Source organism: Ambystoma mexicanum, chromosome 10 (genome assembly GCF_040938575.1).
Source record: "Ambystoma mexicanum isolate Mex_15411 chromosome 10, UKY_AmexF1_1, whole genome shotgun sequence".
In the NCBI taxonomy this organism is placed as follows: Eukaryota; Metazoa; Chordata; class Amphibia; order Caudata; family Ambystomatidae; genus Ambystoma; species Ambystoma mexicanum.
In genome coordinates, this window is record NC_090932.1 from 326,557,140 (window position 1) to 326,629,228 (window position 72,089).

The window sequence follows — 72,089 nt, forward strand, 5'->3', positions numbered from 1 at the left end:
AACAGCGTGTATATCATGCTAATTATTAGAGGTCACATTTCTTATACCAGGATCTCTAGCTTGTGTGGTGTCCTGTTATCCCACATTGCAGACAACTGAAACATTTAATAAAGGCTGCATTATTGTAATTCCTGCATTCAAAAACACGGTGCGCTGAATCCTCGAAAATGAAAAAAGAAATGTTGACAAGGTTCTTGAAAATTAAATAAGGTTTTGCAGGGTTATGGTGAAATGACTAAGCCACTCAGAAATAGTTTTCTGATATCCCTACAACCCTTCAAGATCATTACCGACATTTCATTCAAAGCACATAACCAGTCGTTCAATTATAAACTCTTGACCATTGTCATGCCACTTTGGCCAACTAATGGTGTCACAGTTCTGTACAATGCAAATGTGTACAAATGCAGGAACGGCATTGAGGAGGGAGGTCCCAGTGTGGCCCTCGTGACCCCCACCTGACTCGCAGCCCGAAGGCAGAGAAATGACAGATGCACATCACTCCTAGGCCCTTCATCAGCATTGTCGATGTATCTCAGATGTGAAAAACATTACTCTCAGACAGCCATTCAAACCATACCTAACTGACAATATGGAAGAGGTAGAGTTGTCATCAACTGAACAGGTTGACTGACTGTAACTCGAGAAGTAAATGACATCATCACTGACATCACGACATAGGTGCACGTAGACATGAAGTACATAGGAATCCATGCATGAAGTTACGCGAACACACATTAGATTCTTGCAGGTAGACATGAAATAAATGCTTATGACTCACACAGGTAGATGACGGACACATAAATATATATATATATACTTTGCCCGAGCAGAAACTGCAAGATGCCAACAATACATATATTCAGCTTGCACATGCTTAATTGCAACTAACATGGAAAGCCACAAGACCAAAGAAGGTATATGTGTGCTGAAGTAAATGAGGAATGGCAGACACACTTCAAAAACATGGAGGTGCTGATAGCCCGATTCAGCTACAGGCAGGCAGGCAGAGCTTCCAGCACAAACACAGTACACACCCTAGCCAAGGACGAGCAGAGATGTAAAGTTTCCAGTTACCAAGACGATAAGGCACCTGCAAGAAATTCAGTCTAAAATCCTCATAATTACAGGCAGGACAGCTCCATTTCGTGGTCTCTGTACAAGTGACCCGGAAGAGCAGGACAACGCATATTCACTCAAGGTAGATGGAGGGAAGATGTTCCCATCGAACAGAGGTGGAAAGGCACAAGTGTTGCTCAAAGTTAACAACTGAATGTACTCGTTCAGGCTTAGGTGATCAGAAATGGCAACATGATTGACCACTCAGCACCTCCACGCTTGTTCCCATTGCCTTAAAAAGGTACACCGAGTCTGGTAGTTGGCCAAGGTGCTGAGGCTGGGAAGACACGGTCTATCCAATTTGTAGTTACCTTTCACGCTGAGACATATTATGGTGCAGTCACCAATAGCTTCTTTACTTTCCTGCAACTTTGTTTTTTTTGGAGGTAGAGGTGTTCCCAGGCAGAGCCACCAGATACGGCAATCCAATAATCGAACTAACCCCTATATACTGTATATGTATTTTCCCAAAACTGACCAATCCGCACCCCCGATAGTTTTTGGGGGATGTAACCTGTTTTTGTGATGTCACCTTTGGTTAAAACATGGTGACACACGTTTGGAGGACGAGAGCTCTGGAAATTATATGTTGTTCTAGTGTGATCCCTGTCAATTTTGTTGGATAATAAAGACAGTAAAATTTGCCCTATGTTTGGGTCTTCCGTTCTTGCGGCTGGGATTTTGTTGGGGCCCAATTATCCTTTTGCTGGTAATCGGGGTGACTGCTAGAGATCCACAGCCGCTCCTTTACAGCATGCAAATTAAACATAATTTTTTATATAGCACTTACAACTAACACTTAGACGTTTCCGAAGCACTTTAAGTTTGGGCATTTTAAGAAACGGAGGCACAGTGATAAAAAATGTTTGCCCGGGATCACACAATTAGGTGAAACAAGTGATGAAAACCAGGATTCCAGGTTCCACAGCCAATATCATACACATTTGAAGAGGAATAGATCCTCCCCTCTCTGGTAATAGACAGGTTAAACTGTAATTCAAGGGCATGTGTCCCTCCTCCCCTCCAACATTGTAAAAGTCAGAAGCATTATTCATTGAGGCAGTCAGGCTGCCTTATTATAGGAAGGTACATTATAAAATAAGTGACACTGCACACATTTATTTAGGACAACATAAACAAAGGAATGCTTACATTGCGCACAACATAATTAACACAGAATATAGATTTCTGATATAGAATATAGGTCAGCAAAAGGATCCACACCTTTCAAAATGAATGCCACATCATGTATCATAAATGTCTACAGACTTCAAAGCCCCATGAAGATTTAGAAGAGTGGAGCAAACAGAAAATATAGTGCTGTGTGAAAAAAGGGAGTGCATTGGGCAGGAGCCACTATGCAATGATTCAGCAGTTTAAATGGTAGGAATATACAGTTTCAATGGTGATGTTGAAAGGTTTTTCATAAATAACAATTTGGCAGTGGGATGAAGCAGTAAGCAAGGTGGGATGACCTTGGATAAAATGTGCTAGAAGTCTGGAAACCTGCGTCATTTCCAAAACCTGCTTTTTCCAGTTTTAAGGCTGTGAAATATATCTTGTGGTTCAGTGAAATTTGGAAAACACCTAGTCATGATGATTAGCATAAATTACGTCATTTGGTCAGAAAATGATCACGTGTTTCAGGAAGCGTTTATGTCCAATGGAAGCCAAGTGATGTATTGGACCTTTAAAATCAAAATAGAAGGTTCATATTAGCATGACATTATTGTGTAATTTCTTCCACACTATAAATGTTGTCTAAAATTAAAGAAAAGCTGAGATATTCTTTTATCAGACTGTAAGATGGGTGATTAAAACAACATACTCCTGGCTAGTCGTTATCTGTGTCTGTCTTTTGCACATCCTGGGTTGCCTCCCAGGGAGGCTGGCAACAGGAAATTATCCTAACAAATTGACTCTTTAACACATTAAACCAGGCCTCATCTGGAGCCTGTGCATCCTCATGACAGTGTACATGTTTTATTTCTTCATGTAAAACTATTCTGATGGCCAAGAGTGAAATCTCACTGATTCCTTCCTCACCCTTTAGCTTCCACGGAGCAGGTGAGTTCCTAATCCATACTACAGGTACAACATTTATATTTTGTTGCCTTTTCTGGGGTTTGTTCCTTGGTTTTCCCTTGTGCTCGTTCCCCAAACCCTGCGTCCTGCTTGGTGTCCCTTCACCCCACAGCCTGTCTCCTCCCCCCACTGGCTGCCGTACTCGCTACTGCAAGTGTACAATCTTGGCAAGCACCCCTGCATCCCACTTTAGCTTCCAGGTAGCAGATGAGTGTCTAATCCATGCCATGTGTGCAACGTTCATATTTTGTTGCCTTTTTCCTGATTTTTGTTACTTGTTTTCCCCTTGTGTCTATTCCCCAGCCCTTGCATCCTGCTTGTTGTCCCTTCCCACACACGCATGTCCCCTTCCCCCATTGGCTGCCGTAATCGCTACTGTGAGTGTACAATCTCGGCAAGCCCCCCTGCATCCCACTTTAGCTTTCAGGGAGCAGGTGAGTGCCTAATCCATGCCATGGGTGCAACGTTCATATTTTGTTGCCTTTTCTGGGTTTTTGTTCCTTTTTTGTCACCTTGCGCTCATTTCCCAGCCCCTGCGTCCTGCTTGGTGTCCCTTCCCACCCACAGCCTGCTCCCCTGCCCCCATTGGCTGTTGTACTCGCTACTGCAAGTGTACAATCTTAGCCTGGTCTGTGTCCCCTCCTGCCTTGTGCACCACCCCCCAATCCCTTATTGGTTAGTTGCACCTTTAATATACACCCAACCAGGGCATCTCTCCTGCCTGGCAGCCCCTCCGGCTAAGGGTCACAGGGCAAAGGGTAGCTCCGGAAGAAGCAGCTCCAAACCATTTTGGCCGTGTTGGAGTGTGGAGTGTCTGGAGCCTGCAGCCGTCAACAAGTAGTGCAAGGTAGGCTAGGTCTGGACAGGGGGAACAGCAATTACTGCTCCCCACAAGACAGTCTGATCCATTTTATCTTATTATAATAGTATCTAAGAGCCTGTAGTCTGTTGCATATACCTCGTATTTAACCTATTACCTTAAAATCCATCATTTTTAAGTACTACTACATTCACTATAGTGTCCCTTATTGGGCCACCCTCCATCCATCCACACTTAGCCTGACTGTAGCTAGTGAGCCATATCTCGCATTTTAACTTTAGTTTTAACTTTAGTGTGCTGAACTAGCCGTACCTCCCATTTGCCTTGATTTATTTGTAGACCATCAATGTAAGTGTCACTGCATCTACTGTGAATATCAGCTTTCATCACATCTGAACAGAACTGTGAATATTAGCTTGCACCACATTCAGACAGAATTGTAAATACTAGCTTGCCCCACATCTAGACATAATTGTGAATAATAGATTGTGCCACATCTAGAAAGAACAGTAAAGATTAGCTTGCACTACATCCAGACAGAACTGTGAATATTTGCTTGTGGCACATCCACACAGAGCAGTGAAGAGCCTGCATTGCATCCAGACAGATCTGTGAATATTAGCTTGCATCACATATAGACAGATTTTGTGAATATTAGTTTGTGTTACATCCAGACAGAACTGTGAAGATTAGACTGTGTCACATCTAGACAGATTTGTGAATATTAGATTGTGTCACATCTAGAGAGAATTTTGAATACTATCTTGCACCACATCTAGACAGAACTGTATAGATTAGCTTGTGCCACATCTAAACAGAACAGTTAATATTAGCTTGCGTTAAATCCATACAGAATTGTGAAGATTACCCTGTGTCGCACCTAGACAGATTTGTGAATATTAGCTTGAGTCACATCTAGACAGATTTGCGAACATTAGCTTGCATCACAGCTAGACAGATTTGTGAATATTAGCCTGCGTCACACCCAGACAGAACTGTGAAGATTAGCCTGTGTCACATCTAGACAGATTTTTTAATGTTACCCTGTGTCACACCTAGACAGATTTGAGAATATTAGCTTGTGTCACATCTAGACAGATTTCTGAATATTAGCCTGTCTAACATTCAGACAGAACTGTGAAGATTAGCCTGTGTCACATCTAGACAGATTTGTGTATATTAGCTTGCATCACATCTTGACAGATTTGTGAATATTAGCTTGCGTCACATCTAGACAAAATTGTGAATATTACACCCGTCACACATAGACCATGAAATTAACCATGTATATCACTATATAGAATTGTGTAGATTAGCCACATAGAATAATTTAGAGATTAACAAATGTACTAACCAGCCACTCCTGCTCCTTCCTACACACCACCATACATCATACCCACTCATTGGGCTAGCCAACCTATACACTAACACACACCCAACACAAGTAACACAAGCTTACAACAACAAACCTGGACAAACATCAATGCAATAACAAGATGGCATGAATGCAAGGAAAAATGGTGGCATTTAACTAAATAGACACATAATTACGTAAATACATATGTGTCTGAACATATCAGAAAGTACAATACTGGCAGATTATAAGTAGTACATTCACAGCACAAATACTAGATTGAAAATGTGCTTTATGAGCAAATGGAGCCTTCAGGTAATAGCCTATGCTGTACTCAGTAATAATGTTGTGCAAGCCTCAATTCAACCAAACAGGGAATGCGAAAGGATTTGTATTTGTATTTTGTTTATTTGTAAAGCACGCCAGGCCCAAAGGCACCTGGCCGCATAATCTTAGGAGGGCAAAGTTACAATTACAGTTTCAAGTCACAACAACAGTGAGATGCTACCAGCTTACAGACAATATGCCGGTCGGACTACAGAATGACGGGGGTAAGAACAATAAAAATATGCCGCAGGCATGGACAAGCAATGATAAATCGGCATCTAGCTTAATAAAGGGTTAACGAAATGGGAGACAAGCAATATGTGAGCAATACGTTAAGGGGGCCGTAGGTACAGAGGATCAGAAAACATACAGGTATAAAAACACATAATCAGTAGCAGAATACCAGGTAAGTAGCAGCATGGCAATATCAAAAGTAGGGCACCGGGTAGCTCATATGTTTTGTGCAAAGAGCCAAGATTTCGTTTTACTCTTGAATGATTGGAAGGATGGCTCGGCTCTGATAGCGTTGGGCATTATGGGTTGCTCCCATAATGCATTTCTTCATTTATGCAGCATTGTGTCACAATGGAAATATCAGGGGGTACTATCATCATGCAAAATAAAGCAGTTTTTGTTCCTGAGTTTCCACAAATGAATTATTATTACAACCCACATTTAGGAATAGCGATTTTGTTTCCAACAAATGATATTTACTTGAAGAAAAAGCACACAACACCATTGATAGAAGCAGAGTACCAACAGAGCAAAATACCATGTTCATCGCACATTACATCAGCCACTGAAGAGTAATGTTTCTCTACCTATCTCAGTTCAAGCATCAATAGACAGACCGAGAGAACACGTGTAAGATGCTCCTCATGCATTAAACTGGTTATATCATTTTTCAAAAGGCTAAGACACTGTGGTAGAACGTAAGTGGTGTCTGGATAAACAATCTGGAAAAGCTACCTGCAGCTCTCAGTCTAGAACCTAGTCATACATTCTGAAAAAGAAACTTCAAATATGGCCACTCAAACAAGCCTCAGAATTCTGAGGGACTGGTGTGAATTATATCCTTACATCTCATCCCTTCCCTCTAGCCATTCTAGGAGATCACAATACTCAAATCTGCCTAATTGTTGTTTGGACTCCAGTACTATATTCCAAACTTAAACTCAGGGACGTTCCTTACATGTGGTCATCTCTTTTGATTTTTTTGGCAAATAAGAATAGTCAGTCTTGTATTGGCTCTTTGAAACAATTTTACTGCAACTGAGCGTGACACAAAAGTCCACAATCAATTAATACGTTTATTTTTTTAATGAGTTAACATGTCTAGATTTATGTGCGACCCTGATTTGCTTTATTTTAGTACCCCAGTTGTGGCATGGAGTGTCATGATTGGTGAAAGTCTGTGTCTTCACTGCTTGATAAAGTCCAAGTTTTGACATGTGCTCTGTATCAGAAATCTCATATTCCACACACCTCCTACAAGCCACCTCACTGCCACCCATCCCAGCTTATCATGCCCCCACTTATCTGCTAAGCAGATCCATACTGGTGCCAGCAGCACTATCTACTTCCCCTCCTCACACCTCCATTTCCGGTCTTGTCATCATGTCGTGTTGCATATTGTATGCATACGCCTATGTTGAATGCTTTTAAAACCAAGGGAAGCAATTAAGCCTGACCCCATGCAATGATTTTACTATTGCATTGAACACATTTTAATTTCAACACACATATGTGAATTGTGTCAACAAATCAGAGGAGAAAGTGCAGCTAAGATGTATACTCTACGCCTTGTCTCCTCCTTGTGTGAACCTCCATTTCACCGACCTCTCATTTTAAAATGGCCACCATCATTTTATGCTTGCATGAGATTTTCATGCGAGTATAAAACAAATGAATTGCCATGGAATCTGCCTCGATATAGCACCCATTATCTGCCTCGATTTAGCACCCGTTTGTAAACAATGTCTGCAAAGCTTAATTTCCAAGTGATATTTACTTTACTTCAAAACAGAGGGCCTCATTATAAGTTTGCCGGTCCGGAAACAACGGTACCGGTAAGCTTGCTGGTACCATTGTTTCTGGACCGGCAAACTAAGAGTTCTGCGAGCGGGTGCCTTTCAGCCTGCCAGGACTGACCTGGTGAGCGGATCGGCACCCACGCGCAGACCTCGACGGATGCATGGTGCCGGTGCATCCGGCCTCCCCATTCCCATTGAGTCTGGAGACATTGCAGAGTCGAGTGCAGTCTCTGCAGTGAATGTTCAAACCCAGCAATCTCCAGTTCCTGAGTCTATCTTTACTTTCTACTGTGGGAGGACTCAAAAACCCACCAAGATTGCGGAGTGGTCGCGGAGCCATTGCAGAGTCGAGTGCAGTCTCTGCAGTCTATGGCAGCGACGGCAGGACACAGGGCCGTCGGAGCAGAAGGGGCAGGAAGACTGCAGCGCAGTGCCGTGGCTCACCCCCAGGAGTTCCCAGAGCGGTCCATATCTCGAAGCATCCAATGGAGACGCGTTCTTCCTTGGCTTTGGACAGGGTAAGACATTGTCCCTCCAGCACGTCCATAGTGAGGGGCTTTCTCCTTTCCTTGCCACAGACTTTTAAATTTCCCCAAATTGAACCTACACACTTTCTCTCCCCGAACCTTAACATTTTGACCACTGCAGAACCTGTACTCTCAGTTCCCGTGTCACATAATATCACAGAGCCCCCTGAACGGATCGCGGGATCAGGAGTTGCTCACGGGACGTGGTCAGAGGGCTGTATCTGTGGGGGCCGGCAGCCGGGAGATACTTCCAGGTGCAGCGACACCCACCAGGTTAGAGCTCCACCTGGATGGAGCGCCGCCGCTCTCCGACCAAAAGTTATCAACATTACTTCCCACCTCGGAGGGCGAAATGATTGCGCACCCCAATCAGTCGATCACAGTGGTCCCGAAAGCACTGAAAAGTGTTGTCAAAGCACTTATCCATACTGTGGGGATTACAGGGACTGGTCTTAGTCCCCAGAACGTAGTAAGCGAACTCGAAACACTGATACTCACTTCACCAGAGCACTCACCTTCCCCTCACCCTCCAGTTGAGCGCCCTTGTCTCTGTGTCTCCTCTGAGGGTTCAGCAGTGTGACGGCGCTGCCCTCAGTCACGGCCCCGCTCGAGCGGGGCGCTGAGCGCGACGCCGCCTCCCCTTCCGGAGCTCACGATGACCATGGGAGGGGAAGTGGAAATGATTCCGGCAAGGATGTGGACATTATCGCGGAGGACGGAGATTAATCAAACTTGGCAGTCAAAAAACTACATGTGCACACTCAAAAAATGACGTCCAGGAGCACAGCCCATATGAAAGCTCCTCACAAGAGAGCCCCTAAAATACACAAACGCCTCCAAATACCGAACTCCACTCCATCATTTCTGATGCAGAACTACTAGCAATTGTAGAAGACACTGCCATACATTTGACTAGCTGCAATCTGCCACTGGCGGGGCCTAATTCTTCAGGAAGCAAGGTTTACCCTTTGAAATTACTTTCCCCAAAACCTGGGTTAGTTAAATGGCACTTCAGCAAACCGCCCCCTGACACTATTATACCCCGGGACAAAATAGGCACTAGCGAATCTTCCAGAGAGAAGCCATTTGAAGCGAATCTACCAGAGAGAAGCAGCACAATTCCAGCAACCAAGAATCCAGAAACAAGAGAACCAGCAAGAAAAATGTCAAAGGAAACCAAGACTGATTTGGCAAAATCTGGTGATTTTGTGGCTAAGAGCTCTTCGACCTCAAAAAATGCTCTCCCAAGTAGAAAAGTCGACCTTCCCACTAAAACTATTTGTTCGACATTCGCAGCATCAGCACCCAACACGAAAGCCGATGAGTTGTTACCCAATGGTAAACTTCAGCGACGCCACATCGCTAAATCTAAAGGCTCTGTCCAGCAAAACTCTTTAAAAATCTTCACTGCATTGCCTAAAGAGCGATTGAATCCCAGTACAGCAGCACAAAAAAACAGACGTTTGGAATTTTCTCGCAAAAGGGAGCAAACAGCTTTGAACCCAAAAAAAATCTGCTAAAGACCAGCGGAAAATCTAACTCTCCTGGACAAAGAAAAAAAGGCCTCTACTCATTTGGGAAAGCAATCTAGTACGACAGACTGTAAGGGGAAACCGGGGGTAAATTCCCTACTGGAGAAATGAAAGCGACTAGTCCAGATGAGAGTCAACTCGACAGTGAGGGGGAAGAACAATTGGAAGGGAACAGCATTGGAAACGCTGAAGACCTTATGAACATGAGCCTGTATACTGTGGAAGACTCGGTCTCTGATCTTCTGGATATTGTGCAGCAAAAGAGAAAAAGATCTGTCCCTCAAGAACATACATTAAAGGAAGAACCTAAGATGAAAATTATGATAGTTGACACACTTTCACCTAGTCTGAAACTACGTAAAAAAAACAGAATTTACCATTCTATCCGCCCAATTTTGGATGTCCAATCCTTAGGGAAAGACCGTGCCCTTCGTGGCAGATCTCCACACTCTAGAAGTCCGTGCCACTTAAGATTGCGAAGGGACACGAGAATTCGATCTCGGACCACAGACACTATAGAAGGGTGAAGGAAAACGCTGACTTAACCCCAATCAGGCGGAGAAAGGTCTGGTCTCAACCACCTGCTAAAATTCACTAGATCTCACGTGTACAGGAGTCGCAACGAGGCACTCAGAAACGTTCAACGCGTTGCCTTTCTTATTCCCGTGGTGAGTGCGTAACTCTAAAACAGGTCTCAACGAGAACCTTTAAACTCCAAAGAACCTCCGAAGTAAAGGATAACTGGACACTAAACCATCGGGCCCTATCACCTTATTTAATCAGATCAACTCGCTCCAAGGACGCATCTGTGATGATATCCAGAAACTAGAACCAAACCCGAATGGAAGGAAAGACAGCTCGTTTTGGCACATCTCATCAAGAAACGCGAAGAAAAGGCTGTGGAGCACAAAGGAAAACTCAATGAGGCTGGGGTTTGACGTAAGTATGGCAGAGGAGGGCAACCCAGCAAAGGCCAGATAAAGGTCACCTCTGAGATATGGACGCAGACAAATGCACCAAACACCTACCAGTCCACGAAGATCTTCAATCAACCGCAAGATCTATAGCCATTCTAGCTGGACTGCTCCGAGCCACCACCATGGGGAAGCTAAAAGTGCTCACGGAATATGCGATCCACCTGAGCATGGGAGAAAAAATGCTCATACATATGACCATGAAATTCAAAGACCAAGATCTCGTGTCACATCGCTGGTATCTAGGAGAATACCAAAAGGACCAGGTCTACTTCAACGTAGAATTTCTGCAGATGACAGGAGAGTTAATGAGGGATTGTCAAGACACTCAAGAACTGTACCATATACCCCAAGAACACGTGCAACCGAAGGTGATAGGCCAGCTCCTCTCAAGATGCCAACGAGACGATTTTAGCCATCAGTCAACACTTCAGTGAGCGGCCCCCAGGAGAGTAAGATCAAAGAGAAAATCTCCCTGATGCAGTTCCAAATGTGCTCGTGGAACACGAGGGGTCATTCGCACCTGACCAGAGTTTCTGACATAAATCTGTCAGATTTTGATGCTCTTTGCCTCCAAGAAACGTGGCTCATCGACAAACCTCTATTAGATGGATATGAGTTGGCCCACTCTCTTGCACTAAAAGGCGAGAAAGGCAGACCAAGATCTGGACTAATCACGGCGCTAAGAATGGGCTCCGGCCTGAGTTTAAAACAAGTGATACTAGTGATCGAATTCATCTTGGCAACATCGATAGTATGGTCCAAAACAACTCTGACCAAAAATTACAAAAGCTCTGAAGAGATTCACCTACTTAACATTTATTGGAACCCAGCTAGAGTGGAGACTGAGAAATTGATCGAACAGGTGGAATCGTTAATTGAAAGCTTCATGGTGAAACAGATGTCTCCCCATATCATCATCATGGATGATCTGAACGTTGATCTGTCCATGCGCTTGAACAATCTAAGGGGGAGAGCCCACTTATGGACTAAACTAATGGATCCAAGAGATTTGCACAATCTACAACAAGCATACATGACCAACCTCTGTACAATTCCTTCTTTGCAGGGAAACGGTCAAGCTGCAACCATCGATTATATCCACACCTCACAAAGCTTGCTGAACACACTGGCATCATTCAAGGTAGTTCATACAGATCACAGCGACCACAAAATCCTCATCGCTGAATGGACAATTATGAAGCCCTTAGTCACGTTTACAATGGCCAACCTGGCCACTAATACTTGTGGCAACAGAATAAAGCTGTCCGAAAAGGCAATAGAAATGTTCACAAAGAATTATACCATGCAGAACATTACACATAATGGTGTTCGCAGTGCCGATTACTGTTCTTCTTTGGCAGCCTTAATTCCGCAAAAGAAAAGGTCTGGTATCCTCCCTAAACCACAAACCCATACATATAATACACAAGTTGTGGAAAGAAGAAAAACGCTAAGAACATTAATGCGTGCAGCAAAAAAATCTAACTGCACCCTTAAAATGGAGGTAGCCACTTATGCCAGGAACTCCTACCAAACTTGGCTGAAAAACACCAAATACAAACGATACCAGGACGATGCGGAGGAAATGTTATGTATAATCTGCAGCAAGAAGTCACAAGAGTTTTGGTCCTTGATAAAAATGAAAAGGGACAGTCCAACAGGCCCGCTAACGAATCCAGTAAGTGAAACAGATTGGATAAAACACTTTGGCCCTCATTACGACCTCGGCGGTAGCCATGCCGCTATTGGCTGCTGCAGAAATCGCGTCCGGGTCCGGGTCCACAGAATGAGGAATTACCGGGCCATTTTGAGTTCGAAAGGCACGGTAATTCCTCCCTCCAAGGACCCCCATAGTGCTGAATGGAAATGGGAGAAGGAGCAAACAATGGGCCATTACGAGTTGGCCCGTTGTTTGCTACCTCTTCCCCTCGCGGGACCCGGTAAGCAAGCCTGGTTTCACCAGGCGTTACTTCCTGGGTCCCGCAAGGGGACCTCGTAATGAGGCGGTATGGGGTAAACGACGCCGGCACCTTTTACGGCGCTGTTAACCCTGTACCGCCAGGGTCGTAATGAGGCCCTTTGTCTCTATATATAGAGCGCCAACTGGAACCAAAGAGCTGAATCCTGTCCCGACAGACACCATATGGGATATATCTACCGAGCACAACCTCATATCAGCTAAGATAAGAAAACTCACCAACTCCAGAGCCGCTGTTCCGGATGGCATAACTAATATTGAACTAAAGCGACAATCAACATCCTGGACCTTTTTCATTTCAGAAGTGTTTAAAAAATGTGTGGAGCTAAGAACAGTCCCCCAGTCATGGAAGTAGGCAGTTGTAGTCCTGATATTTAGAAAGGGGGCCACGGACAATCCAAATCATTATCGGCCCATCACACTCCTTGACTCAATAGGGAAGATCTTCGGATCAATGCTTCTGGACAACTTCCAACAGTGGACAATAACTTCAAAAACGGCAGATCCACTCGAAGCCGGTTTTGTAAAAAATCTGGGCACGTCGGCGAACATCTTTGCGATGAGCACACTCAAAGCCAAGGTTTTAGAGGGACATCCGAAAATATACATCGCATTCATCGATCTGGTTCAAGCTTTCGACCAGATCGATAGAACAACTCTCTGGCAAAAACTTGAAAGCCGAGCTTGTCCCCCAGAAATCTTGAACCCCATCAAAGCTTTATATTCTGGCACTTCGATGTGTTTCCGGCTCAATCAAACTGGCTTACTTTCTTTTTGGATCAAAACTGAGCGGCGGGTTAAACAAGGCTGCCCTCTGGCTCTGGCCTTATATAATGCCTATATTGTGGACCTGGAGGAGTCTGAAATCAGAATCCTCTCCTTTCCACCAACACTGGGAGAGGTAAAAATATTGCGGCTTCTGTATGCAGATGATATCATTTTAATGGACCATACGCCAATAGGTCTGCAGAGGCAAATTACCAACTTGGCCGTATATTTGAAAGATAATCATCTACAGTTGAACCGCGAGAAAATTGAAGATCATGATTTTTGAGAAGAGGAAGACCAAAGGAAAGAACTTTACGTGATCTATCGCCAATTTTCCTCTTGAAGTAGTGCACGCCTTCAAATATCTTGGAGTAAGACTAAACAACAACATTAAAGCGGCCCCTATGCAAGACAGTCTGGAGAAAAAAACACGTCTCTTGATCTCTCAGTCAACCATAATCAACAGGAAATATGCGCGATTTACACTTTCACCACTTCTGACTTTTTAGTTATTCCCAGTCTCACAGGTAAAATCTGGCCAAAGCTGAAGGGTTTATACTGGAAGAAAATTCTGAACCTGCCCTTATCTACTCCTATTTCCATAATCAGGAGGGAGCTGTCCTTACAATCATTAAGCTCAATTGTGGCCAGGAACGAGCTTTTGTTGTATAGGAAAATCCTGCTACCGTCACCACCTTACATCCTTAAAGCAATTGGTAAAGAAATCGAAACAGGTTAGTGTAAAATACTTTGCGACTGGACCGCCAGGAATAAAATAATGCTGGAAAAAGTTGGCAGTTCCGAAGAAGAGCTCATTCAGAACCCGGAACGGGTAAAAAAACGGATCGTCGAATCTGACTGGATCCAAACGTTGGAAGAAGCTAGCCTAGTCAAAACGGTATGGGACCTCCCAATCGATGTAGCGAAAGTTAACGTATGTTGTAATTATTTGGCTAAATGTCCAGATAAGAGGATTCGGGAACACTTCCTGCAAATTCGTTTGAACCTCTTGCATACGAATGAGATTTTGAAGAGGCGAAATCAAAGTTCCTCATCGGACTGCCGCTACTGTACTCAGACGGACACGAATGAAACCATAAAACACCTTCTTCTACGTTGTCAGGGTCTGATTGGGATACGTACTCGCCACCTAGAAATCTTTTTTAAAATCTGCAGTTCTATGACGAAGAAGAATGGTGGTGTCGGCTCCTGAGTGGAGAGAAAACCTCTTGGGTAATTGCAGTGGTTGGCTTTTTCCAGGAGACAGGCCTGTTGGACAGACACATTACAGATAACACCAAGTAAAGAACAGCTGTTTGGACTCCTTACAGGACATCACAGTGGAGGAAGGGTCCTTGGGTGGTGAGGAGAAGAGTAAGCGCATGAAGTAAGATTTCATAAAGATTTTATGAACTTACGAAGGATAGTAAAGAAGCCTTAAGGAATAAACCCTCTTGTAAAAAATGTTTGATTTTGATGAACTTTTTTGTACAGATATCATGTATTTGTACCTTCGCGACCTATTTTGAAAATGCTCCTTGTACTTTTTGATTCCTCCCTTAATGTATTTCTTTATTATATTGACGTTTGTCGCATGAGAGTAGGCCAGCACGGAGACACTGAGTTCCTCTACTCCGTCTGAGAATCTTGGGAAAAAAACGCACTCCTGTGCCTGCACTTCTTTGCACCAAAATACGTGATAGGATGATTCCAAAACAAGTTTAGCCCTTTGTGGATGACACGTGTTTCGGCATCTATACTTCGCCTTTTTCAAATCCGGGCCTTTATAAGATTGCGATTCACCCACTGTGTAGTCTGATTCTAGAAAGTCCTGGGTTCAATCCCACCTGCACTGGTTAGGCTAGCCGGTTGTATTTGTAGCTCCTGTATTGTTTGATGCATTGGGTAGTCTCCTGGTTCTTGTAGAGATATTATTAAATGCACATTGCTCAATTCTTCAATAGTTATATCACTTTTAGTCATACTCTCTGATATTGGTTTCCTCTTATCTACTTGCGTTGCAAAAAACATTTTCAACTTACGTTTCCGAACAAATTTGAAAAGATCTACATGAATGTCAATAGGTTCGAAAAGGGTTATTGGGGCAAATGATAAGCCTTTGTTAAGTAAGCTTATTTCATCCTCCGTCAAGGGTTGGTTCGATATGTTCATCACTAGGTTGTTCATTTCTGTTTTTTTGCTGCTTCCCGTGATGCTGCTCTTGTTAGGCACCGATAGGCGTCTAGGCCGTCTGGCTTTTCTACATCCTCCTGTTCCTCTCCTACCTCTGCTCCGACTGTATTCTGTGAGGTGTCTGGTGCTTTGTTGCTCTGACAATGATTTGTTTTGTTGGGACATTTCTATTTCCTTTTTTGAAGCGTCTGATTTGATATAAAAAGCTGTGTCCTTTTGGATTGCTTGTCCCCTGTGTCGCATCTATACTTTCCTCCGGTTCTTCTTCTGCCTCCGAGATTGCTGATGAGGTATTGGGAGTGCTCTCTCTAGACACTTGTTTGCTGATTTTGTTATACTTTTCCTGGAAGGTGTAAACTCTATCATCTTGATAGTCTCTATCGTCACAGTAGAATTTTCTTAGTTTCCGTAGTTTTATATCATCTTGGTATTCCTTAAGAATTTCATACATTTTCTGAAAGTTCTTCTCTTTTGTAACTTCTAGAGCCTTGACCTCCTTGATTTCTTTCTTAATATTTTCTATCTGTTCTGTCGTTCTTTTATGTTCCCTTTGGGCATGTTCAATTAACATTTCCAGCATTTGCCTTGAGCACTGCTTGAGGTTTGTGTCCCAGTTGTCTGCTAGATCTTTTTCATCCTCTTTATTGAATTCCGGAAAGATTAAAATACGAAGTCCTCTTGGGATCTGCTCCTTAGATACATAATTTTTAAGAGAGATTATTTCCCAATACTTGTCAATTTCCTTTCGAGAGGCCCTTTCAAATTTCACAAATTTGTATCTAAGGTCCTCTCTTTTTGGGGCGCTTGAACTGAATGCATGAGTATTGTTGCCCCTGGGAGAAAAAAGGTTATTAGCTTCTTCCTCCCTGTTTTCCAAATACACAAGTATTGGCAAATAATCTCTCTCAAAAATTATGTATCTAAGGAGCAGATCCCAAGAGGACTTCGTATTTTAATCTTTCCGGACTTCAATAAAGATGATGACAAAGATCTAGCAGACAACTGGACCCAACAGCAAGTATGAACATTGCTACTACGTTGGATGTTATTATTTTATTCGAAAATAATCCTGAAAGGTGTTATTTAAAACAAAATCAACTGAAAACTGCAGATTTAATATGATGCAAAATTGTTGTTTAGAGCTTTTTGGAAGAATATGCTCTGTAACAAAGAAGAGTGAGCCCGTTTAAAATGAGCTGGAGTCCCCCACTGCACAGCTGCACATGCAAGTCATGTTTGAGAATCAGCCATTTTGTAAATGCAGCTGCATGAAGAAAAAACAAGCTAATTCACAAATATTAATCATATGAAGTAGACATCTGATTGGCTATGATTATTATGGGAGGACACTTTAGATCATCCTCTCGCATCATGATGACTGACAAGTGTGCTGTTCATTTTGTAGATCAATGGAAAGTCTATGAGAAAGAGACTTTCTGAGCCCTTTTCAGTTTTTGATGGTGGGCAATCTAAGCTTTATTGTGGACTGGTTCAGTTATGGGAGGAACGAAGATTGCCGTTTTGAGGAGGAGATCTACATTTCAGATGATGATTGACTTCTCTACTATTAATTATAGAAACCCATGACAAGTCAATGGGAAATGAACCTATAGTGCCTTTTTACAGATCGAGAACATGCTCAAGAATCTGACGCCCACAAGCCATGATGGGCTGGTGAGGAAAAAGGTGGGTTTTAGATAAGCTTGCTTTAAGACTATATAACAAGCTGAACCAAGAAGTTGACATGTAGTTCCAGAGTTCCTGATGATCAGATGCCAAGCAGGGAAGAGCGCAGGGGTACAACTGAACCACAGAGCTGAGAGGCAGATCTGACAACAAGGATGGGCTGCTTTGGTAAGAAGAAAAGAACTGCTAATCTAACACCTTCACTGTGGCAGAGGAAATCTGGTTATGGCCTAACAACTAAAACAATTTCAATTTTCCCAAAATCTAATTTGTTCCCTTGTTCAATATTTTGGAGGCTGAAATACCCAATTTGTACCCATTATTCAACAAATGTTTATTCCATGGTTAAACTACTAAGAGACACAATGAAGCATTTTTGTAAAGTAGCCTTTCAACTATCCTTTGTGCAGGCCTGCCACTGACTTCATTGTGATATATGTTTGGGTATAATGCATTAAAACCGTGAACCCCTCTTTATATTTTTCTGGTTAGGACAAGAAGACCCATGAAAGCACTTGAGATTGAATCCAAAATATAAGGAGTTCTTACCTGTATTTTTATACTATAGCAGTGTTTTAGACTGCCTATCGACTTTGGGCAGAGATTTCTAGCCCTTTCCACTTAATGGGTTTACAGGGATTGGTATAACCTCACCTGTCTATTTGCACACCAATCCGGACAGCACTACTGTGAGTATAATTTTAAGTTTTACTATTTCACACTTTAGATGGCTACACACATTCATTACGACCCAGGCGGTAAGGGGTTAACGGCAGCGTTAACAGCGCCGACCCTTACCGCCTGAGTACGAGGTCCCTTAGCACCATGGCGCTTTTAACACCTGCTTTTAGCAGGTGTTAAAATCCATGGCGCTAAGGGACCATGGAGTTAATTACGCCACCGTAATTTACGGTGGCGTAATTAACGCCTTCCCCACTCCCATTATACCCTATGGGGCAAAAATGGGAATGGGGAAGGGTAAATGGGGATTGGGGACTTACCGCCCCGCCAACCTCGGAATGGGGCGGTAAGTCCGCCAACCACCATGGCGTAAACGTAGTTTACGCCATGGTGGTAAAGTCACGGCCCAGGCGGTAACTTACCGCCTGGGTCGTAATGAGGCCCATTGTTGATTGGTTGTAGGTTGTTTTAAATTTCTTGCCGTGAATAATAGATGAGTTGGATGCTAGGATTATATTCAATTACATTATTGCCAATAATGATGACTGTATATGGTTCCATTATACTATAGTTGATGCCCATATAGTATCTCAACAAGATAATAAATACACACACACATCCTAAATAAAAAGAGTGAGAGAATTATTGGTGTGTTTCTATTTACAAGTATAAATGTATAAATGATTGTTGTTTTGGTAATAATAATGTGTAAGGAAGTAATTGATGGCATTTAATGTTAATCATTCACATAAAGATAATCAGATTAATTTCCTAGGTGCTCTAAGTGTAGCCCCACAACAATATTGCTGTCCAATAGTAAACCTTTTAGGTGCTGAGGGTTGTAGTTTCTCATGCACTGAGCACAGGGATCCAACTCTCGCCGGACGCTTGCATTGGGTAGAGCACGATTCTCTAGCCCCCAGATGGGAATTCTGGCATAATTTGAGGTTTAGGTTATATTATGGCAAGCAGGATAGGATGACAATCATGACAGCACTGTTCTAACAACACCACCAACATTATACGAATGCATAGTGAAGGCAGATATACTCACAGACACTAAAGTGTAAGGGAAGGTGACTTTATTAAACTAGATCTCAATGGTTCATTATCCCGCTCGATTATTCATGCATTACACATATTGAACCAACTACTCTGCATTCTACAGCAGACTATATAAACATTTATATTTATTAAAGTCGCTACATAAATGATGGCTATACACTTGAAGATGAATTTACAAAAGACCGAAATAATGATCGTGGCCTCTGAAAGGTGACCACAATTGGGTGGGTGTGACTTGAGCTGCCATCCCACTCACCTATGTATGAAACCTGTGATAAAACCAGATAAATGATATAACTTACATGCTCAAATGGGCACAGCGGTTAAGGCTGAGCACTTCCATCTCAGGACTGCCACTTCTGTGCAGCCTTTCCGGTTGTCATACTAGGCCATGCCTTTTTCGGGATGTGTTTGGATAACAGGGATGTATTTTTTACAAAGCGATCTGTGTGCTTAGCATAGAAACTCCAACATGTGCAGCTGGAGCCTAATTCTGCCACTGAGATGCTTCTACATGATTCGGACCTCAAGAATATGACCCATTTTCTGCACAATCCCCATTGGTTTCCTGTAGTCTTCTGTGTAAAGTTGAAATTAACCCTTCTGACCTTTGAAGCTCTGCAGGAAACTGCAACAATGGGCCTCATTACGACCCAGGCGGTAAGGGATTACCGGTACCGGTAAGGGCACTGGTGCCGGTAATCCCTTACCACCCAATTACGAGGTCCCTTTGCGGGTCCCTACCATAACGGCTGGTTTCACCAGCCTTTAAGGAAGGGACCCGCAAAGGGACCTTGGGGGTAATTACGGTACCGCAATTTGCGGTACCGTAATTACCGCCTTCCACATTCCCATTGAGCCCTATGGGGCAAAAATGGGAATGGGGAAGGGCCAATGGTGAATGGGGTATTACCGCCCGTTCAACCTTGGAATGGGGTGGTAATTCTGCCATTCACCATGGAGGATTCCGTCGTCAACCATTTTAACGCCTGGGTCGTAATGACCCCCAATGTATCTGAAGGTATGCGTGGTGCATCAGAAAGTGATGTAGGTACTCAGGGGGAGTGGCATGCCTTGCTTAGCCGGGGTATTTCATCCTACATTGGGGATTCACACTTCGTCGAGGGCAGTTCTGAAGATTTTGGAAACCACTCCACCACTCTGTGATGTACAAGTGTTGCCATTGGTCCAGACATGTTACAAACCCCACAATTTTCATTTAACCTTCCCTGAATAATATTTGTGTTCTATGCCTCCTGGTATTTTTATAGTATCTACGCTTTACAGTGTTTCCCTGCCCCCTTAAGTGGGAGGTTTAACACTTTAACCAATACTTTTGATTAGATATTCAGACCTGGGAGACCACAGAGCTGCCCTGCCTTTCTCCAGTTGATTTCGGCAGGAGATGGGAATGACTTCTGAGCGCTTCCTTTGCTGTGTATGCACTCATAGCGTCCCTTGCTGTGTAAACAAAATCATACCCTATCCTGTTGCAATGCACAACTTTGCATGCAGAAGGATAAACATAGCATGGCATGCTTGAAATGCAGTACTTAGCCACGTCCATCGAGTCAGCACTCGCCGTGTACATGGCAATCTCGAAAATCGGTGCTTCTGCCACATGTCAGCCAACTGCAAAAAGCACCTGTGTCTGTGACGAGCAAACGTTTTCACAGAAGGTATTCATCATTCAGTTATGTTCACAGATGTCATTTTTCAGGGTGTTATCACAACAGTAAACATGTGCAAGGACATGGTTTACCCACACAATTTGAAATGCATCCCTGGTCTTAATTGTGTCCAGCAATTTTAAAATTTGCAATGATTAATTTATTTTTTATTGGCACACGAAGCTCTCAGTCATGTTGATACACACAACACGTAATCGTTATTCAAAGCCTTACAACTAGATAACACTCTTAACTTGAGTGTATTTTTTTATTTCCATTTACAATAACTTTATTTAACAAGGTTCTTTTCATTGTAATGTCAATTTGTAGATAACAAGCTCAACCTCAAGTCAAGCGTCAATAGGCACACATTGCCGTAGACAATGGCGGATACTCAATTCACTCCTGATGACCATGGAATATTAAGGATTTTCCCGGTTGTAATTAATGTGATATTTTCAAATTGCTGTTGTTATTGAATGCTTCCTCTGATACCTCCCGTTTTATTTGGCTTTCAGCAAACCTCCTTTTCATAAATCCTCAAAATATGATCTATATATAATGACTAACATATTTTCAGACTTTTGTTTCGTTATTGTTGAGCCTTTTTATTCGACGTACGGCTGCATTCTTTACACCCTTCCTTCCTTCCTTCCTTCCTTCCTTCCTTCCTTCCTTCCTTCCTTCCTTCCTTCCTTCCTTCCTTCCTTCCTTCCTTCCTTCCTTCCTTCCTTCCTTCCTTCCTTCCTTCCTTCCTTCCTTCCTTCCTTCCTTCCTTCCTTCCTTCCTTCCTTCCTTCCTTCCTTCCTTCCTTCCTTCCTTCCTTCCTTCCTTCCTTCCTTCCTTCCTTCTTTCTTTCCTCCCTCCCTTACTGCATCAGGTAATCCTCCATCCGTTCCTTTTTTCCTACCCTCCTGCAAGGATCCATCCTCTCCCACATGTTCCTCAATCGTTAGATAGAACCGTTTAGAACCCTCCATGCTCCACACAATACCCACATCCACCAATACGCAGATAACACGCATCTCTACCCCAAGATATCCCCCATTGAAGACATCCACAGACTTGCAGCCTACCCCTCTTTGATCCAGTCATGGATGGCTAGTGCATACCTGAAGCTTAAACTCCTCTCAGACAGAATTCCAACTGCTGAACAACGACACCAGACACCCTGACATTCAGACCTAGCTATCTGCTGCTCTCGATGGCTCAGAGCTACTCTCAGGGGCTTCATACCCCATCTGGCCACCTGTGCCAAGCCCCTTGGGTTTTACATCGACAGACACCTCTTCTTCAAACAGCACATAGCAAAGAAGACACAAACGGATTGGTACCAACTTTCACTCCTGAGGAGAATCAAGCCCTTCATCCCCAAAAAACAACTTCAGATCTGCTATTCAAGCCTTCTTACCTGAATGGTGTCAATGCCCTCTTAGAATGCCTTCTGGTGACTACCGTTGGACCCCTGAGTTGTGTCTTGCATTCTGTAGCATGACTCATTTAAGTACTTGCAAATTCAACCACATCAGCCCGTCCTTCATCAAATTACATTGGCACCGCTGTGAGCCCTTATCATCTTCAAAACCTCCTGCATCATCTATATGGCTGTCACCCTGAAGTCCCCGAGCTACCTGACTGAGAAATTCAGCATCTCTGGAGGCCTATGTTCCGCCAGATGTAAGGACATGTGCAGACTGGAACTCTGCCAATGCAGGAAGGAAAGAACCAGAAGAACAGCCTTCTCTGTCTTGCCCCAAAGACACTGGAACCTCCTCGGGGGCCTCACCTAAGCGGCCTGCAAGATGGCCGCCTTCTTTTAAGTCTCTGTGACCACCATCACCCGTTAGACCCGTTCGCAACCCAGCTTATACGTTGCCACGCCAGTGCCATGGTACAGACTTCATGAGTGCACGGGGCCAGGGACATCCAAGGTGAAACTGAGGCCCCTTAAATATCTCCTCCTGGAGATATCCTGAACTGAAGAGGCCCTCTGCTGTGGCCTGAGGAAGCACAGAGCCAAAAACTATAGAGAGCGAGTTTGCTGAGGAGGTGCCTGTGCTGCTATGTGGGAGGTGGGGCCCCACCCCCCCTGTAAAACAGTGTCAGAATACAGCTGCGTGAACTGCACTGCACCAGAAAACTGAGGGAAGCACAGTGACAGGCTGTGGCAGAAGGAGGACTGTGTCTCAGAGGCTCGTAGCCTGCCCACAAGTGCCAAGGAGTAGACGGCTGAACGAAGCGAGGTGGCGTTGACCCACAGTGGCGGAAAAAGCAGCGGTTGAGTCAGGAAGAAACGGGCACAAAGAAGATCCAGACAGTAGAGCCATTGATATAGGACTCACAGGGTGGTAAACTGAAGCCAGGTGCGTGTGAGCGACGCAAAACCTGTAGCTCTGGCCTGCCTTTTACATTTGGTGCAGCCTGCGGTAGCTGGCAGGGGTGAGTGGGCTTGAAAGGACACAGAGCAACATCTGTGGAGGGCAGGCTAAGCACAGTAAGGCACCGTACAATGGCATGGACAACCCAAAATGAAGGCGCAGGCACCTGCATGAGGAGGTGTGTGCATGACCATGGTGAGAGGGCTAGCCTGAGACCCGGCGCATGAGGCCACATGAAATCAATTGTCAGCTAAGCATCGACACAAGGCAACCGAGATCTAATAGAAGATAAAGGAAAAAACGGGCACTGGTGATCTGTCAATTGTGAGATCCCCTTCCTTTCCCCCGGGGCCGAGGCACGCAGAGGGGTGGAAACACTGAAAACCTTAGCCTGCGCGGAAAGGCTGGAGGTGTAACTCCCTGCAAAATCACATATTTGGTGAAGATTATCATGATGAAGGGAGGTGCGGGGCAAAAAATCAGAGCAATATGGAGGCCTACATGCGCCAGGCAAGGCACGGGCTGAGCAGGCCGTAGAGTCGGGTGAGACGTCAAGATCAGGTGAGCAAGAGCCCCAGAACCGCCAGAGAATTATGGAAACCCTACATGCAGGGTTTGCCTCCATGAACAACAAGTTGGACGGCATCAACACCCTGAATACTAAAATGGAGCAAGTGAGTGCAAGAGTGATAGAAGCAGAAAGCTGGATTGGCATAGCTGACGCTGACCTTAATATGCTGAAAAAACAGGTGTTGGTAATGTCCAGAGATATGAAGAGACCCCTGCAAAAATACGAAACAGCTTCTGTATTTTAGTTCTCCCCCCGAAAGATTTGGGCAGGGTCCAATGGAGGTGCCAACTGAAACCTTACTTAAAGACTTGCTAGAGAGCCATAGCCTCTCAGACACTTTCGTAGTAGAGCAGGCACATAGATCACCTGTGATGAGGCCAATACCTAGACCATTCATTGCATGGTTACTAAATTATCGAGAGCAGGACACCATCCAACGATTGGGAAGGGAGAAGGGCCATTACACCTTGAAAATAATACAGTGCACATTTACCCTGATTTATCTACCCGAGTGCAGATGTCCCGAAGGACATTTATTGGGGTCAAAAAATTGTTGAGGGAGAGATCAGTACCATATTCAATTCTCTTCCCGGCGAGGCTGTAGATACAACATGGGGGCAAAGTCTTGTTTTTTACTCTGCCAGAGGAAGCAACGGCCTTCATGGAGGCCAACATCCCCATTGCTTGCGGGGGCTGAAAGTGATGCATCAACCACATGAGGAACTCTGTGGCACGCGCTGCACACTTGCAAACAGAAGCAGATGTTAATGTTTGACTTTTTTGTGAGATCATTTGGAAACCTCAAGGCCTAAGAGTAACTACTGTATTCCCTTGCTACCTTCCCGCATTAAAGCGCTTTGAAGCACTTCACTTGTGTATAAGCGCTGTACAAATAAACAATTACAATTGCAAACTACACGGTGAGACAGTCATTGGGTGTCACACCCTGTCCTCATGCATTGTAACAGGCTCTTATACTTGATCGGAGCACTGGCTGGGGCAGGGGTTTTCTGTTTGTCATAACATCCTGGATGGTGGTGTGCGGTGTTGGAGACAGGGGGCTGACAGAAGTAAAAGTGTTGTTCCCCCATGCAACGTTGCTGGATCACCGCCCAATGTTAGGGTTAGGGGTGGGTTATACGGGGGGTTGGCATCGCCCAGTTTGGGATGGTGATGAGGGGTGGGAGGGTATAAACCCAGGGAAAAGTTATTATAAAATGTAGTGTTGGCAGATGCGAAAAGCTATGTACAAGCTTTTACTACACAATTTAAATCCTACAGCGAATAGGCTGTATATCCAGGACGAGCATACTCTGAGTTTTAAATAGATGGCGACCATTAAAGTATTAAGCTGGAACATACATGGACTGGGGAATTATTCCAAAGTTAGGAGAATAGCGGCCCATCTAAGTAGCCACTAAATACATATTCTCTTTCTTCAAGAGATGCAGGCAACTGGGGGGGGAGGAGGAATCATTAGTTTCGCTAAGACATGGGGTATCAATGGAATGTATACAAATTACTTGTCAAAGTCCACGGGGGGCATCACACTGATACATAAATTGGTCAAGTTCACGCTGTTACACTCACATGTAGACCCAGAAGATCGTTCCGTAATAATTCACTGTAATGTAGTGAATACCGAAGTTCCGTTGGCGAACATGTATGGCCCCAATTTGGATGATCTGTACTTTACATGTGCATATTGAAAATATACTGGTGACATAACCTATGACAACTACCATATGGATGGTCGACATGAATACAATATTAGACCACCAACTTAATAGAACAGGAAGAGCGCCTAGACTGCTGACAAAGGTGGCACGATGCATCCTAAGCCAAATGGATAGGTTAGAGTTGTGCAACTTCTGGAGGACATTACATCCAAGCACGTGTGAAAACTCATATTATTATACAGTACATGATGTGTCCTCCAGGCTCGACTTGTTCCTGGTCTCAAGAAGCCTAATGGGGAAGACAGCAAGTGTCGATAAACTCCCCAGCACATACTCGGACCACTCCCCTGTAGTGCTACTGTTTGAATGGGAGGAGGGCATGGAACCGGGCAACGTGGGGTTTCAAGTCAGAAGCTCTGCAAGACCTAGTGTTCAGGGTGGACATCGAGGAGGATATCTGGGCATTTTTCCAACAACAATGACAATGACACAGTGACACATGGCATTCTATGACAAACGCAAACATTCAACTTCTACATTAGAGGCATGGCCATGTCCAAGGAGGTTAGCATGCTTAAAAACATCCGGAGGGACATAGAACAAAGTTACAGACTTGGAAAATAGTATTTCTTAGAACATACTAACAGGGAAGTGAAACATTTACCAAAACCAACTGCAGCCCGGAAACATGGGGGTGGAGAAAGATTGGGTAGGGGGCTATCACGACTAATGCAGGTAGAGAAAGGCCCAGTACAGATAACCAGCACAGAGGACTGACAAGGAACACTCTGACATGCAGATAAAGAGATTGATAATGTCTTTGCAGAATACTCTAAAGCCATATATCGGGCTGGTGCAGCTAAAGAGGGTGAGGATGTAAATGCTCTGCTTGATGATATTCCAATATCCAGGCTTTCTGAAAATGCTAGAGCGCAAATTGATACCGCCTTCACCACTGAAGAAATAATGCATGTGATAAAAGAGCTCCTGAAGAATAAGGCCCTGGTCCCAGATGGTCTCACTGCAGAATTTAAAAAGGAATACGGGCTATTTTAGCCCCCTCCCCATTGAATGTATGGGAGGAATCCTTACAAAATGGACACTCGCGGAGACACTTCGCGAAGCCACCCTTATAGTACTACTCTAACCCAGCAAGCCAAGCAAATAATGTGGATTGTACCGCCCACTGTCCCTGATTAATGTTGACACCAAAATATATGCAAAAACGGTAGCAAATAGACTGCTGGCCTTTAAATCATATCTGATACATCATGATCAAACAGGCTTTATACAAGGCAAATCCACGTCCGTGAATATTAGATGCCTTTTTAACATCATGGCCCTTATTTCACCTAAGGCTGAAGCAGTGGCTGTTACGCTGGATGCACAGAAAGCCTTCAACATGGTGTCTTGAAGTACCTGTTCACTGTTTTAAATAAATACGGTCTGGGCAAGCAAATGGTAGAATATATTAAACTGATGTACACGAACCCAGTTGCTAGACTCTGTATGAATGCGATAACGTCCACACTATTTGAGCTGTGTTGAGGGACACGCCAAGGCTCCCCTTTATCACCATACTATTTACCTTGGTGATAAAGCTAAGGGCAGACTTGATCAGGGAACGGCATAAAGGGTGCAGAATTTGTATAACGGACCAACCGGAGATCATCTCACTATACGCAGATGATGTCTTGTTATATATTAGACAACGCCAGGTAAACCTTGACCCCATAATGGAAGATATCATTAGCTTTGGAGATATTTCTGGTTTTATGGTGAACTACACAAAGTCTGAAATATTTCCCCTAAAGGACAAAATGGCATGACCACTGGTTGCGTTCCCTCTGAAATTGGCACCGGATAGAATTAAGTATCTGTGGGTAGTATTATCCAGGCGTGGAGACATGCTACTCACCGGCAAATTTATCGCATATGAAACCTATGTGGGAAGTAACAGAGTAAATGGTCACATATACTGCTATCATTGGCAGGGTGACAAGTCCTGATTAAAATGATAATACTGCTCAAGCTGCTGTACCTATTTGTGAGTATGCCGCTGTGGGCGGGCAAGAGATACTTCAGTTCTGGCATAACATTATGTCCCAGTTTCGGAGTTTCTGTGGCATGCGGGTGCTGTCAGGAAAAAATTGGAGTAAATGCCCCAACCATACCATAAAGAGGGTTTTGTGAACCCAAACTTGAAAATATACTGGCTGGCGGTTAGGCGCAGTTTGCAACCTTCTGGTATGGGAGTGAGGGTGCTCCACCACATGTTAAATTAGAAAGGGCGGCCTTGGAGAACTCATATTTGAAAACACTAGTGTTGGATACTCTGCATAAGGACAAATGTCCATATGACACAGTACAGACCACCCTGCTAGTGTGGAGAACAATATTATTGAGAACAGGCGTGAAGTGCCCATGCTATAAATGGCTTCCACTGTGGAATTTCCCTTACCTTTCCCCCATCTGGGATGCCACACTCAGCACACACTGGAGAAAGCTGGGTTATTGCGCATTTGGGGACTTGTTTCGAAGTGGGCAATTTGTGACACTACACATCTGAAAGCAGAGTCACAGTGATACGCCCAAGTAAGTGTTACAACTCTATAGGCTGAGGGCAACAGTGTCAAAATGGTGAGAATGCTACCTAATAGAGCCCCCAGAAAAGAAGCTGTTAGTTTTTATATCCGACTCTTACGACTGGATGGATGTGTCATGCTCGCGGAGGGCTGGCGCTTATGGAAGCAAAGGAGGCGTTGCCTCCATTGAACCATGCCATCACGTTTCTTTCCATGCCTCCTACGCGGTCTAGTTGTTCCTAAAACTGGCCGCCGCTGGGAGGTTCTTATGCCTCACCCTCCCGGCGGTCGGCGCGTTGCAACTCATTGTGCTTCCTCCTTTTGGGTCGTCACGCTAGTTTTCTCTTTTGCGGTGCTCTGCTTTTTGTTTCAAGGTCCTCTGGCCTTGCTGTTGGCTATTTGCCCACTCTGAAGCTCCCGCGGCGGATCTCTCCCAACTGCGCTCTCTTTCCCTTGCCTTGTTTCACTGCGGCGGGTCTCTTCGGCCCGCGGTCTCCCTCCTCCTCTGTGGTCCTCTGCGGTGGTGCTTCCCTGCTCCCGGTCGCTCTCTTCCTCACTCTCTGCACTTACCTGCTTTCGCTCTCTCGTTCTCACGGCTTTCCCGCGCTGCCTCCTTTTGGGCAATCCTTGCCTTCAGGTCTTGCCCTGATCGCTTCCTCTGTTGTCCCTTCGTGGTCCTTTTAAAAGGCCGAGGCAGGCACTCTCCAGAGTTCTATCCATTCCTTTCTATGAACGGCTGCTCGTGCTCTCTCCACTCTCCTCCCCTGTACTCTATTGGGGGTATTACCATCCTTTTCTGGGCTGCCTGCCTTAGCTAACTATCGAACTATCCGAGCTATTTACCAGACCTGGATCCGGTGGCTCCATCAAGGACTCTTCTACAGGAAACGTTCTTCAATACAGAACACACCATCACAGCTTTATTCCGTGGCAACAAGGTATTTTTTGTGCCTGGAGGCTTTTTCACCTGACTCTTGGCTGCTCCGGAAGTGAGGTCACTGGCCTGCTAACATCTCGCGGCCACAGTGGCTTCCTTCCGTGGTAGGCCATATCTACATTAAAAAAAAAGGACTATCGGATAAGGGGAAGGAAGAAGGTTCCGTCTCCGGAGTCAAGCTCTTCAGGTGAGGAGGAAGAAGGCGACTTTAAGTCAGATTCAGTCGACTCTGAGGAAGACCGCCTTGACAGGATGTTTAGGTACTGATCAGAAGCATCTTAATGTGTTGTTTATTGATTGTGCCTTCCAAGCATAAATCGTTTTAAAAATTGTTTGATTAAGTAATGAAATGATGCAGGTAATTCCCTCCCTGAAAGGGAAATCTGCTGATCAGATTCCTCTGTCATACGCTCCATGACAAAAGCTTAGTGTGTACTTGTGTCCTGCTGCATCAGTATCCTGAGTCGCAGCACCTGCTCTACCAGTGGTACAGAGCAGGGTCAGAGTTTGCAGGTGCCCACTTGACAGCTGCAGTGGCATCCAAGTCTCTGCAGTGCAAAGGCTACACTTAATATATGTACCCCTGTTGCAAAAACCCTATAATTATGGGTCTACCACCAGGTGACAGAATACCCTTTAAACATAAGCCATACCTGAGTTAGGGTATGGTTGATGGTATTCTCATAATTATTACATTCACACTCAATTTGATATTTCCCATGTCTCAGATCTGTGGGCCCAGTTCAGCTGTGGAAGGGTTCTGTGTATTCCCCCAGTCCTGCGGGACCCTGTCCTACTGACATGAAGGTAGCTTGGTGTGGTGCCTCTCTTTGTTCCTTCCCCCTAAGATATTCATTCCACAGGACGCTGGTCTGGGAACAGACCCAAGAGGCACACCCATTCTCAGAGAGTCAGACATCATACCAGGGTGTTGCATTTCTACAGGCCTTTGTTTCTATTGTGAAGAAAAGGGTCTGGTTTAGTACAGCCAGGGAGAGAGCTAGGTTGGGGAGAATGTTGCCATTTTTTTTCTCTCTGCCTCCCTTTTTCTTCCCTGCCCCCTTCACTTCCTGTAGCACAATGCACTTTGGGTGTGATGTCAGAAGGGCAAAGTCCGCTCATTTCAAGAGCAGGGATTGGACCCCTAAAGCAGACTTTTTTTCGCCCAACGACCTGGAGATATTTAGCTATAAAAGAAGGGGTCTCCCACCACTTCTTTGAATCATCTTGGGAATCATCTTGAAGCTTCTTTGGATCATCACTTGAAAATATTTCACTGGACCCTGCTGAGAGAGAAGTCCTTTCTAAATTCCTCCAGTTTTGAGGTGTAGGCACGTGTTCCAAGGCAGAGAACAGCACTGTCCCCTAACCATCCTAGTGGACCATTGGTGGTGACATCTGCAGCTGGGACAGGTCCTGCCTCTTTGAAAGTCACAGTGGTACCTAGGACCTCACCGTGTTGGAGGACCCCTGCAGTTGTGTGCCAGTGTCCCCCATGTTTGGGAGCCTGAGAACAAGGACCCATTTACTCCCTTAGTCCCTGGAGTGGGACTCAAGCAACCTAATAAGTGACCTGCTGCTGAAGCAACACTGCCTCCCTACAAACCACAGCAGTACCCAGGACCTCAACATATTTAAGGACCCCTGCAGTTGTGTGCCAGCCTCCCCCATGTTTGGGAGCACTAGAAAAGTACTCATCTTGTCCCTGTGCCCCTGGATTGGGACTCACAGCACCCTGTGAGCTGAGACAGCCTGGATCCTAGTGTTATTCGCCATTGAAGTACTTGGAGCATGTTTCAAGAACTGTTCAGCACATTTCAACCAGCAGGACCATCTGTTACTGCCTTTTGCACTCTCCTAATCTTGGCACAGTGCCATGAAGTCTGGTTCAGCACTGCCAAACCACCAAGAACTGTACAAAGGTACTATTGACTGCTAACTGCCCCCTTGGTCCATTTCTGGGCCCTAGAGACTGGTTAGGTCACTTTGAACCCTATATGCTCACAAGTGCTTATCCTTTTTTAAGAACGTTGTTACTTTTAGTTGCCTTTCACCCCTGATTCATTACCCAGAGTGCTACATCGACTATCTTTGCTTATTCTGTGTTCTTTCTTCAGGGGTGGGTTTTGTGCAGGTTTTTTTTTATAGTTTATTGTACATGTTTTGCCCGATTAGAGTGTGTATATTTATATAGAACCTTGATTGGACTTTCGTTTGTTTTGGACTGTTATACTTTGCTGTTTCGGTTGCTACTGAGCCGCATTCACCCCCACCCTCCTTAAGAGTATAACCTTCCTTCGGCCCACGTTACCACAAAAGGCAAAGGAGATATGTCTCTTGGCTGCGCCTGTTTTACCTTTATGATTGCTTTGGTTCTTGGTTTGTAGATGTGTGAAGGCTACGTGGACATTTTAGCCTCTGCTCATTCTTCTACCCCTTCAGGGTAAAAGTCAATTTGTCATACTCCTCCCTAAAACCTAGGTCCACACACCTTCCACTCCTCACCCTAACAATTGTCCGCCCTCGCCTCCCCCGTTGTTTGCTAATCACTCCAGTTCTATGCTTCCGTCGACATGTTCTTCCCCTATGATTTTAAAGAGCCCCATTGCTTCCTGAGACCCTGTTCAATAAATACCCTAATCCTAATAATTATAATGCCCTCCCTGCATCCTGTCCATCCTCCCCAGCCTCCCTCGCTCCAGCCCTTCCTTCCTTGCTTACTTCCTTCGTTTTCTCTTATGTCGCAATGTCATCAAGAGACTGGTCTTATTGTACTTTTCAATGATTTACATAAGTGAAAAAAGGAACATGACTGCATACCTTAGGAGCATTGGATTCTGTACTTGGTCAGAACGGTGAGGACGGAGTCATGTCGAGGCTTTTGTAGAGGGTCATCAAGCTGATGGTTAGGGAGGAGTATGGTTGCTACGAAGGCGTTCTGGGAGAAATAGTTTGCGCACAACTATATCGCTGCTTCAACCAACAGACTTTAACAACCTCCTTGGCTCTTTCTTATCTTTTGCTGTGATTATTACAACTCGTTCCATAATAATCTAAAATGCAAGCTGGTAAGCAGCTCATCAGGCACTAGGCCCACATCAACCCATAATAGATAGACTAAACTGGGTGCCCAGAAAACCTAATGCATCCATATTGAAAACTAAATGCACGTCAATCATGGCCCCCAAGGACTAACTGCCCCACCCCAGCTGTCTCGCTCTCTCACTCATTGACATGCTAAGGGCGTGCATGTTCATCCTGAATTCCCGTAAGGAATCATTGTAGGCTCCGCCCACTCCCGCAGTTAAGTCAGCCCTAGAAATAGGTTAGTTCGAATTGCAGACCTGTCGACCCAGCCAGCCCTCCACTACAAGGTTGATAACCTGAGTGCCATTACATTGGGTAAGAGCAACACTCTTGAATACAACATGGCAAAAGCCTGCTAGCAAACTTTACAGATTATATATAAATATATATATATATATACATATATATATATATATATATATATATATATATATATATATATATATATATATATATATATATATATACATATCATCATTATCTAGAGCCCTTCCCTCACCCCTGAATATGCTTTGTATGTTAAACAAGCCCTGGCATGCATGGTCTATTAATGAATGGTTACCCTGGTTAAAAAAAAAATAATTTAAAAAAAACATTATGTATTAGAGGGGACATGCTGGCTCATTTCGGTGATGGAGGCTACATTTTTCGCACTGCGGACTTACCTTTGTCTGCATTCTTCAGGGGGGAGGGGCGAGGCGGGCAAACGCATGTGCAGTATTACAGCACATGCTGAACAGTTGTGCGACACTTGAACTCTCTACGTTGTGCAGTGGCCTTTGCAGCAAATCCGTCTGGTTCCTGATTAAGCACCCTTAAGGCTGGGCTCTTAAGCCGCTCAGCACAATTCCTAGAGCCTGTGTGTTTGCGGTACCTTTAACTTCTGCATTTAGCCCCCGCCTTGCCATACAAGTGTTTCTGAACCAGTTTTGAACAGGGTCTGGATTCCACTGTAACTACATTCTCAAAAAGTGCTGCAAGTAAAAAGAAACCTAAGGAAATGTGCTTTTTTATTTGCAACATCTTAAGAAATGCGCAGTTAGCCTCATTCTCAAAGGTGACCTGCTCATTTATTGAGGGCGGTGCGTAAGAAGCGGAATTGTTGAGCTGGCCAGCCCCTTTTCATATATTAGTCTCAAATATGCGCTCCCGACAATAATGTATGACCGGCCCCCCAGCATTTTGCAGTGAAACCCACTAAAGGGCCTCTCATTGGGAAATTCATGGAGTGGAAAAAAGCATTTCTATTCCTGTTTGAAGGATAGAAATGCATGTGGAACAGCAACAGTTCATTTAGCTGCTGTTGCACATAAAATATGCATGGAATGGTTAGGAAGGACCTTGCCATGCATTACACATTCCCTTGCGCCTATAAATAAAGGCTAATGTGTTTCTTTTTTTTGCGCATCTGAAGTCACATCTAGGTTCTGAGTATGTGATGCAAAAAAACCTGGAGTTGTGCAAATGTGCAAAAGGGATGAAAAGGTGCATAACTGTGCACATCTATGATGCTAAGGGCATCATTTGGTGCAAGTGATCGATGCACAAAGGATTCTCCTTTTCATGCCACTTTAGATGGTGTTCTTGTTGATACTTTAGCTGGTTATGAACATTCATAGGTTCTGCCACCACGGCGGCAATCAGCTGAGTCAGTTCTTTGTTAATGACAATCTGCCTCATCACGAGTTTGGCGGTAACCCTTAAATGCGGCGGTAACACTATTACTGCCGCATTTAAGGGTCAGCCAAATCACAGGCTTGGTGGATTTCCCCCAGCTCTGAGCTGGGGGCAAATCCACTGCGATTTAGCCGATTTTCTGCGCTATTACCACCCTTGGGCCCAATGTGGACTTACCGTTCCGCCAAACCTGTGATCCGGCGCTAATAGCGCCGGGGATTTGGTGGTAGGGCCAATAGCCCCAGCAGTAATAGCGCCGAACATTCCCCATTTGGCCCCAATGGGGAATGGGAAATTCACGAATGGGCCCAATGGGGAGCGGGGACTTACCGTTCCGCCACACCCGAGACCCGCCGCTAATAGCGCCCAACTCGTGATGAGGCTCATTTGTTCGGTGTCTGGTGTATTAAGGGACAACTTGCATGTGAGCAAAGAAAGGCCATGCCTAGATGTCTATGCTGGTGGAAAGCAGTGTATGCTTAACACCAGATCCACCACAACACCAGTAAGGTGCAGTCAAAGGGTAGTTCTTACCAACGTGCCGGAACATCCTGATTCATGACTCCCTGTGCAAAGTGTGCAGAGCCACGAACAGGACGTAGAATGAGTGGGGCCTGTATTCACATGTGGGGTATGTATGTTGTGGTGCATCTCTGCTATCCTGGCTTTGAATATGTAAGTGTTGGCATGTGTCCGACCATTACAGGGAAATCCACGGGGAACAGCCAAGGGGTGCAATAGTGTCTCCCCCCAGGGAAATGGACAGAAAGGACTTTGGCCCATGAATCTGCTGAATCATGGGATGACATGATTATCCCAGTGCGCTCTCCTAATTATCCTACGGCAGGTCCAACCTGGTGCCCAGCAGCAGCACATCCATCCCTACGTGAATAGGGATTTGCTGCCATTGTGCCAGGCACCCACCATGGGCACGCTACTCCCCTTTCTGTGCAACCGCACCTGTTGGGATGGTCACTGTCTAAGGGGGGATTATCTCAGTCCTGTGCTGGGGATTTGAGGGTACCATCCTCCACCTAGGCAGGGGAGTTCCCCTCAAGCTTTCCATGGGGAGGTAGAGCAGTCATGAGGACCTCTTGGGAGGGGATCAGGAGAGAAACAAATAGAGTATGGCACAGCATTACTTTCAATAAAGGCATGTGCAGAAATGGATCATCTTCAAAACAAACTTTACATCTCAAAAAGCCTAAGTAATGATTTGGGGCAGGTTAAGGGTATAGAAATGCGGTTCAGAAAGTCTCTGGCAGTACTCGTTATTCACTAGGAGGCCAGGAGGATAGCTCAGGGGCAACGCGCTCGCCTTGGAAACAAGACGACAAGGAGCAACACAGGTTCCATTCCCCGGGTCCGTGCTTAGAAACCTCTGGGTATTAAGCACGTCGTAAATAACCAATTACAATTCACTTTCCATAATGGTAGTGCTCTTCACTGGGTTGGGAGGATTGCCTGATGATGAGCTTCTGATGTCCACACAGGGCTTAATGGTGCCAGGAGTCCAGCCTCTTCAGCGTTGAAGGGAAGGCAAGGACACTGGTTCTACTGCCATTTCAGCCTGCACCCTGAGTTAAGCTTTGCGTAATTGCACGTCACATGGGCAGTTGTTTCGCGGCACGTGCGCTTGCTTCATCTTTAACTGGGTCTGTGCAGGTAGGATGGCAGTGAATACTCATGGTGTGCACAGGGTTCAAGGCAGTCTACCCTACTGTGACTTAATTCTCTGTAAAATCCATGGTAGCCTGCCCATAGATGTAAAAAGAGCCTGGAAATTGTTTTCTTATTACAGGCGTGTTGTGACATCACAATTGACCGGTAATAAGAAAATAGCATCACAACCTCTCTGTAATCAGTTATAACACTTTAGCTGTGACGTCACAATGCCTGCTGCTTCAGCCAGTAGAGATAATTCCAACTGTTGCTGCAGCACTCAAAGCCGTGAGCAGCTTTTCAAATTCCTTGCTTGCAGCAATCCGCACAAACTTCACAACAATGCAACAACAAAACAAACCACACATAGGGCCTCATTACGACCCAGGCGGTAAGTTACCGCCTGGGCCGTGACTTTACCACCATGGCGTAAACTACGTTTACGCCATGGTGGTTGGCGGACTTACCGCCCCATTCCGACCTTGGCGGGGCGGTAAGTCCCCAATCCCCATTTACCCTTCCCCATTCCCATTTTTGCCCCATAGGGCATAATGGGAGTGGGGAAGGCGTTAATTACGCCACCGTAAATTACGGTGGCGTAATTAACTCCATGGTCCCTTAGCGCCATGGATTTTAACACCTGCTAAAAGCAGGTGTTAAGTCCGCCATGGCGCTAAGGGACCTCGTACTCAGGCGGTAAGGGTCGACGCTGTTTACGCCGCCGTAAAACCCTTACCGCCTGGGTCGTAATGAGGCCCATAGACTTGCACAACAGCACGCGACGACTACGGACCATAAAACACCCCCAAGCCCAGCCAATGGACCCACCGGGCTGAGGCTGCCAACAGCACATCACTGCTCTCTTGCACTTTTCCAGCTTATTCCCACTAACCCACCCCCTCTCCTCTCCTTTTTCAAAGCCACCAGAGCGCCAGGGGACCACTTCGGTGGTGATAGTACGCGGTACAAATGTCCTTTAACATTAACATAACAGAATACTTTTCTTTGTCACTTTACAGCCATTAATTGACAAAGTAAGGTTCATGGTAGAATCAGGGGTCGAAGTGCATAGGAGCTGTTGGGAATGCTGCTACTCTACCATCAGGCTTGTCCTCTTGTTTGTTCGTAGCTCTCGCTCATTGCCTCCCCTTAGCATCTTCAGGGCCTTGTCTTGTGTATGTCCAGCTTTCTATCAGAACGTCAACGGACATCTGCGGTCTGCACACTGTAGCTCCAGGGTCAGCGAACGGGCTGGTCTTTTGACAGGTTTGCTGTATACGCTGTAAAACCATTGTTGGCCTCAGTCAGTCAACTACAGATCGGGTAAGGATGAAACAGCAGCACTGTCTTCTCAATTACTAACTTTAGTCCTAACTGGCGTCTTCCTCCTTAGCCCCTCCCTTTCCTCTTACACAAGTGTCCCTTTTACATGGGCCCGTGCTGCAACACGGTGTCTCAGCTATAACACCTCCCCCTCACATATCTCCTTACGTCCATCTCACATCTCTTCAATGAATGTGGTTGGTCTCTTGACAATCCTCTGCGGTCTCCTGTTGGGCCTGTGCTGCAACACAGTCTCTCACCCATAACAGTCACCATGCCGTAACAAACAGCAGCTATCCTGATGGTATGCCATTTGATAGCAGTACGAAAGTTTCGTATTTGAATAAGTACTGGTGCAGGTTCTGCAACTGCCTCACATGTTAATGAATAGCTAGTATTTGACACTTAGCATCACATTCTCAACTTTCATGGATGATGTGAGTAATGCGCCAACGCTTCTGGCATTATGCTAAATCCATGTTGGTAACATAATTCTAAATGTTCAAGTCAGCCATTACCCCACTCATTCCCCCTCTAGAAAATTAAGGGGGTAATTCATAGATTCCCGTGCAGAAGTAACACACGCGGCTGGCGCAGAGAGAGAGCGTGAGCTGCATACTCTAAATCCCATTTACACGCACCACATATTCATGGATTTCCACATCCATATCCAGCCGTGGTGCAGCGACCATCCAGCAGCGCCAGTTATGCCCCTAACACTGCCCCTTGCGGCAAAAACAGCCGCACAAATCCACAATATGGAGCAAAGGCCAGTGGACCAGCATACAGCCCCCCAGCAATTAAATTACTCTAAAATCGCTTGCGTACCCTAATCGCGCCAGCCAAATTGTGTGTTAGACTCCTTGTGCAGCCCTCGAAATACGCATACCCTGCTCGCGCCAGCCAAATCACGTGTAAAACTCCTCGCGCACCCCTCAGAATACGCGTACCCCACACGCACCAGCCAAATCATGTGTAAAACTCCTTGCGCACCCCTCGGAATACGGTACCCCGCTCGCGCCAGTCAAATCGCGTGTAAAATTCATAACGCACCCCTTGGAATATGCGTACCCTGCACGTGCCAGCCAAATCATGTGTAAAACTCCTTGCACACCCATCGGAATACGAGTACCCCGCTCGTGCCAGCCAAATCACGTATAAAACTCCTCGTGCACCCCTCGGAATACACGTACCCCGCTCATGCCAGCCAAATCGAGTGTAAAACTCCTCGCACACCCCTCGGAATACATGTACCCCGCTCGTGCCAGCCAAATCGCATATAAAACTCCTTGTGCACCCCTTGGAATACACGTAACCCGCTCGCGCCAGCCAAATCGAGTGTAAAACTCCTCGCGCACCCCTCGGAATACACGTACCCCGTACGCGCCAGCCAAATCACATGTAAAACTCCTCGCGCACCCCTCAGAATACGAGTACCCAGCTTGCACCAGCCAAATCGTGTGTAAAACTCCTTACGCACCCCTCGGAATACGCATACCCCGCTCATGCCAGCCACATCGCGTGTACAACTCCTTGCACACCCCTCGAATATGCGTACCCAACTCGCGCCAGCCAAATCGTGTGAAAAAGTATGCGTGTGCTTGGAAAACACGCAAACACACCTCGCAAGCAGCCCACATCACAACGGAGCCCCCCATCACCCGTGAGCATGCCTGCAGACAGGCCACAACACAACAGAGACCCCCCATCACCTCTGAGAATGCCAGCAGGCAGCCCACACCACAACGGATCCCTCATCACCCGTGAGCATGCCAGCAGGCAGCCCACACCACAACAGAGCCCCCTCATCACCCGCGATCATGCCTGAAGGCAGCCCCACACCACAACAGAGCCCCCCATCACCCGTGAGCATGCCAGCATGCAACCCACACCACAACAGAGCCCCCCAACGACAGCAACCTGCCAGCAGGCCCGACTCATGTCCCCCCACCCCCACCAGTGACGGCAACCTGCAAGCAGGCCCTGACTCATGTCCCCCCACCCCAGTGATGGCAACACAGACCCCAGCATCGTATGCACACCCAAATGTAACCCCATATCAACCCCCCACAATGCAAATTCACGACCATCCATTGTTGCCACTTCCCACCAAATGCCCCACCCAAATCGTCAATCACAGAAGAAAACGTGCATGCACCCCTAGACATGTGCAACATAGGCACACAACAGTGACACCTGACTGAGCCAATGACAACTGACACATGCATCAAGCAAATAATAGCAGACCACACCAACACTGGACATGAATGAAATGTATTATATATAAAAAATATGACAAAATGAAAAAGAATCATGACTATGAATAAACAAATAATGAAAATGTAAATGAAAACAAAATCAGAAAGTGAAAAGAAATCCATGACAAACATGACAAAGAAAAATATGGTCCATTGTCCTTCACCACTTCCGCATATCCACAATGAAAAATGAAATAAAAAAAAACATTACCTCATGGCAAAAATAAAAATGAAATCCACTGAACATCCAACTATGTACAGGTAATGTCCACAAGGGTCCATGATCCTCAAAAAAATGAACAATCCAGGAACAAGGTCCATCAAAAATCCAACTATTTACAAAAAGTGGAGCAATGTCCAATAACTCCAAAATAAATTTTAAAAAAAGGAAACTTATACCTAAAGAACTATTCAGAACGGCAGCAGGCTATTCCTAGGGCTCACTTTTGTTGTTAATGTCTCTGGCCAGGGCATCATATGTCCCGGAGACGGGCCTGGGCTTTGTCCTCGAGGCCTTGTAGGGACGTTGCCATGGTCTCCAACAACTCCCTGCGAGTCTCCTCATGGAACGCTGCCTGCCTCAATGCCTGGCGCATGGAGTTCTCTGCCCTGACCATCATGAGCCGTGCCCTCTCCACCCACCACCGCTCTGCATCTATATGTTGGCCCAACCGCTGCCACATAGAAGATACACTCAGTCCCGGGTCCTCCTGCCTTTTGGCCGATGCCTGTCACCGGGATGTTGTTGGCCCCGAGTGCTGACGCCTCCCACGTTGAGCCTACTGCTGCACCAATGCCATCTGCCTCTACCACCACAACGGCCTCCGGGACGATGGAATCCCCCAGTGCTGCCGTGCACGTGCCCTGCTTGGAGGTGCTTGCACATCCTCCATTGGGAGGGGTCCAGTTGTTGGGGTGACACCTCCGCTGGTCCTCTGACTCCCAACTGTGGCAGGGATGTGATCTCCACCAGCCTGGCCACGGTGGATGGGGCAGGTCCACAGGGTGCCCAGGTGACACATGGGCGGGAAGACGGCATGGAGGACGACTGGCGCATAGGGTGTGCAGATGAGGAGGGGGTCGCAAGAGCGCCCAGCACACAGAGGAACCCTGTGCCAAGGACCAGTCCTGGCAAGTCGACGCGGGCACACAGGTGTTCAAAATGCTGTGCGTTGTCCTGCCTGGAACAATGCACATCATCCCGAATCCCCTGTGTGGGCAAAGCGACACTGACTAGGACAGGCTCAACCCTGTCACGCATTGCCATGTCCACAGGTAGAGGAAAGTCAGTTGACGTAGACACATCCCCTACCTGCGAACAGGCCTAGACAGAGGCATCCCTGCTGGTGCAGGATGATGCAGTCACAGGATCAGGGACAGGATTACACACAGGCACCGCCACGGCGACCTGTGCTGCCGCCTGCCCCTGACCCTGGACTGCACCACATGCACCAGTGGTACCACCCCCTCCGCGCCCCATGCGTGGGTCTGATACGGCCTCCTCCTCAACCACCCCCCCCACCAACCTGGATGACTCTCTGCCATCTTCCGTATTATGCCCCTGTGGGTGCTCACCTGCCCCTTCTTCGACCAAGGAGTCCACATCCAACCTTGACCTCTTGGACCTCCCCTCGGCAGCTGCGGCCATGGACGCGGCCCCATTCCCCTCACTCCCACAAGATATTTTTACCGGGGAGGGGGTCAGGGCCTTGCGTCTCCGGCTGGCGGTGGCATCCCTGTAGCTGGGCTCCACAGCGCTGTCTCCGCCCTCTTCATCAGTCAACGCTGCAGACAGGGAGAGACAGAACACAGTCATCAGGACACCATACAATGGTCTGCTAGACACATAACTATTGCACATGACTGGCAGTGCCAAACATCATAGACGGCATCACACTCCCCATCACTCAGGTCAATTGAACCCACACACATGCACAAACAAGCAGGGAACGTGCAACAGGCATCTGCATCCATTCACATGGAACTGTATGAACATCCTAAGGGTGGCATGACGTCACAAGCATCATGGAGCATGCCATTCACATGCATACACGCCACCAGACAGACATGCATCTGGCCATCTCTACCTCCTGTCACTGTGCAATGATCGTCAACTATGTAACCTATGGGGGGCGTGGCCAGCGCGCGAACGATGCGGACGTGAGCCGAGTGAGCTCCCGTAAGCGCCGAAACAATCCTGCATTTTCATCCTGATTCCTGGGGTTTTCGTGCGGTATAAACACTGTGACCGAGCCCGAGAAGCTGTGGGCTCGGGTTGACGGAGGTTGTGGCACCTATCAACCCAGACGACGGAGACAAATCCACATTTGCCGAGGCCCGGTAGCGGAGCTACGCGACCAAGATGGCCGCTGGTGTCTCAGGGCGGACTTCCTCTGACCGAGTGAGAGGCCCGAGACGACCGGACATGGTCGGGCACGGAGTAGAAAGTGAGACGGACGCCCGTGACCATCCTCTCTTCTTCCCCCACGGACGCGAGGCTGCGGGACCTGACACCCGGAAGGCGCCCGGACGGACCTGATCTGCGAGAGAGGTGGGGGAAGAAATAGCGGCCCACCTGGGATCCCGGTGGTGTGCGGCTTCTACCTCCTGATTCGTATCTACTTGGGGCACCATGCCGCGAACACACACCCCCCCCCCGGACGGCGGAAGACAGCAGCGACTGGGCCGCGTCAGAAGTAAGTGAGGCCCCCCCCCTCTTCCCTCTGATCGAACCTTGCTAACGGGTGCCTGCTGAGGCCCGTATCGCACCAGAAGCGAAAGGGGGACCACCACCTGCCTGGGCTAGAAGCGCCGGAGGTCCGCGCGTATTGTGAAGGCCCAGTAAAGGGCCCTAGGCCTCAAAGTACTCTCGCCATATAAACCCCAGGCCTTAGTGGAGGAGGCTCTTGGAACTCACAGCCCTCCACCTGACCCGCTGCACGGCCACCACTCCGCACACCTGGGGGTACGACCACTCCAACTTCATATATACAACAATACCTGCCCCATCGTAGCAGACACTCCACGACTCCCGAAAATATGGGGAAGGACAGACAGAAGAAACCATCTACACAGAGCAGCATGGATCAGTTTGCCGTCGCTACCACCCCGGCCCCGGCGGACCCAACAGCACGACCAAACTCCCCGATGGGAGATGACTCCCTCTCCTTACGGGACGTAATGGCGCCCATCGCCAACTCTCGCTCCTCCATGGAGACCAAAATAGACAGTATGGCGGCGGATGTCTCCTTCCTGCGCCACGATCAACAGAAGTTGACTTCCAGAACAGGAGAGGCGGAACACCGCATCTCCGAAACGGAGGACAGCATCGCCGGGATCAATCGTCAGCTGTCACAAGCCTTAAACCGCCTGAAAGCCCTGGAATCGAGAGTGGATGATGGGGAGGGAAGGTCCCGCCGCAACAACGTTCGCATCCTGGGCCTGCCGGAGGGGGAAGAGGGGCAATGCATGGAATTGTTCCTGGAACAGTGGCTCGTGGACATCTTCGAGCCCCAATCCTTTTCAAAATTCTTCTCAGTGGAGAGGGCTCATAGAATACCTTCGGGCAAACCACTCCCGGGTGCTCCGCCCCGGACCATCATTGCTCGCTTGCTTAACTACCGCGACAGGGATGCCCTCCTGCAACTGTCACGCTCACAAGGGACGATCACCCATAACGGCTCCCGAATCGCCTTCTTCCCGGACTATACCCGAGAAGTGCAGCGGGCACGACAATCCTTTGAACTTCTCAAGAAACAACTTGCCCAAATGAATGTAAAATACGGCCTGCTCTTCCCGGCCCAACTTAAGATTTACCATAAGGGTACTACTGTCCACTTCAACGACCCACAGGAGGCCTGGAGGTGGGCAGAGGCTCACATAGAAGGCGATTGGACAGCAAGACCAAGGAGACCGAGAGGACGACCCCGACCCGGACCTGGGCGGGCCTCCCCGAGGAGACACCCAGAACGGGGGGGACAGGAGATCCTGGAGCCAGCGGCACAACAAGAAGAGGAATGAACAAACTATAGTCCCCTACTAAAGGACCTAAGAACTCTGCCGGGACACACGCGCATGCACTGCCCGCGCCTCCGATCTTGACGCATTGTCTACCCACCATGGAAGATGTCGACAATGGGCGCAAACGTGGGAACTCTGGGGAAAGATCTGATCTCTCTCCCCTGGTCAGACCTCTCTCCCCCCCACTCTCTTTCTTGCTTGTTTCGACCCTATCCAAGGGTCTGGTTTTTGAGCTGACACCTTAAGTTGAAGGATCAGCATGTTTGGGCGACAGGTACTTCGTGTTGGGGTGAAGTATAGGGTGGGGGTGAGTTGGGAAAGTTCAAAATTTTGTTGGTCATTTCAGGACTGCCACTTGCTCATGGGCCGAACTAATCACTGTCCCTTATTAGGGACGTCTTGCACTAGTCCACAAGGCAACTCTGCTTCCTTAGTACAGGCGAGAAGTATACCGCCATCTCTTATGGATTGCTATACCCTGAAAATCCCCATCATACGTAGTAAATGTCCTGTACACAAACTCGCACATCCCTCATGCAGTACACTAAATCCTTGAAACTCCTCACTTGGAATGTGAATGGGATGTGGTCAGGAATCAAACAGCGCCTTATCATGCAATTCCTAAATAGACATTCCCCTGATGTGGCCCTCCTGACAGAAACCCACTTGGCTGGGGTAAACTGTGCCTTTTTTCAGAGAACCAACTATCGCCTTGCCTTTCATGCGGGGTACACAATGGGCTCCAGGGGCATCCTCATTCTGATACACAAACGTATACCATTTATTCAACAAACCGTAGAACAAGATCCCAGGGGCCGATACGTGTTCATCTTGGGAATGATCTGGGGTCAGAGGGTGGCAATTGCCGCGATTTATTCTCCACCGGGTCTGGGACAGGAATTACTGGATGACCTCACCACCCTTATAGGGAAACATCACCCTGACACGTACATCCTAGGGGGGGATTTCAACGACACCATGAACAACAACACTGACCGCTCCCACCTCCGGAATCGTAACCCGGACACCCCTACCAGATTAGCCACCTTTACATCTGCCCTTGGGCTCTGAGATGTGTGGAGGGAGCTGCACCCTGATGTTAGGGAATATTCGTTCCACTCTGGTGCCCACGGTTCTATGTCTAGACTGGATTATTTCCTTCTACCACACACCGACCTCTACAGGGCAATGTCCGCAGAACTGCTCCCTGGAGGCATCTCGGACCACTCCCCGCTTTCGATGGAAATGGGTATGCAGGGCGCCCTCCCCCCTAGAACGTGGAGACTTAATAGCTACTACCTAGGGTTCCCAGAGCTGATAGATCGCCTAGAGGAAGTATCCACCGAATACTTCGAAATTAATGAGGAATCGGTAGACAACCCTGTGACACTACGGGAGGCATATAAAACAGTGCTCAGGGGTGAGATTCTCTCCTGGACGACACATAGAAGGAACGCCCGGCTCCAAAAGATACTGGAGGCTGAGAAGGAGGTGAGCGACTGGGAGGCTAAACACATGTCTGATCCCACTTCTGAAACTCATCGATCCCTCCAACGCGCCCAAGAGCGCCTTCGGAACAGAGCGATGGATGACACGAAGCAGGCCCATTGGCAGGCTAAAGCGAGGGTATATGAGCTGGGGGACAAGGCAGGCAAACTGCTCGCCTGGCTGCAGAACAGAGACGAAGGACAACGCCATGTCCGGGAAATAGTTACACCACAGGGCGACAGCTATCACTCAGACGCTGAGATTCCTGAGGCCTTCTCGATGTTCTATGCAGACCTCTACCGAGCCCCAGCCTCTCCGCTAGACCCCTCCCTCTTAGATGGGGTCACGCTGCCGATGCTCTCTGTGCAGCAGAGGGAACATTTGGATTCCGCCTTATCAGAGGCCGAGATTTCAGAGGCGCTATCTCAGCTCCAACCGGGGAAGACGCCGGGCCCGAACGGATTCCCTGTTGAAACCTGGCAAAAGCTAGGGGCAGACAAAATGGCGGCCCCCCTGCACAGAATGTTTCTTGCCGCCCGGGAACAAGGGACTCTCCCACCAGACCTGTGTAAGGCGACCATCGTGGTCATACCTAAACCTGACAAACCTCCACATAAATGTGCTTCCTTTAGACCTATATCACTGATTAACGGGGAGGCCAAGGTCCTCGCAAAGCTCCTAGCGAACCGATTACAACTGGTCGCATCCACCCTGATTCACCCGGACCAATGTGGATTTATGCCCCACAAATCGACCCGGATGAATCTACGCCGTCTCCATCTGGCAATGGCCCTGCTGGCAATCGATTTCGAAAAGGCATTCGATTCAATTCGATGGGACAGCCTTTGGGAGATCATGCGCCGTATGGGATTTGGAGAAGCCTTTCTGGGATGGGTACAATTACTCTATACCAACATCCAGGCGGAGGTAAAAGTAAATGGATGGTCCTCTCGATCCTTCCCTTTGGGCCGAGGTACGCGGCAGGGATGCCCGCTCTCCCCCTTCTGTTTGCCCTTGCAATCGAACCACTTGCTATTTGGCTTCGCCAAAATACTGCCTGGACGGGGTTTAGTTGGCCAGAGGGCTATGAGGATCGTACATCTCTCTACGCGGACGATCTCCTTATATACCTGGGAGACCCGCCTCGGTCCTGCCCCATCGTAACACAGCTGCTCGTCCGCTTTGGTAAATTTTGCGGACTCAGAATCAACTGGGATAAATCAGTCTTTTTTCCTGTAAAGGGCGGAGAGCAGGCCATCCCCCAGGAGTGCCCGTACCGTGTTGAACGACAAGGCTTTCGATACCTGGGAATCTGGATATCCGAGGATTTGACAAGCTATGTAGAACACAATCTCCGACTAATCACAGACCGGTTCATTATCGATGTCCAACACTGGAAACCTCTCCCCCTGACTCTTATGGTTAGAGCGGCACTCTTTAAAATGATGACCCTTCCCAGATTCCTTTACATCCTTCAGAATGCCCCACACAGAATTCCAGATTCAGAGTTTCACCAAGTAGAGACACTTCTTAGAGACCTTATATGGGGGGGAGGTCAACCACGAATAGCGCTAACCACACTCCAGAGATCGATCTGGGAGGGAGGAGTGGGAGTCCCCCGTCTCCAAACTTACTATTGGGCATCAAAACTGGCTGTGATTAATGATCTTCTCCACGGAAATCGAGACCTACCTCACATACGCGCTGAGATAGCTACTATACAAAACGCAGATCCACTGACCCTCCTTTATCAACCCCTTCCGAGAACTCCCCCACCCACAACCACAACACACCTCACTATGGTCTGGAGACAAGCACACCAGTTTATTGGGTGGGACAATAAAGTTACCATCGCACAACCTATTTGGCAAAATAATAACCTAGCTGCATCCCGGAATCTTGAGCCATGGCCCAACTGGGTGAAAGCAAGGGTCACGAGAGTGGGGGATATGCTCACAGATGGGAAACTGACCTCATTTGAAGATTTGCAGTTACAGTCCCAGATCCCGAATACAGAACGGTATCATTACATACAACTGGCCCATGCCTTAAGAACCCACTTAACAGCAGACACAAGGGTACCAGACTACACCCCCATAGAGCGTAACATCCTACCAGCGTATATTCCAACCAAATGCACTTCCATCCTATACAATGCCATATCCTCCTTTGCTACCTCCGAACTGAACGAGCTCAAGGCGAAATGGGAAGCGGATGTGGGGGAAATAGATCCAGAGGACTGGATCCAAGTCCTCATGCATCCCTGAGAAATTGCTATCTCCTGTAGGCTCCGATTGGTGCAGCTGAAAATACTGGAAACGGCTGGAAACGGGCCCCAAACCCAAACTGTCTCTGATGCGGGGAGGAGGAGGGAACCTTCTTTCACATCTTATGGGCATGTCCCCGGATACAAACCTTTTGGAATGCATGCTGTGGGGAGCTCACCAGAGTCCTGGCCCGGACCATACCACTGGACCCAAAGGCCCTACTCCTGGGAGTACCCAATGAAATCGAGGCTAACAAGTGGGAGAGATTGCTCCTACACACGGCAACAGGACTGATTAAGCGTAATATAGAGCAGAAATGGGGAGCCCCTGACTCCCCGACAATAGATCAATGGAAACTGGATATGGACGTGTGCGCCATGATGGAGCATAGGATCTACTTAGCAAGGGGCTGTCCCAACAAAGCCTCGAAAATTAGGGATAGATGGGAAGAAGAGGCGATTTAAGGCTGCCTCCTATATGCTTGGGAGCGTGCAATGGGTACTATGTACTACACGCCAATATATGTACTAAGGAAGACTTTTGACCACTGCTGACATGTGTATTGCCTTTGTTGATTAAGAATGACCATGATAGTCCTTATGTTGATTTGTTTTTGTTCTTTGTGATTGTTATAATACAATAATAACAATAAAAAATTCTTTATTAAAAGCAAACTATGTAACATATGCCAATCGGTACCTCACATGTATCCATGGCGTCTCACAGTCACACACATACCAAACAGACACACACACATGTACACCGTGCACGTACATGAAGGTGGGACGAGCATCCATGTGTCACACCCCAAACATGGCTGAGTACATACACAGGCATGCAAACATGTGTGCATCTTCACATGCAGTTGTACATCATACATCAGAACACAATACACCATTGATGTGCAGCACACATGACTGGACTCACATGCAGCACCGTCATGTCCCTGCACATACACATCCATACATGGGCCATGACAGACATATGTCCAAGCTGCCCAGTCCTGCCACACCTCAACATGCACTGTGTTGAATGGGAACGCATGGACACTTACCGCTCGACTCCAGGAGGGTCTGCCTCTCGAGGACCTAGAGGGGAAGCGCAGGGTGAATGTGCTCCAGGACCCTCATCTGGTTGGTGGTAAGCAGGACCCAGTGACCCACTGCATCCACTGCGTCCAAGAGGCATCGGGCCTTCTTGAGGGTCCTGGACATGAGGTCCTCCCAGCGCATATGGACATGTTTGAAGTTGCGAGGTGACACCACCTCCGCGTTGGTGGCACCCACGATGTCCAACCAGATCCTCTCCTGTCCATCCTTGTCGGCGCCTGCTCGTCTGAAGAGGGCATCATAGTTGCAGTGAAGCAGGCAGCCCTCTGCCTCTCTGCCGGTGGGTTGCCACTGGTCCCAGATGGAGTTTGGCCTGACATGGCAACCCCCGAGGCAGGTGTGGCTAGGCTCTGTCCCCTGGGGAGGTGATAATAGTCGTCATTAGTTGGGCTGGTGTATTTGTCTGTGTGTGACATGCATGCATGTGCACAGGCATTTGTACTCACCAATAAGCCATGGGTTGCCATGCTTCCCAGCTTCCAGGTCCCGGCTCAGGGTGGACATTCTGTATATGAAACTGTCATGGGTGGACCCTGGATAGTTTGCATAGACACAGGTGATGATTCCCTTGGCATCGCAGACAACCTGCACGTTGATGGAATGCCAGTGCTTGCGGTTGCGGTAGATGTTCTCAGTGGCCCTAGGTGGACGTAGGGCCACATGGGTTCAATCTATGGCACTGAGCACTTTGGAGAAGTGTGCCACCCTGGACCACGGCCTGCCTTTCTGCTGGTGTTCTGGGCATGTATATGTGCCTGCGGATTTAGGGGCGCACAGTCATGATTGCCAACACCTGATGTAGGCAGCGTGACTGCGTGGGCTGTGAGACGCCCCTGACTATGGCGGTTGTCCGCTGCAATGATCCAGTAGCCAGAAAATGCAGGACATTGAGCACCTTTTCCAAGGGGCTCAGTGCTTGGGAGCACAAGGTGGGTGATGTGAGGTCATCCTTCCACTCAGTGACCAGATCTAGGGTGATATGAGGTGGAAACCTATACCTGCCATAGACCTTGTCATCATGCATCCCAAAAAGGCTGGTCCTGGGCAAAGAAATGCGGGGCCTGGCTATTCTGCTCCTCCTGCGGTGTCCCACGATCACTGCTGCGAGAAATGGGACATTGATCGTAGCTGTATATGCTTGTTTGTTGTTTGCATGCACTTTTATCCTGTTGGGGCCCTTCCGCCTGCTTTCGTGTGGCAGACGTATTTGTGCATGTGCGTGTCTTTTGGCGTGCGCGGGTTTTCCCTATTCGATTCCATGAATATGTGTTGTTTGCGAGCATGTGGGCGGTGCGTGTATTTCCCAGCGGTGCTTCCCCCGTTACGCCCACATTTTCATGCGTTGTTCCCCATTCTGCGTGTTCCGCCCCCTTTTTAGGTGTGTGCCCTACGAGTGTTGCGCACAGCGTTTGGAAAGTCGCAGTGACATGTAAAGTTAGTGTGGATTTGGCACAGCTCCCGGGAAAGCCATGCACAGAGCCTTCCGTGAATCGTTTGTGTGCAAATCGAACACATGCGCTGCCTTTTTCACGCTTGCGCCACAAATTTTGGCGCACACTCATTCCATGAATTACCCCGTAAATATCTCCTCCTCCCCTTGCACATGGGCCAGGACTGAATTTACAACTGGAAGTGGAAACAAACTTGAGATTTGTGTGGTGCATGTAAAGAATTACATAAATATGGGCAGAGTAACAGACACATTGGGCCTCATTACGACCCAGGCGGTAAGTTACCGCCTGGGTCGTACCTTTACCACCATGCCGTAAACTACGTTTACGCCATGGTGGTTGGCGGACTTACCACCCCATTCCGAGGTGAGTGGGGCGGTAAGTCCCCATTAACCCATTTACCCTTCCCCATTCCCATTTTTGCCCCATAGGGCATAATGGGAGTGGGGAAAGCGTTAATTACGCCACCGTAAATTACGGTGGCGTAATTAACAACAAGGTCCCTTAGCGCCATGGATTTTAACACCTGCTAAAAGCAGGTGTTAAAACCTCCATGGCGCTAATTGACCTCGGAATCAGGCGGTAAGGGTCGGCGCTGTTTACGCCGCCGTAAACCCCTTACCGCCTGGGTCCTAATGAGGCCCATTGGGCCTCATCATGACCCAGGCGCTAAGTGTTTAACGGCGCCGTAAAAGGCTGCGGCGCCGTTAAACACCTAGCACCTAATTACGAGGTCCCTTTGCGGGACCCGAACTTAACGGCTGGTTTTACCAGCCGTTAAAGTAGGGACCCGCAAAGGGACCTTGGTGCTAATTACGGTACCGCAATTTGCGGTACCGTAATTAGCGCCTTCCCCATTCCCATTGAGCCTTATGGGGCAAAAATGGGAATGGGGAAGGGCCATGGTGGCATGGGGAATTACCGCCCCACCAACCTCGGAATGGGGTGGTAATTCCCCATTCAGCCAAGGCGGACTCCGGCATGGACCATGGTGCTAATAGCACCATGGTTTAGCGCCGGAGTCCTAATGAGGCCCCTTGGCTGAAAAATCTTAATATGTAAAAATCAACAAACACTTGTAAAGTGGTCTGTTAAGGGCGCCCAATTACATTTCATCACCTCTCCTTCGCATTTTGTTGACCAAGCCTCACCAGGTCAGCTTAGAAGATTTGCGATCTTTGTGGAAAAAGATGTGGGGATCCCATAATTTGCATTTCTAAATTTCGACATTGCTGCAAGCGACTGAACAGAAAATGACATTGCGGGGATGGAAATCTGTCTTATTTGATGCATAAATGTTATGTTGAAGCCAACCTTGTAGTATTTATATATTGTTCAGCTACTATAGGTTGAGCTCTCTGGGTGGTACCAATCAATTTCCCCTAGAGGCTTTCTCTAGAGCAGGACAGTCCTTAACATAAAGTCAAGCCCTACATTGTTTTAAAGTCCACCTTGTTCGTATTGTTTGGCCCATTTCCTACAAATCCCTTATTCTAGTTGTATGTAAGTCCAAGACCAACAAAGACCCCCAAAACAGTCATTTCTGTAGGTTCTGGCCACACCCACTACCAGGATGAATGCAACAACACCTTTGGCTACAGTTCCACTACTTTTTATTTGGCACTTAGACCACTGGGTAGAACGTATAATTTGTGCACTACTAGAGATTAACACATGTGAGCAAGAATCTGCATGTTATTGCTTATTTCAAAGCACAAAATTACTTGTTTTGGATACATTTTATTAAACTGCTTGAACTATTTTTCTGCAACACATTAGGAGCTACATTTTTGCTTTTTTTTAAAAATCCTAACAGTTTCTATATTGTTTATATGGATCAGCAAATGGAAGGTCTCTTACATTATATTCTGCACCAGACGCGGTAAATGGAATGACAGTGTGTGGCCATGTATTTATTATACGGAATAAAATACCCCCTACCATACATAAAAAGGACATTGCAAGTCACCTTGGAGTTCCATGACCTCATAAAATGTACGGTGAGGGCTACCTTATCCCATATCGCTGTCCTAAGTAGCAGCCACAGGCCCCAGGCTCTGCTAGTTACTGTCCCTCACAAGTCAACAGAGGGACTGTGCAGCATGTCTTTCCAAGGCGAACTCAGCTGTTTCCCTTGGGTTGGGAGGAAGACCCTCAGGTTAAATAGGAAATTGGGGAGAGCTCCACCCACATGGTTGCATTCATTTAAAATGTTTGCAGCCAAAGAATAACTTGGGGGTGCCGCTCGCCCTTGCCAGGCTTCTTCCCAGGCATTTTCTCAGATGTGTATTCGGCATTTAAACCCAGACACCATTCACAATCAGGTCATATTTGGTTCTGGCAACTGTGTTCCTTACTCTAGAGGCAGGTGGTAACCATGGCTATAAAAGTCAACTTCCGTAGGCCACGCAATCCACTGGGAGGTGCTACTCTTAAACTTTAAGGGTTTTTTCACAGGCATTCCCTGCAGGCAACTATTGACACCAATCACAAACAGGCCCTCTCTGGGTCTGGCAGCTGTGACCTTTGCCCGTTGATGCCAGCAGTAGCTATGAGCATATAGGGCAACATTGGTTTCCCACCCGCTCCCTAAAAGGAAACAACGTTAGGTTTTTGTGCTGGATGTACACAGGTTTCCCTATAGGGACACCTCCATTGTACAGAAGGCTGAATCCCACTATATTTCTCAACTGCTGCCACCAAACAGTGGAGCCCATAAAATGATTTGAACAATGGTAGACTCACACAGGTGTCAATGGGCCTCACTGTAAGTTTGGTGGTACCTCAGCAATAAATCTGCCGAGATATTCGAATTGTATTACCGTTACCACCACTTGGTCTGGTGGTATTACCGCCAGATTCCAAGTGGAGGTAGGGAGTGTTAGTCCCCATTAATTGGAATCCATAGGACTCCATAGGGGACTTTGACGGTATTAGCGCTGGTGGTAATACTGCCGAAATGGAGGTTATGTGGCAAAATTACTGCAGCTTCTTGTTAGAGGTTTTTCCACCACCTTAACCCCACACTTGTAGTTGGGCGGTACAGTAATGTGGCAGTAACGGTATTACAACTGCATTGTTACTGCACCACTCAATTTATAATGAGGCCGTATGTGCTTTTGGGCACACTAATCCCTAAAGGTAAAAGCCTTTGGGGAACACTTGGAACTCGTGTCCCTGATGAGACTCAGAGGGAAAATGTTGGCCTTTTGCACACCTGGCAGATGTATACTTTCAAGGAATGAGTGCCAAGCCAGTGTTATTATCAGCACCATGGCATCCTCATGCTCTGCAGGGAACAGTTAGTGATTGTGTTATGGTTGAGGCGGAAGCCTTCCTTAGAGATCTCCATGTCGGGGAGGTGGAGGTTGTGGGTTGACTGCCAGTAGACCGGCCTTGGGTTCTCTCTCAGGAGCTGAATGCTTAATGGAGACTTTGAACTGTAATCACGCATAATCCAAACTGTATCTGCTCTTTCAATTCGCATGTAACAATCGGATTTCCAGATCTAAAACCACAGGGGGAAGAAAAAGGGAAAACAGGTATGCAAAAGCGGAGAACTGCAGAATCATCCTCGAGGATGTGGTTACTGGAGAAATGGCGCGGGAGGAGTGCACTCTTGGAAAATAGAGGCTGCTCAACCAAGTGGAGCGTTTCGAAGAAGCACGTTCTTCTTTTCTGTCAGAAATGTGAGGCGCACTGAGAGGCGCGACCACATGTCTTGCGTATAATAGGGGAGCCTATTGAACATATGTACTCAAAAATTCCTGGATCTGCTAGTAAAATATATGCAAAATCTGACAAGACTCGAATTGGAAGAAATCTTAAAATTAATCTGAAAATTGGAGGAAAAGCTGTACCCTGGGGTGCAAGCGAAGGAAGGAAATCAGCTTAAGATCAAACTCGACGAAAACCTGACCACTCAAGAACAACTGGACGCAACAAATACTTTGATATGGAAGTAGGACTATGATAGGGACGAGTCTAGAGTTTCACTGACATATTTAGATATGAGGAGAAAAGTACCAACACAGAACGGGAATTACCCAAATAAACTGAAACAGAATCAGAGGCCCTTCCCAGCTGCATCCTCGAGACACATGAAAGTGAAAGTGAAACCACACCCAGCAAAGTGAACTTTTACAGGAGACTCTGGTCCCTGTAGGGCTTTGATTTGGCGGCCTTTTAGCTTTCCTGAACAAAAATAGCGTTTCTAACTATAATCTTTTATTTTGTTAAGCTTTATGCAATAAATCTTGATTATCTGGCACCAATCGGTAACCAATGGTGCCAAATTAACAGCTATGCGGACGACTGACTGACAGTATTCTGGATGGCAGAGGATTGGAGTGCTGAGCAGAAAGGCTATTAAACACAATCTCCTAGCTTTCTACTCAATTGGTATATGGCACCAAGCAGGAACCAATGGTGCCGAATACACAAATATGTGGACAACGGAATGACAGTATTCCAGATGGCAGAGAACTGGAGCGCCGAGCACAAAGGCTACTTACCAGAATTTCCTGGCTTTCTAACAAACTTGGTTATCCAGCACTTCCATTAACCAGAATGGATCTTTTACTGCCAGAGCCAGGTGCCTGTCAACAGATTTCGGGTTAATGGGGTGCCAGATAACAACGCTTATACTGTATACACGTAATCAATAAAGTAACCAGAGCTCATTGTGATGAGAAAGAGCCGATTTGCATGCTCCTCTGAGTTGTATATTTGATGCTTGATTGCAGCCAATGTTCTCTATGATGTATGCATTTTTACCAGCATGGTGATGGGCATGCAAACATTGCGTACCTTTCATAGAACCCACACAGCATACTGGCTCATAGGTTCTCTGCTTGCTTTAGTTCCTACTGACATGGAATAGCTAGCAACCAGCTGCAAGAAATACCGTTTTGCTAGAGAAGCCAGCCAGCACCTACTTTTAAAAAGATGGGCTCCATTGAATAAGTCGGTGACTCTGGGTTCAGGTCATACAGGTTCTAATCACAACGCCTGCACATTGTGTAATCCTGGACAAATCATTTTACCACTATGCACCTCAGTTCCCTTATCCATCTCTTGCAAATGTTATAAATGCCAGAATATGAACCTTTAAAAAAAAAGAATTAGGTTAGATACAGGGTCGCTTTGTGTGCTCTGCGATGAATCTGGTGGAGTCATCACTGGTTCCCCGGCAGTAACCTCCTCCCGTGTGGCCTGGGGACGACAGTCGCTTTCTGGTCCTGACCCTGGGGGTTGATATTTGAGGGAGTACCACAAAGGAGAAGACAGCTGTCATGGAGAGGTGGTGACCTCATCCGACGAGAGGCAGTATTCTCCCCTTTCTCCTGAAGATGTTATAATACCTAAATTCTTGTTGGCTTGTTGTCACCCCACAAATCCCCTAAATTGTAAAACCCCAAAACCCCTTCATTTATGTCACTCTAAACAGAGTTCCAATTATACCTCAAACATTCACAACACACATATAACATCTCCCGTTTCTGATGTTTCTCTAAGTAAGACGTCTAAAAAATATAATTTTAGAAATCCCTTAACTTCTATGGACTTCACCTCCCATAATGCTTCAAGTACTGAGACGAAGAAGAGGAGAAAGGAGTTGATCTAGATTGCGATAAACCCCAAACCTAATGTGCATACTAGTTGCTTGGTTGAATCACAAGAGCGTGGAACATTTAAAAATGGCACCAACACTCAATACAAGAGTAGAACTGGAAAGGACTGTGCCGGAGAGAGTCGAGAGAAAGAGAACAGGCATATCCATGCAGGGATGGCAAATGCAGGCTTTACCTACTGGCATGGGGCAAAGGAAGGAGAAACACAGTGCCGCACATCTGAAGGACCATCTGAGCACTGGAAGCCACAGCGGAGCTCCAGGAGGTACGATTCTGCAGGAAAGTAGCCTTCTCCGGTTCATGCCACAGAGAAAAGCCGACGGGTGAGCATGGAGCTGCAGGAAACTCTGGAGAAAGGTCCACATCGTGAAAGAGACTGTCCCGGGGAGGAAGCTTCTCCACAGAAGTATGCCACAAGTCAGAGACCCTGCAAACTACTGGTGAGTCAGCCCAGAACCATTGGAGACCTGGGGTGTACCGACATGCATGCAAGCAAGTGAATTAATTGAGAATATTTGAATACCAACACGATAAAGTGGAACAACAAAACTTGAACAAACCCCTGTATAGGAGATGTCAATGTGGGGGACGTTGGAGCAAGTGTTAGTTATCCTAAGTAAATCAATAGAAACACAGGAAAGCTGATATAGCTGTGGCATATTAAAGAGGACAGTGAACCCAATAAGAAGTCCTGGTGAAAGGCACACACCAGGCAATTGACATTCAGGGAAAGATACCTGGCAGAGAAGTATACCTGGGGAACTACAGGACCCCAGAGAAGGATTCCTGGCAGGGGAGTATCCCAGGCAATCCAACAAAGCTGTATAAAGTTGTATGGCATAGTGGCAGAGAAATACACAAGGGGATCTAGGAAGTCCATAAGAGAAGTCCTGGCAACCAAATATACCAGGCATTTGGAAACTGAATAAGAACTTGAAAACCATGGGAAGATACCTGGCAGGGGAGTATACCGGGGGATCTGAAGAACCCAATAGAGGATTCCTGGCAGAGGAGTATACCAGGATATCCACCAAAGTTGTCAAGAAAAGTCTAAAACTGTGGGAAGATACCTGGCAGGGAAGTATACCAAGGGATCTGAAGAACCAGCAAGTGGATGTGTGCCAGGGTAGTATACCAGGACGCCCACCAAAGTTGTGGAAGGAACTTTAAGTATTTTGTTAAATATTTGACAGAGAAGTATACCAGAGAATCTTAAAAACACATGAAAGAAGTCCTGCAGATACACCAGGCATTTGAAGTTGTATAAAGACTTTTAAAATTGCGACAAGATACCTGTCAGGAGAGTATAGCAGGGGTATGAAGTGCTCACAAGAGGATTCCTGGTAAAGAAGCACATCAGGCAATCCGCCAAAGTACAAATAGGTTAATGAAAGCCTAATGTGGAATATATCATATGAATAAGAACTTTCGTGAATACAGTACAAAGAAACCAAGGAAGTGTTAAATATTATAGAAGTTGTACACAGCTTTTTTAAATGAGGACAAGATACCTGGTAGGAGAGTATACCAGGAGATCTGAATAGCTCACAAGAGGATTCCTGGTAAAGAGGCACATAAGGCAATCCACCAAAGTACAAAAGAAAGCATAATGTAGAATTTATCATATGAGTAAGAACCTTTTTGAATCCAGTACAAAGAAACCAAGGAAGTGTTCAATGGTATGAAATACTTTGTTTGCACAAGAACTTTCTGAACCTAGTATAAAGAACCAAAGGAACTGTTGCACCAAGAGACATTTTGCCATCCTACTTAAATATCCAGGGGAAGGGAACCACCCTCTGGATCCAAGGGTTTCTCCTTGGAAAATACTTTTGTGTTGAATTTACCCATTTTACTTTGAATGTGAACACTTTTTGCAAAACATAAGTCAGAGACATTTCCTTGCACCTTTAGTTGTTTGTTTCTAGTGTGAGGGCCAGATTAGACTGTTTTGGACACAAAGACAGCTTAGACATGTCTAAAGACTTGACATAGTCTGATCCTTAGTTTCAATTTCCTAGGTAGGGAAACTCTTCTTAGGATACGATTAGAAAGGCGCTTGTCCAATCCAAATCAGTTTAATAAAAATGTCTGACAATGCGAATATTACAACTTTATGCCTGCATCTCATTTCTGACCCTTCACAACTTCTTGTGCTCAATTACACTGTACACATGGCAAATTATTAAAGCTTGTCTGGTTATCTGCTGAGGAATGATGGTGGAGTGTGGCTTTACTTGGTTTAGGGGCTGATTCAGAGAAGCATTTTTATAAAGGTACAATCCCATAGGGAAATACTGTGAATCAGGCCCTTAGTGTTTTTATTTTTATTTTGTAGTACTGGATACTTTTCTTAGTTCTACTGGGGTTCTAAACAGTTCATGAAAGCTTGTTTATTTTGTTGTAGCCCGTGTTATTTATGGTGCAGTCATATTAAGGAAGCAAGTTTTGCACATGATTGCACCATTTCACACATGAATCATAGTTGTTCAGGTTCCAGTGTCACATCTCTCCAGTTGCCCACATGTGTGATTCACGCTAATCACTCAACCTCCTTCTGCTCCAGTTCCATTGTATAAGCTGCCAAGACATAAACTAAACTTATGTTTATAAAAAGCTAAAAGGTGCTATAAAAACGACTTGCTTTTTACATCACGAGGCGCTCTTCCTACTTGCCAAACAATAAGATAAATATCATCATGGGGAGGCTTGAGCACTTGAAACGATAAACTGTTGAATACAAAATATATATTGTGCTATCAACATCACAATTCACTTTTGTACCTGTTTTTCCATTCTATAAAAATCCTATGTGCCATAACATAACATTACAAAATACACTGTTATGAAGCAATAAATCCAGAGGAGGGGGCAATACTGGTCTGGTAATACCCGTGGGCCGATAGTTGCAAGCCCTGGGGGCATTACCGGACCACTAATGCCCCACTCCTCGGGTTCTATTGCTTTTAGTACCCCGGCATGTCATACCGGGATACTAATAGCATTTTCCTCTGAGTAACAGCATTGAAACTGTTTCCCCACTCAAGAAAAAAAAAGAAAAAATGGCCGTCAGGGATCGGGCGGATGATACTTCACGTAGTCCCTTCTCCCTTTCCATGGTGGCCATTGAAATTAATGGAAAAAATAAACAAAGAAAATGGCTGCAACAGAAAGAGGAGAAGGGACCACAACTAGTCCCTTCTCCCCTTTCCGTGGCCGCCAATGAAAAAATGTAAACAAACAAAATGGGCGCCATGGAAAGGGGGAAGAGACTACACGTAGTCCCTTCTCGCTTTTTATGGCGGTTAATCGTACGATGGCGAGGGAAGATGGCAGGATCCCTCTCTGAGTAGGCGTGTGTGGTAAGGACCCCGTTCCTTGCCTCCTCATTCGCTGGGAGGATGCCCCCCCTTGGTTACTAAGCAGAAATAATGCCCAGATGTGAAAAACATAGATAGATGAATCTATGGGTGCAGAGGCAGCACCGTGTTGCTTTGACTTCTGCTACAAAGATCACAAGATGATACTGTTGCTGGCTTTTTTTAATGCATTTGCCACACTTTGTACTAAGTGAAGCTTTCACTCCATTACAATGACCCAGAAGATGTATTGATCTTTTGTCAGAAATTCAACAGTGACTAGATAATCTTCAGCCAAATATCAATACTTTTATTATTTTGGATGAGGCAAATGACTGGCATAGCTATGAGGAGATGTATCTACTCCATCAGTATGCATAACAAATAACAAGCAGGTGAATCCACAGACAGCCACAAGAAAGAGAAAAAGGTAAAATTATAAAACATGTAAAATGGAATGATAAGGGAGACAACTACAAAAAGAATCAGGCACAGAGGGCTTTAAGTGGGCCAGGGCTAGCTGGGACGGTGCACCAGCAGCCTTCAAAGTGTGTTTTCGAAATGGGGCCCTTCCAGGGTCCCTGAAGTCTCTTGGTAACCCCATCCCACAAGGCTGCTAGAAGTCAATGCATTTTTTCTCTCGTATATAAGCAAGAGCAACAGGTTTTACAAAAAAGCTTCACCTTTTCATCCCCTGCCAGGCACCGCTTTAACTAGAGATGTAGGAATCATCCCCTTCGCACCTCAGGTGCGAGGGTGATGATCGAAGTAAAGGGTTGCCTGGCATGGGGGTCAGTGCCGGAACACTTAACTGACCTGAATGCCACCTGCTACGCCCTTTTTGCGAAATTGATTCGGGCCACATACGTGGCCGAAAAGGGGCATGGACTAACAGGCAGCATTCCGGTCAGGGACATTTTGCTTCTTAATTGCGAAGTCGAACCCCGGCCATGCCACATCCTCGTAAGAGTCCCGGCTCAATTTTGCATACCACGTAATGCACAGAAGACTAGTCAGAGCAGACAGACCTTCTCTGAATTTCAGATGCAGCTCTACAAGAAGTAATGATGAAGAGTCTCCAAATTACTTAAGTTTCTCGAGATCTGACAACCACTGAAACGGAAATCTTTTGCAAATGATTGCACTTGTACACATATGATGAATTAATTTAGGCACAAACGCTTACAGTAGCTCCACTCCTACTTGTACATTGTACTTAAAATCCAAGAGAGGCATGCCTTCTTACTTGATTGAACAAGCTAATAGCGATGCAATAGAATCTTAACTTCTGCTCGTTACTATGCAGGTTGCTCTACTCCTGTGCGACCGCAAGAGAGTGAGAGAGACACTTGCCAGAACGTTCTACCACAGACCGTTGGATTTCACCATATTCATGTTCTGTCAAAATGACAGCACATGGATATCACCTGCGGCTCCTATCCCCCATATATCCTGGTGGGTTGTACCGTAACCTTGCTTTAAATCCAAGAGATACAAAATAGTCTGTGGACATTGGTAATGTGGTGATTACATAATGCAGCAGCCAATAGTGTGGAGGAAGTAATCCTACACTTCACATTAAGTTCACAAGTGTCCTCTTCTGAAGGCATCTACCATCCACACGTCCCTCAGAGGATGTATTTTCCCTATGACTATTTCCTGAAGCTCTTCAGACCTGATAGATACCCCTTCATCCAAGGTACATCTCTTTTTTGGATGTCCTAACATTTTGAAAAATAATGTGTTATGAATTTTAATGGGTGTGTGTTTACAGATGCGTAGAATCTGAATTTAGTCAAATATTGTAGGAAAGCCCCTGGACGCTCAAACCAGAAAAAATACAATCCACTAGGGAAAAAGGCCCAATACAATTTTTGCAAGGATAACGTTTATTTCCATACAAAAGAAAAAAGCGGCAGCAAAGAACGCTGCTGCCGCATAACGTTCTGGCAAAATCTGCATGAGCAGTAAATTACAAAGGTACACAGCATCATCAGTGACATCATTACATACAGTAGAAACCTGTGCAGCTGGTTGGTGCGACGCTACACATAGGTCACCTGCTCCATAGGGGATGCCAGGCCATTGGCCTCAGTTCTGTCCGTCCATCTTCTTCCACGTGGGTGATGCTGCATGCGTCATCAGTCGCCAGCCAGGGGATAGGCAATTCTTTTGCAAAGTAAACAACGCATCTCTGTCTATATAACAGTACACCTGGTACAAGTGGACAGGGGCCAGGGGGAAAGTCGAGGTCATACTAGCTCACACACTTCACTCTCTCCCAGACAGACCGGCATCTCTCCAAGGTCTCCCATCCTCGTTTTGGGCTATGATTTCATCCCTCCCTGCATCTCGCAGCACAAATCACGTGACCTAGAAGTGAAGGCATGAGGGTCCTGCTTTCGGATCATTTTGATCGATCAGGAGTCTTAACAGGTCTATGATTGGTGCTTTGGAGCTTGCTGGTACCTTGGAATTCAGGAGTCCTAAAACAAGGAGATTTGGCTGCTATAAGTTAAAATTAGAACTGCTGGGGGTTGGAGAACCGTGCCCTCCTTCTCGAGGGATCGTATCATACAAAGGCGCTCAGCTCTCCTCCCATGGCCTTGCAGGGAACATTCTTACCAGGGCGCGAAAGTTGGCAACATTTTAGGATAATGAAGGGTTTTTGGATCTGTGTAGCTCTGGCCTTTACCATCAGTGCGTGGGATACAACCTATTCCTTTACTTGGGTTCGCGTCTGGGGTGCTGACTGCCACGCTATGTTTAAGCTTGTGCCCCAGTATGGCTGCTAATATCTAAGATGGCTGCTATTCCCGCATGTCACTGCATCTATAAAGCATGCAATAATTGAATCGCGCAGAAGCTTTTAAGGGCACCCCCCTGGTCTCTTACAGTGCCTGTGCCGGCACTAATAACAATGCAATAAAATCTTACCTTCTGCTTGTTACTAAGCAGGTTGCTCTACTCCAGTGGGATGCCAAGAGAGTCAGAGGGTCAATTGCAAGAACGTTCTACCACAGATCATTGGATTTCACCATATTCATGCCTTTGCCTTATCCTGAAGCACTTGGGGGTGCGGGAAGATTGTGTCCCCTTCCCAACAATATGCAGAGATTCCCATTTTCCCTAGATATAATTTGCTTCCATGACAGAAGCCATCAATGTTGATATATGTATCCTGGAATAAATACTAATGTTTTCAAGAATGATGTGTGAGGATCTCAGAAGTTTATGGAGAGTGCAATATTGGGACCAAGGAATTGGACACATCTTGGAGGACGATCCTTAAGGATAAGAGCCAGTGGTTCTCTCTACACGCTGAACAGAGTTGGTGAAGGGGCAGCCATGCAGTATCCAAGATTCAACTACAAACTGGCCGGATCTATGATGTAAATCAGTTTTAAGGCCAACATGTTCTAATTGAGAGCTTATATCTCTGCAATAACAATTTACCCCATCCTAAACATCTATAGAGTTTGCCGTAAGTAAACCCAACTCACTCTATCAAAGTCTTCTTGGCATCTATAATTGAAATTCCCTGGAATGGTTAATGAGTGATAGCCAGATGGAAGGATCCAATCAACAAGAACATTCAATTACAGTGATATCTACAGGTTCTGCAATGCAGGAGTAGTGCCTGCAGCTTGGTCCTCGTTGTCCTTTCCACTGTCTGTCAGGACTACACAGCCCTATCCACGCCCTCATTGGCGGATATCTCTCTGAGCATTTGCTTTCCAATTGTCTGCTACTTTTCTGACACTGACCGGCACTTCAATACTTCCCTGTGCAAGGGGTAAAAGCCTGAAACTGCCAAGAGAAGCATGGAGGCCAATGTGTTTGATGTTTTCTAAGACAAAGAGCGAGGGTCAGGTCTGAACCAAGTAACCAGAGGTTTGCAGTAGCCTTCTTAGTCACTCTTCGGCCATGGAAAATGATTTGCACCCATTTTAAAGGGTCGATGTTTTACACCGTAGTCTTGGATTTCTGGAATATGATGAATTCCTGCATGAAGTGGTTTTGCCAGGCCTCTGAAAATGTTGCCATAGAGGAAGATAGAGGAAGATCTTCGGAAATGTGATGGTCTCAAGTGTGGCCTATGTGTTCCTTTGGCCTAAGGCATTCTGATTTTAGATGGTCCAGGCATGATTGTCATGTTCCATTTCTACCCAATAATAAGCATCTTCTGTCAGGGCAGCATGTGCTACCTTTGCGTCATTTCCTTCTATGAGGGTGGTAATTTGTTTTGTGTTTCTTACTGTTTTGCAGTAGCTTAAAATAGGGGTTAAACTAGGCCTTCCATTGAAGTTAATGATGAGGGTGTAGTCGAGTATTCCTAATTGCTACCAACAGGCAGACATGAAAAAGAACTGGTTTCCCTCACCTGCATCCTAAAGGTTACAGCCAGCAGTTGATTCAGGGTGCCTTCCAAGTAGTCTGAGAGCCTCCCAGATAAGATGCAGACTTGGTGTTATTGTTATGGGTCCCCTGAAACTGTGCATGGATGGATGGATGGTGGATGGATTTTGTAAAGTGCAACAATCGCCCAAGGGCATCTTGGCGCTCCATACAGAGTAGTAAGAGAAATAGCCTAGAAAAGAAACATTTTCAAAGCTTTGAAAACAGCCCGATGAATAGGGCTAGCTCTGAGAGGAAGATGTAGAGAATTCCAGAGAACTGCCCCAGCCACTGAGAAAGGGCGGCCACCAATGCGGCTGTACTTGGCCGATGGAAAAGTCGGCTTGGGATGTAGGGTAAGAATTTTGCCATGAGATTCTACACCCCCTGGCCCTAGAAAGCTCGGTGGACCAGGCAAAGTGCCTTGAATTGAATACATTTGGCCACCGGCAGCCAATGGAGTTTGCGGAGAACAGGGGAAATGTGACAGCCACGAGGAGTAGAGGCCGCCAGCCGTGCAGCATCATTCTGGAGGACTTGCAGGTGATGGATTATATAAGCAGGTTGGCCTAAATACAGAGAGTTGCAATTGTCTAATGAGGACATAACCAGAGCAGAGATGACAAAGGCACAGAGATGCTCCAGGATATAGGGGGTGACCCGATGTAAAAGCCTCAGCTGAAAATGGTCCCACTGGCATATAGAGCTGACTTGTGACTCCATGGAAAGGGACGCAGTAAGTTTAACCCCAAGGTCCTTGACCATTGAGACTGGCTGAGGAAAGGGGCCTAGCGAGGCAGGCCAAAAAGCCTGTATGTGTATTATAGGGTCTGTAGAAGGGACCCTGTAGTTATGGTTAAAATGCACTTCCCATAGTAAGAGAAGTTTTTGGCTGTCTTATAACTTTGTGCCATTTGACAAATTTGCCCAAAACCTTTCAAGAAAAGTATAGATCTGACTCTGAAATGTTTGAAAAGTTTGGTGCAGTTTCGTCGAGCGGGGTGGTGGGGGAGGTACAAGGGGGTCCCAAAACTTTAGAAATCTGGATAGATATGAAAGGAAAAATATTATGCTTTTGCGGTTACAGCCCAAACCGCTGAACGTATTTTCACCAGACTTGCACGAGGGGTGGTGTCCTGGTGCTGAAAGCATACTTTTGCAAATTTGCTGTTAATCTGTCCAGTAGATTTTTAAAAAAATCTCAAAAAGTAGGTCCAAAACAATTAGTGATATCTCCGTCCGTTGTGTGTCCGTGAACCCCTCTAGAACAATCAGGTAACCTAACGTTCGTGAACATCATACGTAGCTGCAGATTGGTTAATTAAAAACCTGAAGTGTGTCAAAACCTATGAAATGGATGCCATGTTGGATTCGCAGACTGCGCCCGTAGTCCGCGAACTACATGATAAAAACATTAAAAACATAAAATCACACTTGTCAAAGAAATTAAACAATCTCCGAGGAGGTGACGGGTGTTGAGGATGGGTGTTGCCCAGAAAAAGGCCAGAATTGTGTGTTTTGTCTTCTACCATATCCGCGAACATCTCAGATGGTCGGGGACAAGCAGTTATGTTCATAAACTTGATAAATGTTCCAGGACATACATGCATATTTGTGCATTACAGGGTTGGTGAAGAACAGTTATTAGAAGGATTATAGCTTTGGTGCAGTTTAACGTAAGTGCATTAAAATGTAGATAAAAATATAGACCGAACTTTGAATGTTGTTGCAAAGATCTGTGTTGTTTCGTCAAAATTAGAGGGGTGGGGGCTCCTAACATTTTTGGATGGCTTATAACTTTGGTGCCATGTGACAAATCCACACATAGTTTGCAAAAAGATTATAGATTCTACTTTGAATGTTTGTGCAAAGTTTGAAGGCATTATGTCAAGAGGAGCAAAATAGTAGGGGTGGGGGGTCCCACAAGTTACAAAATCGTGATAAGCTTGAATGGGGAAATACATTCTGCTTGCGAATACAGCCCGAGGAGCTGGACACATTTGCAGCAACCATGTGCGAGAAGCATTGGCAAGGACACGAAAATATGCTTTGCAAATCTGTCCTGTGTTTTATTTTTGAAAAGTGCAAAATAGAGGTACACAAAATAGTGATATAACTTTGGTGCCTGAGGCATAGGCTGTGACCACTGACCATGGCTACCAGGGGCCAGCTGTGTGGTTACATTTTCAAAATCGGGATAGGCTTGAATGGGAAAAACATTCTGCTTGTGGCTAATGGACGGGTTTGCTGGACGGGTTTACAGCAAACCTGTGTGAGGAGCATCAGCAAGGACCTCAAAGCATGCTTGTGCATATCTGTCTTGTATTTAATTTTTTCCAAAATGTAGGTACAAAAAGTGTTGGTATAACTTTGGTGCCTGGACAGTGGGCATGAACACTCACAATTTGTCACATTATATGGCCATCTCACCTCCTCAGACGACTTCCATTCCCCACAACACTTGATTCTATGATGCAGTTTCATCTGCGAAGTCGAGTAGCCATGGTTATTCCTTCAAAACCCAAGGGTATGGAAAAGCTTTGTGTTGCTAACTCTTTCGCTAGCCCGCCTCCAACTCCTAAATTTTACTTAGTGTCCTCTTGGCTCCCCTGAGGCTGAGGGTACTGGGCAGGAGCACCTTGCATGTATGGATTGTATGCAGCCACTTGTCTGCTCCTACACTCCAGTGAGAAATGGCCCATTCCCCCACAAGTCCAACACTGCACCATGTTTCCTCCCCCATGGACCCATTCCTCTAAAACCCCCTCTTCCTCTCCAGGGGCCTGCATACCCCCTTTTTCCTCTGGGTTACCCTCCAAAGGGCCATCCCTGATACTGTGGCTGATACCCACCATTCCACCCGTTTCCACCTCCTCATGCGGGGCTGACCGCACCTCACCTGCGATTGCCCTCTGTTCTGCCTATCCTTCCTAGTGTTCGGCTACTACCACCCCTTCTACTGACAACTTCGCTAACTTCTTCTGTGCTAGCCTTACTTCCTCTGGCTCTACCCTTTGTGCTGTCTCCTTTTCTTTCTCCTACAACCACTTGCAATTGTGCACAATTATAGACTATTTCCGCCCAACTCTTCTCTTCAATTACCACTATCTTATCCAGTGCCGTTTGCACCTCTTTGGGGAGGCCTTTCTTGTCCATAAAATAGAAAAATACAATTGACCGGTCCCAGGGTTCACCCATTTCTGCCCTCCACATCTCTTGTATTTGTAAAATGTACTGAACTGGGTCCTCATTATCAGGCAGTGTACATTGCATTATTGGCTAGAGATCTGGTGTATTGGGATAGACACTCTGCAGCACTGCCCACGCCTGGGCCATGATATAATTGAAATGGGCACCGCCAGGAAGGTCATTCCCTAATCTCACCCGGGATACCATGATTTAGTGCAAAAGGCGTATGCCTGATCACCCAAGATCGGGTTGGACACACTCTTTTCACGATGCCCAAAGTCAGGGTAACACCTCCTTCAGATTCTCAAATGCATAGACCCACTTTCCTGCCCCAGGTGTGAGGGACGGTAATGTTTTTATTAAATTATTCCTATCCATGTGTGGCCATGGTACATACTGTGCTCTTCCTTGTTCTTTGTCCTCATGAATTGCTTTTTTCCAACCTGCTTCTCCATTACAACCACTATGTGCCCAAAGTGATTCCTCCGCCTAGTTGCCCACAAGCTCTCTACCCATGGTGATCTCACAGGCAGGGCATCTTCCTCCCCACATCTTTCACCGGCTCCAACCCGTCCTCTCCTGCTCCTTCTCCTACCTCAAAGGCCGACCTCACAGACTCATAGTCCAAACTCCCAGCAAGACCACTACTCACCTTCCTTCACAATAAGCACATGCTTAATTGCTGTACTGTGAATCCTGAACAAAATGTCTCCCGCTTTCCACTCCCCTGTTCCCATGATTGCTCAATGCCCATCCTCCTGTACCACTCTCAATCTTGCTAAGTCGTTCTCTGCCATTCTTAAAGATTCTTCTCCCTCTTGCAGTTCCTTCCTCTCTGTATTCTTCTGTTCTTGGCTTCAAGCGGCTGCGGACGCTATAGGATTTGGGAGATTGTAGTACTGGGCAGATAATGATGGTGGAGGTGGAGCAGTGGTGGGTAGTGGTATATAAATTGATGTGTGTATCCTAATGTTGCACGTTCGGGATAGCAGCCTAATGGGGGAGGCTTTGTTGCTTGTGTTGTAACTGATGGGACGAGCGGTAGGGATAACTGAGGTCGGAGTGCACAACAGAGGTGTTCCACCCCTGTATTTTTGAGGCCTAGGGGGGCATCTTGTGTATCCTCTACCATCCTCCATAATTCCAGGACGTCCATTATATTCTTTAATTTCTTTCCCTTATATTTTACTGTCAGCAATGTATACAAATGACCCAGGATGTCTTTATCATTCATTCCCTGTTCTAGCCATTGCTTGCACATTCATCCTTTCGTCTTGTCAACCCATTCCCTTTGATACTTTCTAATCTTCTCGCCAAAAACGTGAGAGCCATACGCATGTATTTCAATGGAGTCACTGGCTCGATTTAGCTTCCCCTATACAAACGTTATGCGATACCTTACTTATTTCAGGCTCCGATCCAGAAGTACCTTGTCATCCCATTTCCCCACCCTTTTCCCATTACCAATAGCCAGCCGGTCCCCTTCCTCAAACCCCCATGCACACGCATGCGTCTTTCTCTAATTGCATACTACTACTTCCCATACCCTCTCGCACACACACCATCCACATCTTCACTTCACTCTACTTCAAAATGCACACACAACAAAACTGGACCCCTCCTTGGTCCATACCACCACAATATGAACAACAATAAAAACACAAAAATACTACTTTTCCTTCCCACACATCCTTTATATCAGGCAGGGAGATCCAAGGCCCACACAGAGCCTCTACCCATACTACATTTTCCTTCTCATGCCCCCTTTACATCGGGCGAAGAGATCCCAGGCCCACATAATACACAGAACTGCTACCTTTATTCCTCTTAAATAACACAGCCCTGTTTTCTTCCTTCAATCGGGAAGGATTCTGCTCTTCTTTATTTCATATAATAAAAAGTACAAAAATACACAGGGCCTCATTACGACCCCGGCGTTAACCATGGTGCTATTAGTGCCATGGTTGACGCCGGTATTTTACCAACTCCGCCATGGTGAATGGCGGAATTACCGCCCCATTCCAAGGTTGGCGGGGCGGTAATTCCCCATTCACCATTGGCCCTTCCCCATTCCCATTTTTGCCCCCATAGGGCTCAATGGGAATGGGGAAGGCTGTAATTACGGTACCGCAAATTACGGTACCGTAATTACCTCAAAAGTCCCTTTACAGGTTCCTTCCTTAACGGCTGGAAAAAACAGCCGTTAAGGTCGGGACCCGCAAAGGGACCTAGTAATTAGGCGGTAAGGGTTTAACGGTGCGGACACCTTTTACAACGCCGTTAACCCCTTACCGCCTGGGTCATAATGAGGCCAACAGTGTCTTTCCACTCCACAATCCCACCACTTTCGCCATGCCAACGCTCCACTCCACACTGTCCAACACACACACTTCCCCCACCATGCTGTTTTCTCCTGCAAAGTTGCACTTACATCTATATGTTCTCCCTAGTTCCTCCTTCACAGGGTCCCATCAACAGCCTGCACAATAAAGGAGAGGTGCCCCACTCTAAAGAGCAGACAGGAATTCAGGCAACACGGCTCCTGTAAACCTCTCTGGATGGTGCACAAGGGACTGGTTGCTGCAGGTGGGCACGGCCCCTCCGGATATGCGGCCAGGAAGTGTAGAGAAGGAGCTAAGTGCCCCCACCTAAATCACCTCCCCCATATTGCCTATACGTTGGGAACCAGAGTGTGGGACACGTGCGGTACCAGTGAAAATACCAATACCTAGGAGAATCCTGGAAGCAAGGTTCCCATTGAGAACACCATACCTGCCTACGAGACAGTATGATGGCCATTTGAATGAAATGCCAGAAGAAACAGGACAAATGAATGGCGAAGACGAATGATGACGTGCCACAGAGCCGAGCTGACGTACAGAGAAGGGATGCAGAGGCTATAGAATGCAGATACTCGCTAAGGTATCAAGAAAGTATCAAAGATAAGTTGGCATCTTGGGATCAAGATGAAGAAGCTTATGTTACAACATGGATGAAGATTGCAAGCTGTTCTACACGTGTACAGATGCAAAGAAATGCAAGCAGACAAAGTATTCTTGAGGCTAGCTTATAGTAAATAGATTGCGGCATGCGCCAACATGTACATATATATATTGGAGTCAGTAAAGAATGGATGTTTCCACTATGTACTATAGCAGTGATGGGCTAAAGAAGGAACGCCTCTTTTCCAGTATGTTGCAGTTAAAAAACAAGTGAATTAAAAGTGAATCTCAGAAAGGCGAGGCTGGAAGAGCCAAGAAGCCAAGGCCATACCAGGCTGAAATAAGCAGACATTGGATACAAATTGTGTGAAAGAACGAAGCTCCTGTTCAGAAGGCACAAACAAAACAAGGAAGACGTCAGAGGTCTAGTAGAAAATATTATTTTAATACACTAAAAGTTCGAATTTGTGGTCTTCAGTCACGTGAAGGGATGAAGTTGGACAAGCATTATGGTCACACCTACGCATGAGGGCAGAGCTTGCCTTCACTCCCCTGGATTCTCCAGAGCAAGAGAACACTCCCAAGGACAAGTTCAGAGCCCTAATTGACAGCAGACCACTGAGGTGATGATGGATGATTATGCTTATTGGTGGGAAGCTATGGTCAAAGACTAGCTCACCAGCACCTGGAAGTTCAGCCTGCGTGCTGCTAGCGTAGGTGGAAAAGTACTGACGGAGAATAGAAGCCAACCAATGATAGAGGACTGCATGATCAAGGGTCCTATAGTTGTATAGTCAATGGGACGTCATGTATTTAGTGACGTTCAGAGTGACCTGTTTAAGGGGAGGGCTTAGTTGCCCCACCTGATGTTCAGAAACAAATCATTTTCTTCCACTCCCTTAGACGAGTATGGATCGTATACTTAGATGTTCCTTAAGACTAGGTTTTTGTAGTTTGCCACGTAGGATGACATTATTAATACGTTGGTTGACGTCACCTATGATGATTTTTTGTTATAAAAGCAAGCTATTTTTTAAAGTGCATTGAGAGAGAATTTACGCTGAGACGTCCGTTGTACCTCCTGTTTTAGATCATTGATATTAAAACAGCTATCCTTTGCCAACTAACTGAGTCGTTTCGATTATTGATGGTTGAATCATTTCTACATCCCCATCCATCTCAAGGGTAATGAATGCAGATAGTTAGTTAAATAGCAAATAATTGTCACTTGTGACACAATCATTGTACAGTGTTATCCCACCCTGCTCATTTGCTACCACCTACATACATACTGCCAGCCTTCCATAATCCCTTAACCAACTGACCACATCTAGAGCTACCCTGGCCATCTAACACGTGGTCCTCTACTCCGTCACCTTAGTTCCCCACTACTTTATTGGAGGGTTACATGATGTGGCACCCTCGCCACGGGCATAGTCACATGTGGGTATTAACATGAGCGCAGCACATACTTTTGAGCTCAAATTGGCCCTTTGGAATACAAAAAGAGCTTCTCTTGATCACAGAAACACAGGCACCCTCATCATGCCTTCCCATCGCAGGACTAAATTTGTTGACCTCACCTTGCGCTCCTCGTAGTACAAATCACAGAGAGTTTTACTCCTGGCTCCCCCTTGTCGGCTGCCCCTCCTGGGAGCTCTGCCTGGGCCTGTTAGAGATGCCACAAATCAGCCACGTTCTGAAGGAGTTAGGGATCTTGTTGGTAGCCCTCTGGTAGTTTAAAAGAGACGTCATTATTCTGGCGGGTGCTAGGGTCCTATATCCAGACCAGAGTATTGGCAGCTTGAAACCTCTGCCCCGGCCCCCCTGGGCTAGTCCTTCGGGGACGGCTGCATCCCTGTGTGTGCCTGGCTATTCATATTCCTTTTGGGTCCGCAGGCCTGCAATGAGACAATTGCATTTTATGTGTCCGGCCTGTTGGCCTCTACGTGCGGTCCCCCTGCTGGGTTTTGAGAGGGGAAAGTGATTGGAAACTCATTGCCATGTCACACTGCTGGCTAATTTTGAAATGGCTCAAGGCAAAACCTAGGCCTCGTTTTAAATATGATGGCACCTTAGTATTTCTTGCGGTGGGGACCAGGGCCTACGTTTACGTGGTTATACATTTCACTTCGCATACTCTAACATTACTCATGCCCTATGCTGGGGCCTTCCTACGTTTCCATGATTATTTAAAACCCCTACATTTGTTATTCCCGCGTTGCGTGCCCCGCCCCCTACGGTCATGCACATGCATTTCCTTGCACATTATAATTTTTTGCTCTTAGTGAATCGCTTGGGGACCTGAAAGTGCATCCCAACAGTATGAAACTGCCAGATATAGTGTGGATGAGAATTTAAGTTATGAAACACGTGTGTTTAGGCGCGTTATAAATGCCATGTCATATCGTGTGTAGATTACAAACGGGGTTATGCTTGTGTTGCTTCCTTGTTCATACAAACATTAAGGTTAAATACTACATTGTGTTATTCCAATAAATCAACAACTGATCGAACGAACACATTTGGCGTTTTTCGCTATTGAAACTGTGGATCCCTTGGGACCCACGACCTGTTCTGGGATGGCCGGTGCTGACTCCATTTCAGATTTTGAGCACATCTCTAAGTATGTGCTATTTGCTCTGCATCTTAGTTATTCCATTTTGCACCCAATGCACGTTAAGATCTCAGGCAACGATAGCAAAAGCTGGAATGTAAGTAGTCATTTCACACTCCTTGTGAAATACCAGATGCAGGAGTTCAAAGGGAGCATCCCTCCTCCCTCCGAGTGTCCCTATTACCCGGCTGTGCTGTCACAGGGCCACATGTCTGCAAGCGGACCCGCATTTCACCAGCTGCCCCACGGCAGACAGTGGCTTTGCCTAACTCACTGGAGCAGTGTTGAGCATTGCCTTGCTACACTATTGACTAAAATAAGCCCTGGAACGCCAGCCTGCAGGTCTGAGCATGTCGTCTAAACGGCACCTTAATTGCCCACATTACCACACAGGCTGAAGAGGCTGCTGAAGGTTTGTGATGTTAAGCCTCTGTCCCTCTGTAGACCTGCCAACCCCTCTTGGTGCAGTAACAGCCGCGAAGGCCGGCCTTGCACCCCCTGCCCACCGAGGAGTGGGCAAAGCAAGCCGAGAAACAGATACTCTTTTCCAGACAAATCAGAATGTCTGTTGCACAACTGCTGCCTGGAAGCGATGCTGCAGCTGCTGGGCAACTTGCACCCCAAGACGAGTGCCAGCAATCCGC